The sequence below is a fragment of the Oryx dammah genome, unplaced genomic scaffold (genome assembly GCF_014754425.2).
Source record: "Oryx dammah isolate SB20612 unplaced genomic scaffold, SCBI_Odam_1.1 HiC_scaffold_22, whole genome shotgun sequence".
NCBI lineage: Eukaryota > Metazoa > Chordata > Mammalia > Artiodactyla > Bovidae > Oryx > Oryx dammah.
This window is the reverse complement of record NW_024070206.1, coordinates 58,513,274-58,585,362: the sequence shown is the minus strand read 5'-3', so window position 1 is coordinate 58,585,362 and position 72,089 is coordinate 58,513,274.

Genomic DNA, 72,089 nt, shown 5'->3' with positions numbered 1-72,089 from the left:
AGAGAATACTTTAAACAGCTGATGCAAGCATTTACTTCTAGAACAAATCTTGATTTTATGTTTATTTAATTGCCACTGATCAGGGTTTTCTATCATTTTAATTTTGTTTTTCATTCCAATTTTTTTTTGAGATGTCCACTTATTTTCCACTAAGTTTTTCAAAAGATTAAAAATCACTTTGCTGTAATTTCTCCCAGATCTCAGATTGTCCAATCAACCACCACTCCATAAAACGAAGTGCATATATCACTTTATAAAACAATATAGACATTTATTTAAAAATGAAACACAGTGAAGCACAGCAACACAAGTTTGAAATTTGCACAATAATTTTGTCTCTGTTTTCCAAAAGAAAATCTTACATTGTTTTTTAATCCACAACTGTACTGCACCGGTTTACAAGGATATGCTAGTTTAGGTAGATATTGAAAATAAGGTGAGAGCCCCAATATACTATCATCCAAAATAAATTTTCATTAAAATAATAATCTTAACCAGCATCATCATTGTTGTTTTCAAACATTTAGTTTGAAACGACAACAAGTTATACAGAATTAGATTACATGATTGTTATGTTTAAGAAAATTATACGGTAAATAAACATATACAAATAAAGAGATAGAATTCTGAATTAAGAGTCACGAGACTCAGATCTAGTTTCAAATACATCATGTAACTATGGTATATAGCAGAAGCATTTCATCTCTTTGTATCTCTTTTCTCTCATCTATAAAATAAAGATATGTCAAGGTAAGTGGTCTTCCAGGTGTGGCATACATTTGAATTAATAACACCATATGTTTAAGTGATGCTTTATAATCTACAATGAACATTTATTCATTTATCAAGTATACAAGTTACTTAGTAAATTATCAAGTATTTTAGTTAGTGTTGGTTGCTGTCATGTCTGACTCTTTGTGACTCCAGGAACAGTAGCCCCCTAGGCTCCTCTGTCCATGGAATTCTCCAGGCAAGAATACTGGAGTGGGTTGCCATTTCCTTCTCCAGGGGATTTTCCTGACCCAGGGACTGAACCCACATTGCCCAAATTGCAGGCAGAATCTTTACTGTCTGAGCCACCAAGGAAACCCTATCAAGTGTTTACTCCTAGGCATTCCCTCCCTTGGAGACAGTTCAGATACAAATAAGGCAAATCCTTGCCTTTGAGACACCATCACATTAGTAGAAGCATATACATAATAAACTGAACTAGAATATAGTCATGCCATTATGGAGTTGGGTACCATTGGGAGCACCCAGAGGATGGTTGACCTGAAAAAATCATGGAAAGTGTTTTAAGAAGACCTTTTAGCTAAATGTTGAGGGTTTCACATGCATTTTCCTATTTAATATAGCAATTCTGTGCTCCACTTTAGAAATAAGAAAACTGGAGGTCAGAGGTTACATCAGATACTCATCATCACTCAGACTCACGCTGACGACTGGGACATCAACGTGTCATCTTTGGCCTTTAGGAGCTCTGATGGATCACATGACCGCAGCTCTACGGTTCCATAAGCCTGTAATTTCATGAGTGGCCGTGCAAGTCACATAAGCTATGAACATAAAGAGCTGCTGGAGTTCAGGTAAGAAAAGCCAGCTGCCTCAAAGGCATAGCCCGGAAGGACAGGTAAGGTGAAGAGGTGAACCGAGTTGCGGAAGTCACGTGACCAAGTGGAAGGTGAGTCAAGAACCACCAACATAGCAGGAGCCAGGTGGAGAGGACTAGTTTTCTTGATCTTGATGTAGAGTAGAGATGACCTCGTGGGATTCAATAAATCAAGACCTCATGGAATCCAGGAGAGCAATACATTTGGAAGATCACTTTATTAAAAGTCATGAACACGCTGCTACGTTTAAAATGGATAGCCAACAAAGGCCTATTGTATAGCACATAGAACTCCGCTCAGTGTTATGTGTCAGACTGAATGAGATAGGGATTTGGGGGAGAATGGGTACATGTATATGTATTGCTGAGTCCCTTCACTGTTCACTCAAAAAACTACCATAACATTGTTAATGCCAACACAAAATTAAAAGTTTAAACTTAAAAGGAAATAAAGTACACTTATCCTAGGGAAAAAAAAAAAAAAAAAGAATACCCTGGCAGGAACTCCTAAAGTAAACTTCAGATTAAACAGCCAATCTAAATTGTTGTTTAGCCTCAGGAACTGTGCAGTGTCGGGGCTTTCATATTATCTGTTATTATTATTATTATTTTTATTTCAACAGGAAAAAAATTTTTTTAAGTGGAGTTGTTTTCTTTCTCCCATTTACCTGCCTCATCCCCACCATCCTATTTACACGTGAGTCTGCAAAGCAGGTTTCAGGTGGCGAAAATCATTGTTTTACTTTATTTTAAAAAATTGCATTTCACCCTTCTGCATGTAGCAATGTGATAAAGCTGAAATCGAATGACACCATCGGATGGGTTTTTCTCGCTAATGCAGCGGGAAATGGCTGGGGGGATAAAAAGCACTGTCAAAGACAGAGGCATTCATGTTTTGAGGCAATAAAGTGTAAGAATAACCGGAAATGGACGCTCATAATAAAACCTGAGGGGATCCTAGCAATTTAGTCTTTTTCTTCTACTAAGAAATAACTTGACTTGTTGGTTATTTGACGGCATGTGTGTGTGTGTGTTTCTTCTCCTCAATTTGATTTGGTTGTAGCTGCCGCAGTGTTTTACCACGTGCAGGGTAGGTATTTCAGGAAATGACCCACGTCGGTATGATATTTATGACCTCGTAATGTGGCTGTTGGAGTTCTGATGTGCACCCTCTAAAGAGCTCCCTGGGAAGATTTCTGCCTGTTCTAGAAATATGAGTGGGCCAAAAGCTATCCACAGGAACCTGGCAATATAAGGCGCCAAGACACCGGCGGTAACAGATGTCTTCTCATTTTATAAACTTCCTTCTTTATCCTCTTCATTGAGGTTCCGAATGCTTTTACAAAGTGACGGGTTGGTTAAAAACTTCATCTAGCCCGGTGCGGCCATTGCCTTGGAGCCCACTGTGCTGCGGGTTTGCAGCAGCTGGAGACCGGGGTGAGGTCTCCTGAGAAGTTGAGAATTTTCAGGCTATCACTTTGATTAGCTGCTCCAGGCATCTGCTGGTTTATATAATTGCCCCTGCAACTCTAAAATGAATATATATTTCTTGTGACAAGGAAAGGGTGGGGTTATGTGCTCATAGAAACTTAAGATTCCTCCAATGCCATGGAGATCACATTAAAATGGTAAAGTGAAAACCTGTGGCAACTGTACTTCGATTTAAAGAATGGGCTTCATTTAATGTATAGCACTCTGTCTTAGAAAAATTATTTAATTGTGCACTGAATTCTTTTTTTGTGTGTGTGTGATTTTATTTTATTTTTTTAAATTTATTTATTTATTATTTTACTTTACAATTCCATATTATTAGTATTTTCAAAAAAAAATAAATAAATAAATAAAGAATGGGCTTCCCAGATGGTGTAGTGGTAAAGACCCCGCCTGCCAGTGCAGGAGACATAAGAGACACGGGTTTGATCCCTGATTTAGAAAGACCCCCTGGAGGCGGGCATGGCAACTCACTCCAGAATTCTTGCCTGGAGAATCCCATGGAAGAGGAGCCTGGTAGGCTACAGTCCATGGGGTCGCACGGAGTCGGACATGATTGAAGCAACCAAACATGCCACGGCATGCGGAACAGATTTTAAGGTAGGCTGCTAGAAAAGGTTGGCAGAGACAATTCTTGCAGTTAAAAGAGAAATTAAGAATGAACTAAACCTTAAGGTGACTCTGCCTTTAATATGGGTTTCCTTTGTGGCTCAGACCGTAATGAATCTGCTTGCAATGCAGGAGGCCTCTGTTCATTCCCTGGGTTGAGAAGATCTGGAGAAAGGCATGACAACCCCCTCTAGTATTCTTGCCTTGAGGATCCCACGGACCGAGGAGCCTGGCAGGCTATAGTCCATGGGGTCACAAAGAGTCAGACATGACTGAGAGACTAACACTTTCACCTCTAAAATATTAACGTATTGAACAGCTAGTAATTATTGTAGTTGGGTTTTTAAGAATTTTTTATTTCTATATACTAAGCTGAATGAGAGGAAAAACGTGTGGGAAACACAATAAAGGGCCATGTTTAGCACTATGGCCCAAATAGGAGACTAGGGCCCCCGTGAACATGCGGTCCTGAGAAATTTCATTCGAGCTGTTTTATCTCTTGTTGTTTATTTCCATTAACTTCCCAGCACACTGTTTAACCTTGGCCTCCTTTTCCTTCTGTTTTTAAAGAAGTGTTTCTATCTTTTTGAGAAGAGTTGGGACTAAAAGTTCCTGGTAGAGACAGTTTAAAGATCTCTTGGCTTCAAACACCAGCTGTATGTGCATTGAATTATGAATTCCAGGATTAACTAGCTCCAGAACTGGCTGGTTGACTAAGTAGCCTCTGGACCTTCTGAGTACTCCCTGGAGCCCAAGTGCTTCCAGAAATAGGTGGCGTGTCAGTATCTGGGGCAGGTGTGTGCCATTCTTCTGCCATTTTGACAGTCTTGTTTATTTCATATCAGCCAGACACCTGATCTTCACCCTAAGTTGTCCTTGCAATTTGGAAGTCAAAAAAGCTATTTACTGTAGAGAAGTTACTGGTTTAAACTGTAACAGCCACCAACAAATTATTTTTAAAGCTACGCACACATGATTGTTATTCAGCTTCTCTTTCTAAATAACTCAGATTTTCCCCTTAGGAATCATAAAAAAAATAAGCTCTGTGTCTGAAGTTTTCTTATATCTCAATTATGGCAAGATTCATATTTCTTTTCCTTTGTAAAGACTTAATGATTAAAAACTTTAAGAAGAAAATATGTTTTAAAAAAACAGAAGAAAACAATATAACATTTAAAACTATATTTCCCTATGAAAATTCATGCAGTTTTTTTTAAATTTAGTAAATCTTTTGATAAATATTTCAGCAATGTTGAAATCCTACCTTTACTTCCCTTCAATACAGAAAAAAATAACCTCAGAATAAGGACATGATTTTGCAACAAGCATTTGGGGTGTTTCTCCTGAATTGTATTTCTTTTTATTTTGAAAGTAATGTATATACATAGTAAAATATAATTCAAAAAATACATTAAAGAATTAAATTTTTAAAAAGCACCTCATTTTCTATTTCCATTCAAAGCATCATCTTTATTTATTCTGGTGGTTAACACCATAATTTAAATTAGATGTTGCCTAGACTGAATATTTGTGTGCCCTCAAAATTCATACATTAAATCTGTAACCCTCAATATGAGTGTATTTGGAGGTAGGATCCAGCAGTTCTAGGCTGACTTTAATTTCTTCACCCACAAAGCTGGCAGACTGTCCCATTACATTTTTATCTAGTTATGATAATATTTGCATCCTTCTGATCTCTCCATGAGTTTTATTAAAAAAAATTAAAAAGACAACAATAAACCTCACAGTTAGGATGGTATTATTTTGTTTGTTTCAATATCAAATAGTTTAGACTGGTAGGGAAAAAAAAAAGGTGAACCTATTTCACGAACTCTATGTCCCTTGAAAGAGAATGTTTAAAACATCAAGGTCAAATTGATTTCTGTTCCTACATGTCATTAGTTGTTTAAAGGTACACCATATTTCATTTTATGGAAAACACCTCCAAGGCACTTAATACATGTCAGTGCTGTTCTAAGACACATACATGTATTAACTCAGAAAGGGCTATCATTAACCCCATCTTACAGATAAAAAAATAAGAGACAGAAAAAATAAGTAATTTATCCAAGATCACAGAGCTAACCATTAGACTAGAATTCATACTTCAGCAGGCTGGCCTCAAAAGGTGGTTCTTTTAACCATTATGCAAATATCAGGCCATTCTTTCTCCTGTCGCTTTGTATAGAGTTTCAAATAGTTTTTACATTTTTCTTATTCACAGAAGAAATACAAGCATTCTCGACTACTTCATTAAGACTTTCCCAATTCTTAATCAGAATAATTAGATTTACAGAATCGATTTATCCCTTACAGGCATTCCTGTCAAAGACTGGTGACTTACTGAAAGGTACCCAAGGGAAAGTAGAATTAAACCCCAAATCTCGGAAAACTGATGCACATTTACACCAACGATTTCTTAAGACTCCCAGAACATAAGCCATGAGAGGTAAGACTGATAAATCTTGACACATCAAAGTGAAATGCTCTTTTCAACAAAGGATGCTACACTTGATATCTTTCAAGTCCTTTGGGATCCAGGTTCTGCTCCATCCAGCTCTATGCCCCGTGAGGCTGACCCTAAAGCACAACACTGACAAGTTCTTAGTCCTCCACCAATCAGCTGGGTTCACTCCCTGGTGGCGAGGTGCCCACAAAGGTTTGGAGACAAGCATACTGCGGTGTGATGTTCCAGCCTCTTGCCCTCTCTCATAGACCACAGATTGGCTGTCTGTCAAACATGGAATAAGAAGTAGACATCCTTTTGCATTAACAATTCTCATGGAGAAGGCAATGGCACCCCACTCCAGTGCTCTTGTCTGGAAAGTCCCATGGACGGAGGAGCCTGGTAGGCTGCAGTCCATGGAGTCGCTAGGAGTCGGAGGTGACTGGACGACTTCACTTTCACTTTTCACTTTTCACTTTCATGCATTGGAGAAGGAAATGGCAACCCACTCCAGTGTGCTTGCCTGGAGAATCCCAGGGATGGGGGAGCCTGGTGGGCTGCCGTCTATGGGGTCTCACAGAGTTGGACACACTGAAGTGACTTTGCAGCAGCAAGCTGAAAGAAGAGAGTGAAAAGTTGGCTTAAAGATCAACATACAGAAAACAAAGATCATGGCATCCGGTCCCATCACTTCATGGCAAATAGATGGGGAAACAGTGGAAACAGTGGCAGACTTTATATTTTGGGCTCCAAATTCACTGCAGATGGTGACTGCAGCCATGAAATAAAAAGGCGCTTACTCCTTGGAAGAAAAATTATGACCAACCTAGACAGCATATTAAAAAGCAGAGACATTATTTGCCAACAAAGGTCCATCTAGTCAAAGCTATGGTTTTTCCAATGGTCATGTATGGATGTGAGAGTTGGACTGTGAAGAAAGCTGAGCACCAAAGAATTGATGCTTTTGAACTGTGGTGTTGGAGAAGACTCTCGAGCATCCCTTGGACTGCAAGGAGATCCAACCAGTCCATCCTAAAGGAGATCAGTCCTGGGTGTTCATTGGAAGGACTGATGCTGAAGCTGAAACTCCAGTCCTTTAGCCACCTGATGTGAAGAACTGACTCATTTGAAAAGACCCTGATGCTGGGAGGGATTGAAAGCAGGAGGAGAAGGAACCTAGAAAAATGGTCCTGATGAACCTATTTGCAGGGCAGGAATAGAGACACAGATGTAGAGAACCGACTTGTGGGCACAGCGGGGAAGGGGGAAGGTGGGACACACAGGGCAGCACGGCTGCACACACGCTGCCTTGTGTACAATAGCTAGCCAACCCAAAGCCGCTGCGCAACGCAGGGAGCCCAGATCAGCGGTCTGTGATAACCTAGACGGGTTGGGCGGGGAGGGGAAGCCAAGAGGGAGGGCTATATGAAACATATAGCTGATTCACGTTGCTGTATGGTGGAAACCAACACAGCATTGTAAAGCTATTATCTTCCAATTAAAACACACACAAAAAAGCTCAAGTTGCCACATAATCATGACCCTCATCAACATAGAAAACGTTTCCTTGATTCCTAAAAGGAAATGTGCCTTCCTTGTGCCTCTTTTCAGGAACCCCTCACCTCAGCTGCAACCCTTGGGAAACACAGGTCTATTTCTGTCATTTATCTCTTTCCAGAATGTCATATAATATGTAGTTTTGGGGGGTCTGGCTTCTCTCACTCAGCAAATGTATATATAATTCTTCCATATTGTGTGTATCAGTGTGCTCTTACTTACTACTGAATAGTATTTCATCATATGGATGTTCCACAGTTTGGTTATCCGTTCACCAGTTAAAAGATGTTTACAGTGTTTCTAGTTCATGTCATTATGCATAATTCTGCCTTTGACATTTATGTATGGGTATATGTACATAAGACTTCTCAGTTTTGCTGTGACCATGAAACTGTTCTAAATACAACGCTAAAAAAAATGTTTTGTGGCTGTGTAAATAGTATACGTTTCACATGAATTATAAAAACATAACAGTATCTTTCTAATTTCCTCCTACAGTCTTTAATCTTACTGTGGCCATACATTTGCTTTTATCCTGCTATAAATCCAGAATGCACTGCTAGCATTTTTGCTTAGATAGTGATAATTTAGAGAGATTACAAACTGGAAAGTTTCCTTTCAATCATGTCCAGAGTTCTTGTCTAGGTTTCTGACTGCTACCCTATTTCCTCTGCCTGATGACTGGCTGATGTTGAATTCTCTCAGCTTTTGTTTCCCTTTAAGAGTCTTTATTCTGACTTTATTTATGATAGATATTTTGGCTAGGTATGGAATTTCAGATTTTCAGTTTCCATTTTACCAGTACTTTAACGGGCATCCTGTTGACCTCTGACTTTTGTGGTACTCTCCAGCCCTGGTCTTCAGTGGGATCTGTGTGCCGGAGCCTCAAGCCTGGGGCTTCCCACAGAATCTCAGCTTCCTCCTCTTCAGCTGATCTCTGCCTTGTGCCTTTGGTAGATCTTGTTTAAGACATAGTCTCTTGTCTTTCTTCTGGTCTAGGATACTGGATCACGAGCCCAGCAACTTCTAGCTTCTCTTCCCCTTACTCCCCGCCTGGCTGCAGTACCTCTGCCTCTGCCCATGGACAGCATACTTTCTGCCTCTCCTTCAGGAGGAAGCTCTGGTTCCATAAGGAGGAAGCATCAGGTAGGGCTCCATGCCCATCCCACAGCTGTGGCCATCCTTGTTTTCAGAACTGTATCATGGTCCGGTTGTTCTTTGCTGCCCCATTCTACCAAGATCTCTCATCAGCATCTGGTGGACATCTGAGAAAAGCGACTCGTAAATGGACACAAGCCTTCCAACAGCTGACATCTCCAAGAAATCTCTCTCACACCCGTCCACGCATGGCCTTAGAAATGCTTCAGATTTTTAACTGCGCTCTTCCCACCCACTTGCATAGTGCCTGGAATCTCCTGTTCCTTGACTCTGCCATGGGAGATGGGCAAAAACACACATCTCCACCCTCCTGGCAGGGGTGGGAGGAGTGACTGTCTCTCCCTTGATTTAAGGCTACTTGTTTTCCTTGTACCTAACCTCTCTGATGGTTTCAACAAAACAAAATGATTTTATAGTTTATCTACATCTCTCTTGCTGTTAGGGTTCCAGCTTTTTATATTCTAAAGTGAAAGGAAAACTAGATAAATCTTACCACCCACCCTGTTTTCGTCCATAATCCCTTTTTATTTTTTACTTTTTGTTAGAATATGACATGATATAGCCAAGTGAGCTAATTGAAATATTCAGCTTGATGACCTTGATGCATATTTACATCCACCTTTATAACCTTAGAAATCCCCCTTCTGCCCTCTCTCAGACGATAATACACACAGAGAACCACTTGTCAGATTTCTAATGTCCTAGGTTAGTTTTATCTGTTACTGAACCCCATATAAACATCAGACAGTTTTTACTCTTTCGTATCTACCAAACTCTTCTCTGTGATATTCATCTGTGTTATTGCAGATAGCAGTAGGTTGTTTTTCTTTTTTTAATTGTTATATATCTCCTTGTATAAATATATCATGATTCATTTATCTGTTCTTCTGTTGTTCAACATTTCGGGTTGTTTTTACTTTCTAATTACTATGAGCAGAGCTGTTGGAAACACTCTTAGGCATGTCTTGGCTACATACCCAGGAGTGGATTTCCTGGGTCAGACTGGGGGTCCATGTTTAGTTTTAGTTTCTACTGCCTAACGGTTTTCCAAATATTTTTCAGCCATATATACCCACCCCAGAAACATACAAGAACCCCACTTGCTCCGCATCCTTGTCAACAGTTGGTACCATAGTAGCATCTCATTGTGGCTTAAATTTTCATTTGTAAGATGACTGACAATGGCAAACCCCCTTCTTGTAGGCTCACTGAGATATTTTTATTCTGAAATGACTAAGTTGGATGGATGTATTACAAATATATTCCCTTGGTGTGTGGCTTGAATTTTAACTCTATTAGGGTGTCTTTTGTCAAGCAGGACAATGTCAATGAAGTACAATTTGTCAACATTTTAAATAGCTAATGGTTTTGGTGTCCTATGTAAGAGATCTTTCCCCCTATCTCAAAATAATAAAAATATTTTTCTATGTTTTCTTCTGGAACTTGTATTTTTATATCTCAGATATTTAAGTCTATGAACTACCTTGAATAACATTTGTTATAGCTTGCTCATTTTTACTCTGATTCAGTGCTTTAGACTCACAGACTGAAAGTCTATCCCAAACTGGAGTGAACATGGTGCTGTGTAGACGCTCCACTGCTTGGGCTCTGGGAGGACCAGGTCTTCAGTGAGGCGAGTGGCACAAAGAACTCTGAGCTGGCTGCCAGGATGTCACCCTCGGGGGTTTGAAGATGCCCATGTGAGGGAGTTCAATTGAAGAAACAGAGTCTTTACCTACTGAGGGAAGCCCATGAAGAAATGGAGTCTTATTCTTAATTTGGAGAACTGTGCTTTGGGCTTTGTCTGATGAAGCAACTTGAGAATTGTGGGTGGAAATACTCCCGAGAACTGATCTCAACTCCACCAAATTTCAGGCTCCTGGAAGAACTTTTGTTTAGTTTACAAAAAATCTCCAAGTTATGTTCTTGGCAATTAATTTTTGAGGATGAAAGGGGTGTATGTGTTTTTTCCCTGATGCTTTTGCATGACCTCTGTGTGCTTCCAAGTGAAAATCAGGACCAGGATGATGGAAGGGTTTCTATTTTCTCCTCTTCTTCACAGATCCACTTCCTTGTGGAGACAAATCGAGGCAGCAACCAGGAGAGACAGAGTAACAGCATAGTCAGGTATTAATGGGCATGACAGCCAGCAAATCACAAATCATGGTGCTGCATCTGTATGAACAGCAGTTTGTGCTTAGTTGAGTAACTGGGAAACTCAGAAAATCCCAGAGAAAGAGAAAGAACAGAATCAAACAGATACATTCCTCCCTCCCATCCCACACTACCCTAAAGCAATTGACAAAGTGAAGGACAGCAGTGTTCATAAGTTTCTAGTACTTGCTTAAATTCCACTTCTTGACATACCCGAGGGTTTAAAAATCAGATCAATAAAAAATAGCTACAAAAGCTTTCTATTTTCTTCTTATAAGACCACACACATGCTATGCTGTCCATCTAATTATTTTGTGTTAGATTTCCAGAACTTTCTGACTCAGTATTATCCAGAGGATGGAATAAAATTCCGAACCATAAAGTACAACTTCTAAAAGTTACACTATGGTTCATAAACTTGGATGTTCTGTTTTGCACACCTCAAGACCTTGGAGATTTTTTTCCCCTCTTCTTTTATTATTTTTTAAAAATAGCATTCATATACTGTTTTTCAAAAAATAACATTCATACATACTAAATATCTGTAGTTGTTAGAACAGATATTTTCACAAAGCTTCCATGGTTTTCCCCAACCCTCTCACATCTAGTGATGAGGAAATTAGATACCAGTTCACAGGAATCATATAATATTACTAATTAGGGAAACAAATTACAGACTTATGTTAATACAACCTGGCTCCTGGGGTGGAGCAGGGCAGTGAGATTATGGGGAAGAGAAAGATGTGTGTGCTGGGCTGAACTGGGGAGTTGAATTGCACACATCACATGATGTGATTTTTTTTTTTTTTTTGGTGAAGGTTTAATATGGAACAAATATTACAAAATTGTGTCTTGTGAAGAGTTTGAATAATCCAGCAAGTCAAAAATAGGTTTTCCAGAAGCCTGGAGTCACTAGCAGCTCAAAGGTGAGCACGTATATTAGATCCTTGTAAATGAGAAAGACTCCAATTCAACCTGCTGATCCCATATAATATGAATGAAGACTGTTTCCAGAGACCAGAAGGTTGCCCACTCCTCCTGCTTGAAGCCATTACATCAGTTGGATGTCTTATCAAGCTAGACTCCCATGTAGAAGATGAAGAGATTTGAAAAACTCTCTCTCTCTATTATGCCTGATGCAGAGTTCCTAATTAGGATGGAGAAAATAGTAAAAAAGAAAAAAAAAACTGATCAAAACCTTAAAATCTGGTAAGGATGCAAGTGGGCTTCCCTGATGGCTCAGTGGTAAAGAATCTGCCTGCCAATGCAGGAGACTCGGGTTTGATCCCTAGACTGGGAAAATCCCTGATGGAGGAAATGGCAGCCAGCTCCAGTATTCTTGCCTGGAAAATCCCGTGGACGGAGGAGCCTGGCAGGCCAATGTACAGGGAGTAGCAGAGACAGACACCACTGAACAACGAAACGACAACAACAAAGGATGCAAGTGTCCTGCCAAAGTTTAATAGTTAGAAGTCAGGACTCAGTAAAAATAGTTTGTCCAGTTTTTGCCCCACAGAACAGAGAACTTCCTTTCAAAGACGACATCTCACACCCCCGGGACAGCAAAAATCCTCAGGTATGAGTGAATTCAGGGGATTCTCTTACAGGATCACCAGGAACAGAAGATGTCACGGTTTCCACGAGAGGTCTAGAGGTGATCATTCATTGCCTTGATGTGGGTAGTGAGAGCATCTCTCTTCCCGGGGATGATGGAAGGACCGCCAAGCTTCATCAAACGTGTGACAACTACTCATTTCTGCTGATTCGTGTGAGAATAAATGAGAGACCTTAAAAAATCCTGGAACTTATTTTTATTGACTTTGAAAGAGGAAAAAGGATGTAGAATAGGTGTAGCTAGATTAAAAATAAAAGCAAGAGCATGTCGTTTTCTGGATCACTGCTTATGACACCTGAATGACGGGCTGGTAGACCATGGGCAACATGCATCTTACAAAGACTTAAAAGAAAGAATAAGAATTTGACCAGAAGGGCTCTAACCTTAGTGTGAGACGTGGGGTAAGAAATTGGATACTGTGTTAGAACTGATATATTGGTATGATGTAGAATGAAGCAAAATAACGTAAGAGATTCCAAGGGAAAAATAACAATGATGATAAAGAATAATGCATAAAAGTATAAGTATAAAGTATAAATGAAACAAATTTTACAAGTTGGCATGCATTATCTTATAGATGGCACAGAAATTTATTTTAAAGTGTTCATGGTTAGAGGAAGATTAATAAAAAGAAACAATCCCAGTAGAAGAGGAAGAGTATATTATATGCCATTGTAGGAACTCAGGAACTTCAGCTACAGAGTAATTGATTGAATTCCTAAGGAAGTCTGTTCCAAGAAGGAGCTTTGATCTTAGTGGCAAGTTTTAATCTGTCTGCATCCACTGCCTCATTAGAGAAAAGATCCTTAATTTCAGGTTAATAGACCTGATGCCCCTGATGGTAGAGATGCCATGAGCATTGCACGAGAGAACTGTAAACCCTTCTAGCATGATACCTGCTCCATGGTAGATACTGCAGATGGTGCCTGTAAGAATTAGGCCAGGGAAGAGGACAGTGCCTCCTTCTGAAAGTTAGCAAGATGTTGGCTATTCACATAGCACTGAGTTATTTCTGACTCCAGGCTGTGGAAGCGTCTCAGCTCCTGATATAGTCCCACCTGCTTCCCTGGCTTCATCATATGACCCTTCCCACTCTAAACTCAAAAGAGTCTGTTTTTTGTCATTGCAAAGTGGGTTCAAATTGTTCAAAGGGAGTTTTAAGGGTGGGAGAGTTTGTCCTGAGACAGCTGAGGGGAGAAACCAAACAGCTGTGGTCAGAAAGCCAACAGCTAAAGATGAGACTTCTGGGTTTGAGATGCAAAATGGGACTTTGACTCCAGGCAGTTGTACCAGCTGGAGCTGATGTTGTCAGGGGTGAAGATTATAAGAAACTAAGAACAGAGTTAGCATGAAGAATGAAGGTCATTTCAAGAAGAAAAGGTGTTGATCCCAAGCTATCAGAAGTGTCAGAGGCTAGGCACCTTGTGACCTTATATTACACTTGAAATGAGAGCATCTCAGAGTGGAGGTCAGTGGTTGTGGGGATTAAGCACAGTTGGATGGGAGGTGCCTGGGGTTGGAAAAGGTGACATAGGCCCTTGTTGTGTGTATGCTCTGGTACTTGTCATAGAACAACTGGGTCACAGAACACAACTGCATAAAACCAAATACGCACACACATTCAAATAGGTACATGTGAAATAGGTGAAATGTGAATTAGGCCAGTGGATTGTGTGACTGTCAACCTGATAGCAGTGATACACTCTAGATTTTCAAAATGTCACTCCTAGGGAAAGTGCGGTGATGGGTATACAGGATCTCATGGTATTATTTCTCAGAATTGCTTATGATTATATAATTAATTCAAAATAAAAAGCTTAAAGACTTTTAAAGGACATGTTCTTGAATGCATAAATTAAAAAGGGATTGGCTGTGGAGAAGTATGTGTACAGAATGGGGTTGTTGTTCAATTGCTAAGTCATGTCCTGCTCTTTGCAGCCCCATGGACTGCAGCAAGCCAGGTTTCCCTGTCCTTCACTAGCTCCTGGAGTTTGCTCAGACTCATGTACATTGTATCGATGTTGCCATCAGGATGGGGTGAAACTTCATAAGGGAGGTAGAAGGATGCTGTTGACCCGTCTCCCAGAAGCAGAAATTGGGCAATAATGAGAAAGAAATAGAGCACACATTTGGCAGAAAGGATGCTGTCAGACTGAAAGGCCATTCCAACTACCCAGAGATCTGATGGAAAATCTCACTCTACTAAAAACGAAAAATACTTTGCTTACCATGCCAACTGCTTATTACTCTGAGAACAATGAAGAAAACATTTTGGTAAAGATTTAATTTTACAAACAATAAATAATTATTGCCATACAGAAATGAAAGGAACCTCAAGAGAACAGTATTGTGCAACCTGTAAATTAAAAATGACAAAGGGAGTAAGAAGAAGCACTTTCACAGGTTCTGCCTAAACTTTAGAAAGGCCCACATCAAAAATGCCGAAGATAGCAAGCAGAGATGAGAAACCCTTCTTCAAGAGTCAGTGCAAAGAGACAGAGGAAGACAACAGAATGGGAAAGACTAGAGATCTTGTCAAGAAAATTAGAGATACCAAGGGAACATTTCATGCAAAGTTGGGCACAATAAAGGACAGAAATGGTGTGGACCTAACAGAAGCAGAAGATATTAAGAAGAGGTGGCAAGAATACACAGAAGAACTATACAAAAACAGATCTTTATGAGCCAGATAACCACAATGGTGTGACCTATAGTCAGACATCCTGGAGTGTGAAGTCAAGTGGGCCTTAGGAAGCATCACTATGAACAAAGCTAGTGGAGGTGATGGAATTCCAGTTGAGCTATTTCAAGTCCTAAAAGATGATGCTGTGAAAGTGCTGCACTCAATATGCCAGCAAATTTGGAAAACTCAGCAGTGGCCACAGGACTGGAAAAGTCAGTTTTCATTCCAATCCCAAAGAAAGGCAATGCCGAAGAATGTTCAAACTACCACACAATTGCTCTCATCTCACACGCTAGCAAAGTAATGTGCAAAATTTTCCAAGTCAGGCTTCAACAGTATGTGAACCATGAACTTCCAGATGTTCAAGCTGGATTTAAGGAGGAGAGGGGAATCAGAAATCAAAATGCTAACATCATTGAAAAAGCAAGAGAGTTCCAGGAAAACATCTACTTCTGCTTTATTGACTATGCCAAAGCCTTTGACTGTGTAGATCATAACAAACTGTGGAAAATTCTTAAAGAGATGGGAATATCAGACCACCTTATCTGCCTCCTGAGAAATCTGTATGTAGGTCAAGAAGAAATAGTTAGAACTGGACATGGAACAACAGACTGGTTCCAAAACAGGAAAGGAGTACATCAAGGCTATATATTGTCACCCTGCTTATTTAACTTATATGCAGAGTACATCATGCAAAAGGCTGGGCTGGATGAAACAAAAGCTGGAATCAAGATTGCCGGGAGAAATATCAATAATCTCAGATATGCAGATGACACCACCCTTACGGCAGAAAGTGAAGAAGAACTAAAGAACTAAAGAGAGGAGGGTGAAAAGTTGGCTTAAAATTCAACATTCAGAAAACTAAGACCATGGCATCCAGTCCCATCACTTCATGGCAAATAGATGGAAAAACAATGGAAATAGTGACAGACTTTATGTTTTTGGGCTCCAAAATCACTGCAGATGGTGACTGAAGCCATGAAATTGAGGGATGCTTGCTCCTTGGAAGAAAGGCTGTGACCAACCTGGACAGCATATTAAAAACCAGAGACCCTGCCAACAAAGGTCCATTTAGTCAAGGTTATGGTTTTTCCAGTAGTCATGTATAGATGTGAGAGTTGGACTGTGAAGAGAGCTGAGAACTAAAGAATTGATGTGGTGGTGTTGAAGAAGACTCTTGAGAGTGGTGGTGTTGAACTGTGGTGTTGGAGAAGACTGTTGAGAGTCCCTTGGACTGCAAGGAGATCCAACCAGTCCATCCTAAAGGAAAATCAGTCCTGAATAGTCATTGGAATGACTGATGCTGGATACACAGAACTGTACAAAAAAGATCCTCATGACCCAGATAATCACGATGGTGTAATCACTCATCTAGAGCCAGACATCCTGGAATGTGAAGTCAAGTGGGCCTTAGAAAGCATCACTATGAACAAAGCTAGTGGAGGTGATGGAATTCCAGTTGAGCTATTTCAAATCCTGAAAGATGATGCTGTGAAAGTGCTGCACTCAATGTGCCAGCAAATTTGGAAAACTCAGCAGTGGCCACAGGACTGGAAAAGGTCAGTTTTCATTCCAATCCCAAAGAAAGGCAATGCCAGAGAATGCTCAAACTACCACACCATTACACTCATCTCACATGCTACTAAAGTAATGCTCAAAATTCTCCAAGCCAGGCTTCAGCAATACGTGAACCGTGGACTTCCTGATGTTCAAGCTGGTTTTAGAAAAGGCAGAGGAACTAGAGATCAAATTGCCAACATCCGCTGGATCATGGAAAAAGCAAGAGAGTTCCAGAAAAACATCTATTTCTGCTTTATTGAGTATGCCAAACCCTTTGACTGTGTGGATCACAATAAACTGTGGAAAATTCTGAAAGAGATGGGAATACCAGACCACCTGACCTGCCTCTTGAGAAACCTACATGCAGGTCAGGAAGCAACAGTTAGAACTGGACGTGGAACAACAGCCTGGTTCCAAATAGGAAAAGGAGTACGTCAAGGCTATACATTGTCACCCTGCTTATTTAACTTATATACAGAGTACATCATGAGAAACACTGAGCTGGAAGAAACACAAGCTGGAATCAAGATTGCTAGGAGAAATATCAATAACCTCAGATATGCAGATGGCACCACCCTTATGGCAGAAAGTGAAGAGGAACTAAAAAACCTCTTGATGAAAGTGAAAGAGGGGAGGGAAAACGTTGGTTTAAAGCTCAACACTCAGAAAACGAAGATCACGGTATCCGGTCTCATCACTTCATCGGAAATAGATGGGGAAACAGTGGACACAGTGTCAGACTTTATTTTTGGGGCTCCAAAATCACTGCAGATGGTGACTACAGCCATGAAATTAAAAGACGCTTACTCCTTGGAAGAAAAGTTATGACCAACCTAGATAGCATATTCAAAAGCAGAGATATTACTCTGCCGACTAAGGTCTGTCTAGTCAAGGCTATGGTTTTTCCAGTAGTCATGTATGGATGTGAGAGTTGGACTGTGAAGAAGGCTAAGCACTGAAGAATTGATGCTTTTGAACTGTGGTGTTGGAGAAGACACTTGAGAGTCCCTTGGACTGCAAGGAGATCCAACCAGTCCATTCTGAAGGCGATCAACCCTGAGGTTTCTTTGGAAGGAATGATGCTAAAGCTGAAACTCCAGTACTTTGGCCACCTCATGGAAGAGTTGACTCATTGGAAAAGACTCTGATGCTGGGAGGGATTGGGGGCAGGAGGAGAAGAGGACAACAGAGGATGAGATGGCTGGATGGCATCACTGACTCGATGGACATGAGTCTGGGTGAACTCCGGGAGTTGTTGATGAACAGAGAGGCCTGGTGTGCTGCGATTCATGGGGTCGCAAAGAGTTGGACATGACTGAACACCTGAACTGAACTGAACTGAACTGATGCTGAAGCTGAAACTCCAGCACTTTGGCCACCTGATGGGAAGAACTAAATCATTGGAAAAGATCTTGATGATGGGAAAGAGTGAAGGCGGGAAGAAAAGGGGACGACAGAACTGAAGTGAATATCAAAAAATTCCCAAGCAACCATTTCCTAAGCTGTAAGAAAGAAATACGTGGGGTTCTTTAAAAAAAAAAAAAAAAGCCTCAGATAAAACAATGAGAAATTACCTAGATAAAAAAACAATAAAGTAAGCAATAGACAGAAATTAATATTTACAATAAAATAATAATTGCAAATGACAAGGACAAATGAAGCAGCTCTGCGTAGCCAGCTTAGGTGCCCTGTCCGTATCCATCTCTCTGCAACTCCTTCATGCACCGAATAAGCTTAACTTTGCCTACCAAAAGTTAAACCACTGAACGGAAATGCTTTTCCCATCCCAATTTAACCTGGAAAGCCCACGTCACTATCTAATGGGTTCACATAAGCATTAGATACAGTCACCAAAACACACGACTGTAGAGACAGTCGTATGACGAGGACTGAATTTCTATTTGCTTGTAGAAGAATGTGTGGTTTTCTGTTTTATTTTTTTCAGTTGTTTCTCCTGGCATCATCAAAAATCTTATTTGTAAATATCACTTTGGGCGCTTTCGAAACTAGTGGAATATCAGATTTGTGTGTCTTCTTTGTCAGTCTCAGGGCTTGATTTGCATCGCGAGACGCCAGACTGGCTGCGGGTTCCCCTCAGGCAGTGTGATCCTCTCTCCATGAAGTTGAAGGGATTTTTGTGCCTTGCAGGCATCTCGAGAAACACAACAAACACCTCCCCGCTTCCAGGAAATCTTTTCTTTCCTTTTTTTCCCTCTTCGTCAACATAAACGCTAAACAAAACAGACTAAAAATGAAATAACCATGGCCCATCTGTCACAAGGAGATGTCTGTTGGCGGCTGCAGTGAATTCCATATTGTCACCCAATCAGAGATGAGACGGAGCCGATCTCAAATAGGCTTTACAAGCACTGTTGCATGGAGACCTGTTCTTAAGATGCCGAGACATCGGTGTGGGAATGGGTACAGAGCCAGCCGTGGGGGTGGGGAAGAGGAAAGAGAAGGAGGTGGAGGAGGAAGAGGAGAAGAGGAAGAAGGAAGAGGAAAGAAAAGCTATCTGAGCTGCAAGGTGATGGGAGGCAGTGAAGTCAAATAGGTGTCTTTGTTCTAAAACAACTCAAGAACCTCTGCGTTCACTTGCTGGAGAACCTCTAAGAAGGAGGAACGCAACGTAGCCCTTCTTGGCAGCTCACTTGCACCTTCTGCAGTCTTGTTTCACAGGAGAGCACCTTGGTCAGCACTGACCCAGATCACTTCTAACCCATAGCCAGGGCTCTGGGTGATTAGAGAAGAGATGACACCGAAGCAAGAGCAATCCCAAAGTTCATACCTGTTAAAACATGTCATTCAGGGCAAGAGTCTATGTACAATTCTAACAAGGCAAGGTTGCTCACACAGACACAGGGTTGCCTGGGGATGAGTGGATTTTCAGGAGGCTCTTTGGGTCAGTCCTAGACGTTTTCAGTTTAATTTACTGCAAACTACACATCCATCTTTGCCCTAAATCAAGCACCCCTTACTCACAGCCATAGGATATTCATTTCAAACAAAACTCTGGATTATTAGTGTTCTACACCATTTTGGACCAGCACCTAAAATGCCTTCAGAGAAGGTCCAGCAGATTTCACCAAGTGCGTTTTGTTGGACTGCCTACACAAGCAGCCACAGGCACCATGAAGGTACTTCGAAACGAGCCTGCATAAATGTCTTTCCCTCCTCTTTCCTCTTCTATTCTCCATTGTCAACTTTATGAAACCCAAATTTTGGTCACTTCTGTATTTATCAGACTCTTCCAAATAGCAAGTCTATAAAATTAAGTGACCAAATAAATTTATAAATTGAGTGTATTCAGTTCAGTTCAGTTCAGTTCATTCACTCAGTCGTGTCCGACTCTTGAGGACCCCATGAATTGCAGCACGCCAGGCCTCCCTGTCCATCAACAACTCCTGGAGTTCACTCAGACTCACGTCCATCGAGTCCGTGATGCCATCCAGCCATCTCATCCTCTGTCGTCCCCTTCTCCTCCTGCTCCCAATCCCTCCCAGCATCAGAGTCTTTTCCAATGAGTCAACTCTTCGCATGAGGTGGCCAAAGTACTGGAGCTTCAGCTTTAGCATCATTCCTTCCAAAGAAATCCCAGGGTTGATCTCCTTCAGAATGGACTGGTTGGATCTCCTTGCAGTCCAAGGGACTCTCAAGAGTCTTCTCCAACACCACAGTTCAAAAGTATCAATTCTTCGGCGCTCAGCCTTCTTCACGGTCCAATTTTCACATCCATACATGACCACAGGAAAAACCATAGCCTTGACTAGACGGACCTTTGTTGGCAAAGTAATGTCTCTGCTTTTGAATATGCTATCTAGGTTGGTCATAACTTTCCTTCCAAGGAGTAAGCGTCTTTTAATTTCATGACTGCAGTCACCATCTGCAGTGATTTTGGAGCCCCCAAAAATAAAGTCTGACACTTTCCACTGTTTCCCCATCTATTTCCCATGAAGTGATGGGACCGGATGCCATGATCTTCGTTTTCTGAATGTTGAGCTTTAAGCCAACTTTTTCGCTCTCCTCTTTCACTTTCATCAAGAGGCTTTTTAGTTCCTCTTCACTTTCTGCCATAAGGGTGGTGTCATCTGCATATCTGAGTTTATTGATATTTCTCCTAGCAATCTTGATTCCAGCTTGTGCTTCTTCCAGCCCAGCGTTTCTCATGATGTACTCTGCATAGAAGTTAAATAAGCAGGGTGACAATATAGAACCTTGACGCACTCCTTTTCCTATTTGGAACCAGTCTGTTGTTCCATGTCCAGTTCTAACTGTTGCTTCCTGACCTGCATACAGATTTCTCAAGAGGCAGGTCAGGTGGTCTGGGATTCCCACTTCTCTCAGAATTTTCCACAGTTTATTGTGATCCACACAGTCAAAGGCTTCTGTTATTACAACAACGACCTTAGTAAGTTGGGAAATGAGATGATCGCTGAAGTGACAGTTGGGTACCCTGCTTAGACTTCATTGTCCATGGTGCTTCTCGAGAGCTCTGAGTGACTCTGGTGTGACGGCAGAGCCCTGAGGCTGGCCCCACAGTGTCTGAATAGAGACACCCTACAGTATTTTCCTGGTGGACACTTTACTCGATTGTAACTGTGGTTGCTTGAGTCAGGGTGAAAGCTGTCTTCCACGTATCCTAGAGTTTTGGATACATAAAAATGGGCATCCATGTTTTACTGCATAAATCATGTCTTACATGAACATTTAACCTTTTAAAATTAATTTTTTTGTAGTATAGTTGATTTACAGTATTGCATTAGTTTCTGTTGTACAACAAAGTATCAGCTACACATATACATAAATCCATTCTTTTTTAGCTTCTTTTCCATGTAAGTGTGGGATCATTGTGCTATATAGTAGCTTCTTATTAGTTAATAGATAAAGCAACAAAAATTCAACAGAAGAATAATAAAATTAACAAATATTATCTGATGAATATATCTAGTCCCCTTTGCTAAACATTTAGATAATATATAATCTTCTCAAACATATATACTATTTTTATAAAAATTGAACCTTTACCAGGCCGTATATCAAGAATTAACAAATTTCACAGAATAAATAGTATATCAATTATGTTTAAAAATATCAGCAGTTAATTATAATTTAACAGTAAAAAAGAAAATTATTTTTAGAAACCTACATTTATAAATGTTTTTAAAAGATCAAATATAATCATAGGGATAATTATGTGATACTTATTATTAAAGATAATACATCTTCCCTAATAGCTCAGTGGTAAAGAAATCCTCCTGCCAATGCAGGAGACATGGGTTCGATCCCTGGGTCATGAAGATCCCATGGAGAAAGAAATGGCAACCCACTCCAAAATTTTTGCCTGGGAAATCCCATGGACAGAGGAACCTGGTGGACTATAGTCCACAGAGTTGCAAAGAGTTGGACACAACTTAGTGACTGAACAATAACAACAACAACAACAATGCAATACTGTGTAGCAACAGTTGTGTTATTTTACTTAATCCCATATTTAGAGATATTTAATCTCAAATTTTCATGTTAGAAAGGACTAGTTATTGATTCACTTCAATAAAGAAAGATATTAAAATACTAACAGGATAAATCTAATGAAAATAAAGGGATGAAATAACAAACAGCAGAAATCAATACAAGAGGAAAATAAATATAATGGAATGAGCCAACAAAACCAAATACTATCTTTGTTAAAAAGTTATAAGATGCACAAAATTATCAAGACTCAGAAGGCCATAGATGGCAGCAATAAACAGTGTTAGGCATGGAAAGAGGGCCACAACTACATAAACAACAGATATTAAAAAATCAGAGAATATCATGAGCAACTTTATGGCAATACATTTGAAAGTTTAGACAAAATGAATAATTCTTTACAAAAATATAAATAACCCAAGAGGAAATATAAAAATCTGACTTCCCTAATATTTAAAAAATATTAAGTTAGTACTATAAAATCCTCTGGAGACAAAATGGACAAAGATGACACTGACCTTGATGATTTTACCAAACATTTAGGAAATACCAATCTTACATAGACTCTTCCAGGGAATAGACAATGAGCAAACACTTCCCATTTGCAGACAGTATAACCCAAATATCAAAGTAGATAAGCATAATAAAAAGAAAGGAAAATGCCAAGTCAACCCCATTTGCTAATACACACTAAGCCGATTCAGCTGTGTCTAACTATCTGCAACCCCATGAATTGTAGCTTGGCAGGCTCCTTAGTCCATGAGATTGTCCAGGCAAGAATACTAGAGTGGGTAGCCATGCCTTCCTCCAGGGGATCTTCCCAGCCCAGGGATTGAACCCAAGTGTCTTATGCCTCCAGCATTGCAGGCAGAACCTTTACCACCTAGCACCACCTGGGAAGTTCCAGTCCCGGTCTGCTTGCAAATATTCTCAACAAAATGTGAGCAAACTTAGTGCTGTACACATGAAAAATATAGCGTGTTCTTCTTCAATGAGTTAATTGTAGAAATGCCAGATTCTTTACTGTTAGAAAGTCTATTAAGTTAATTTACCATATTAGCATCTCAGAGAAGATAATCCATATGATCATTCTGAAAAATTCAGGAAGATCGTCCTATAAGCTAATGCTACTGATACATTGAATCCTAGGTAGTAGGCAATCACCTGAATCCTCTACTCACCAACTCAATAGCTTCTCAACTATTCCATGAGGTGAATACTCCTAGCACCTACCTCATTTTACAGCTAGAAACAGAGGCACAAGGAACTGAAGTAATTTGCCCATCAGTTCAATTCAGTCACTGTGTCCTGTTCGACTCTTTGCGACCCCATGAATTGCAGCACGCCAGGCCTCCCTGTCCATCACCAGCTCACAGAGTTCACTCAAACTCATGTCCATCGAGTCAGTGATGCCATCCAGCCATCTCATCTTCAGTCGTCCCCTTCTCCTCCTGCCCTCAATCCCTCCCAGCATATGAGTCTTTTTCAGTGAGTCAGCTCTTCGCATTAGGTGGCCAAAGTACTGGAGTTTCAGCTTCAGTATCATTCCTTCCAAAGAACACCCAGGACTGATCTCCTTTAGAATGGACTGGAGGGAATCTCAAGAGTCTTCTCCAACACCACAGTTCAAAAGCATCAATTCTTCGGTGCTCAGCTTTCTTCACAGTCCAACTCTCACATTCATACATGACTACTGGAAAAACCATAGCCTTGACTAGATGGACCTTTGTTGGCAAAGTAATGTCGCTGCTTTTGAATATGCCATCTAGGTTGGTCATAACTTTTCTTCCAAGGAGTAAGTGTCTTTTAATTTCATGGCTGCAATCACCATCTGCAGTGATTTTGGGGCCCCAAAGAATAAAGTCTGACACTGTTTCCACTGTTTCCCCATCTGTTTCCCATGAAGTGATGGGACCAGATGCCATGATCTTCGTTTTCTGAATGTTGATCTTTAAGCCAACTTTTTTCACTGCCTTCTTTCACTTTCATCAAGAGGCTTTTTAGTTCCTCTTCACTTTCTGCCAAAAGAGTGGTGTCATCTGCATATCTGACGTTATTGATATTTCTCCCAGCAATCTTGATTCCAGCTTGTGCTTCTTCCAGCCCAGCATTTAGCATGATGTATTCTGCATATAAGTTAAATAAGCAGGGTGACAATATACAGCCTTGATGTACTCCTTTTCCTATTTGGAACCAGTCTGTTGTTCCATGTCCAGTTCTAACTGTTGCTTCCTGACCTGCATATAGGTTTCTCAAGAGGCAGGTCAGATGGTCTGGTATTCCCATCTCTTTCACAATATTCAGTTTATTGTGATCCACACAGTCAAAGGCTTTGGCATACTCAATAAAGCAGAAATAGATGTTTTTCTGGAACTCTCTTGCTTTTTCCATGATCCAGTGGATGTTGGCAATTTGATCTCTGGTTCCTTTGCCTTTTAAAAACCAGCTCGAACATCTGAAAGTTCACAGTTCATGTATTACTGAAGCCTGGCTTGGAGAATTTTGAGCATTACTTTACTAGTGTGTGAGATGAGTGCAATTGGGTGGTAGTTTGAGCATTCTTTGGCATTGCCTTTCTTTGGGATTGGAATGAAAACTGACCTTTTCCAGTCCTGTGGCCACTGCTGAGTTTTCCAAATTTGTTGGCACATTGAGTGCAGCACTTTCACAGCATCATTTTCCAGGATTTGAAATAGCTCAACTGGAATTCCATCACCTCCACCAGCTTTGTTCATAGTGATGCTTTCTAAGGCCCACTTGACTTCACATTCCAAGATGTCTGGCTCTAGGTGAGTGATCACATCATCGTGATTATCTTGGTCGTGAAGATCTTTTTTGTACAGTTCTTGTTTGTATTCTTGCCACCTCTTCTTAATATCTTCTGCTTCTGTTAGGTTCATACCATTTCTGTCCTTTATCGAGCCCATCTTCGCATGAAATGTTCCCTTGGTATCTCTAATTTTCTTGAAGAGATCTCTAGTCTTTCCCATTCTGTTGTTTGCCTCTATTTCTTTGCATTGATCGCTGAGGAAGGCTTTCTTATCTCTTCTTGCTATTCTTTGGAACTCTGCATTCAGATCCTTATATCGTTCCTTTTCTGCTTTGCTTTTCGCCTCTCTTCTTTTCACAGCTATTTGTAAGGCCTCCCCAGACAGCCATTTTGCTTTTTTGCATTTCTTTTCCATGGGGACGGTCTTGATCCCTGTCTCCTGTACAATGTCATGAACCTCTGTCCATAGTCAAGTGTAAACTGAATGGTGGGACTGGGTTTGTTTTTTTAACTAGAAGAGTTAATTTCAATGTCCTGTTAGCTTTAGGTATACAGCACAGTGTTTCTGATATACATATACTATTATTATATATTATGCAGTCATGCCTATACTACATTCACTATTACTCTTCAGATTCTTTTCCATTATAGGTTATTATAGGATGTTGAGTGGACTTCCCAGGTGGTGCTAGTAGTAGAGAATCTGCCTGCCAATGCAGGAGATGTGGATTTGATCCCTGGGTTAGGAAGATCCCCTGGCATAAGAAATGGCCTCTGCCTATGGAATTTTCCATTCCAGTATTCTTGCCTGGAAAATTCCATGGGTAGAGGAGCCTGTTGGGTTGCAGTCCATGGGGCCGCAAAGAGTAGGACACAGCTAAGTGACTGAACACATAGTATATATAGTAGCGTTTCCTGTGCTATATGGCAAGTCCGTGTTGCTTATCTGTTTCATATATAGTAGTAGTATGTATAAATTAACCTCAACTTCCTAATTTATCCCTCCCTCTTCTCTTTCCTCTTTGTTAACATAAGTTTGTTTCCTATGTCTGTGGGTCTACTTCCGTTTTATAAATAAGGTCATTTGTGCCTTTTTAAAGACTCCACAGAGAAAGCAATATTATATGATATTTGTTTTTGTCTGAATTCACTTAGAATGAGAATCTCTAGGTCCAACCATATTGTGGCAAGTGGCATTATTTCATTCTATTTATGGCCTAGTAATATTCCTTTGCCTATATGGCCACAACTTCCTGATCCACTCATCTGTCAATGAACACCTAGATTGGTTCCCTGGCTTGGCTATTGCAAATAGTGCCGCAATGGGCTGCTGAACACAAGGGTGCATATACCTTATCAAATTGTAGTTTTCTCTGGAAAAATGCCCAGGAATGGCATTGCAGGAGCATATGGAAACCCTATTTTCATAAACTAATCAAGAAGACAACCTGCAGAATGGGGAGCCTAGGTTTTGAATGCAGACCCTCTAGTTCTGCACTCAATGGTAACAAATATTTCAATACATTCATACTGGGGGTTTGCAAGTAAGCAGTCTCCAACTCATGTTAGGTTTGGTCCAAAATTTCACTTGTTGTTGAGTTGACAAATTAATTTTCTAATTTCCATGGTGTCTTATTAAAACATTCAGTACATTTTTGCTGAATGAATACATTTCTCTTCCCATTGACAAACGTTAGTCTCCTAGGAGTAACTAGAATTGAATTATAGCAAAAAGTTCATCACTAAGAATACTGTTTTAGCTTCTTTAACTATCCTTCATAAGCTTGTTTCTCTAAACAAATTTAGACTTTCTTGATATTTTGTGTGGAATTTGGAGGGGTAGTAATATCTAGTTGGTACCTACTTTCATACAGACATTTATGTGTGTAAGTATGAAATTTCATATCGTCTGAAAGCAGAAGAGACTTGAGTTCAAATTTTAGCTCCACTCCTTCACGTGCGTGACTAAGAAAGTCACTGAATTTCCCTGAAACACTGTTTCTCCATCTGTAAAAATAGGGGGTGCCAGTTAGTGGTGGCAAAGTGACTGGTATTCAGGGGACTGATCCTGGAGGTTCTAAGTGTGCGGAGGGGGGGGGCGGCGCATGATCCAGATTCTCTCTCAAATTATGGGACAAATCGTGCCCCAGCCACCGCAGTCTCAGACTAAAGGTGCCTAGAGTCGGTCCCGCAAACTGTTCTTCTGAAAGGATGACAAGAAGACAGAAAGAACTGTGCATGACTTTCCCATGTTGGTGAAGCATGGCTCTAAACTTTATGCAAAAAAAAAAAAAATTAATTTCAGTGCACAAATCCCTTCTGTTTGGGGGAATCAGAACCCAAATTTCACAGTCTAGATGCTGAAAGGTAGTTTTGGAATGGACAAGTTGTCCAAGAAGATCATCTCTGATCCTTCTCACCCTACCTTCAGCTTTTCCATCTGAAGACCTGACCACAGTCCTTTAGGTGTCTGAAGTCCTCAGACCCTATTCTCCTTTTCTCTTCCTTTGGCTGCTTGAATCTCGCCATCATTTTTCTGCTGTTTGCGCTATTTCTCTCTCCGTTTTCTGTCACTTCCACTGTTCCAAGCACTAAACCGCAGTGGCACGAGCTGAGGACAGTGTCCATCCACTGAGCAGCCAGTGGGAACACGTGGACAACCGCACAGAATTGGATTGTGGTCTGGTCTGCACAATCTCAAAACCACCAATCCATTTTATGAAAAAGCTCTAGTTTAATCAGCACTGTAAGAAAAAAAAAAAATCAGTCAGATGAATATGTCACTTAGATCAAATCGTCTGAGGCCTGGCTAACTTGCTCACTTCCCAGCGGGATGGACCAAGGTGGGGGTTCCCAGTTTACATCAGCCAAATGGCCAGCATGGAGGTGCCCCCCCCAAGTCCAGCAAACCCTCCCAGCAGTCGCCCCTCTGCTCTGTCACACTCACACTGGCACAGAGGGGTACACGTACACCCAAATCAGTTCATGGCAAGGTGGCCACTTGTGTCCAGTGACATGTGTCCTGGCGTCCAGATTCTGCGCACAAGGATGCACAGCTGCTTAGGACGCATCTCTGAAGGGACCACGTGTGATGGAGAAAGCACAATGGCATCTCAGAACAGCCAACAGTCTCCAGAAAATGCCAAACACTCAAGCACTTCACACAAGGCACAAAAAGAGAAAATGCATCTGAGAGGGTATACAGTTAGGTGATTGCAGAACCCCCCTGGGAGCCGGGAAGCCCAGGTCAGCAAGGTGGGGGGACGGTGCCCATGTAGTGGGCTCTACTTCAAGACTGAGCTAGCGTTGATGGAAGAAGTCTGGACACCTTTGAAAGGCACAGCATAACGAATGAGGGAGAATGAGGATCTGAATTCTGTTAAAGTGAGTGCCCAGCGGGACTCTCCACAGAGAACAGGCTCAGTGGCTCCCCTACACCTGACCTGGCCCTGCACCCTTGCACCCCGGGACCTTCCCTGCGGGAGCAGGGAAGAAAAGTCATACACACAACTGAGTGTGGGACGTCAACACTGTTGTGGTTCGCGAGGGATCTACAAGACCCTGAACGCTGAACCAAAGGCACAAGGACACAGCTACTGTTTGAGAGGATTTAAGCTCAAAGAAATGTGGCCCAAACACAGCTTGGCCCCAAATCTTGGACGGCACCCCACATCTCATTCTTTTACTCTTGGCCTTTTACCTTTATACCTGATGGGTTTTCTTACCTAGAACTGATTTTGAGAACTCACCTTATGAAAAAGACCCTGATGCTGGGAAAGATTGAGGGCAGGAAGAGAAGGGGACGACAGAGGATGAGACGGTTGGATGGCATCACTGACTCAATGGACATGAGTTTGAGCAAACTCTAGGAGATGGTGAAGGACAGGGAAGCCTGGCGTGCTGAGGTTCATGGAGTCATAAAGAATCAGACATGACTGAGCAACTGAACAACAACAACTGATTTTGAAGCAGACAAATCAAGCATTGCATAGGAATATCCATCCTGGGAAGTGAGAGTCTCACGACATTAAATTCCTGCCACTGTGTTTCTGGGCCAGACATGAGACCTCAGGGTGGTCACGGGGTGGTGTCCTCTGCTCCCAAGCCTGTTTAGCAGAGAAGCTCAGCCTCTGCTAAGTCCTCTTGGAGTCGGGGCCCAGGGTAACCTGAACTTTGTCCTCTGGGCACCCTGAGAAATCTATTCCTGGGCTCCTGGAGTGCCCAGTTCCAGGTGGGGCACAGTTGTCACCTGTTACCATGGCCACCACACCCTCCCCAGGACTTGCCAAGGGGATACTGCTGACATCACGTTGCAGCCAAGACACCAAGCTTGGCTTTCTCAACCCCCTGCCCTGGCTGTTAAAGCCTTGTCCACCTCATGTCACGGGGAACAGAGCTTACTTTCTGGGGACAGCCACAGCCTGTGGTCATCCACAGCCCCGGGTGGTGGGCCAGGTCTTCAGTGAGGCGTGTGGCTGGGAGAAGCTGCTCTCCCAGGAGCCCGGGGAGACATCTCTCCCTAGTCAGGCTGCCCCCAGCCCACCCCACGACACTCAGTGTCCCGGCAGCCCATGCGTCCTGAAGACCAGAGGCACTCCTGGACAGCACATTCCTGTTCTGTGTTCTGTTCATGCATGCTGAGTCGATTCAGTCGTATCTGACTCTTTGCGACCGCATGGACTATAGCCCACCAGGCTCCTCTGGCCAAGGGGATTCTCCAGGCGAGAATACTGGAGTGGGGTACCATTCCCTCCTCCAAGGGATCTTCCTGACCCAGAAATCGAACTCACCTCTCTTACGTCTCCTGCCATGGCAGGGGGTTTCTTTGCCATTAGAGCCACTGGAAAGTCCCTTTTCTCTCCCTAACAAAGGTCAGATGATTATTATTAAATGAAGCGCCTTGCTTTTCCTGCATCTCTCCCTACATTCTTTCTTATAGACATATATTCAATTCTTGACTTTCTAAACCATAGACATTATCTATGACCCATATAACTAGCAAACCAATGGAATAATTCAATGAAAGATAAGTCTCCCTATCCCGGTCAGCTTCTCTCTATAAACTGGACCCCCTACACCTAGCACCAACACCCCCCATATCCCCTCCTTCAGTTCCTTTGGTGCAAACATGCTATCATTTCCAAGAAAGTGGGATAATACCATATGTATTATAATACTATACAACCTAACCATTCCCACTTAACCGTATGCTAATTGGCGTAATGGTAACTCATAAGGTAATGTTTGCTCAATACTCCATAGTATATCTGACTCTAAAGCAATGTATCTGACTGCTCCCCTCAATAATGTAGATGATAATATATTTAACTGCTCTTATTGTGATTTATATTTTTAAACAACATAAGCAATGTTGTACTCAACAATCTGGAGAATATATTCTGATGTTCTGGTAGTGATTCTGTTTTTGTTTTTCTCTGAGATATATTCCTAAAATGGAATCTCTGAATTCAAGAGTATTTGTATTTTTAATTTTAAGGAATGTTTCCAAGCTCATTTTGGAAGAAGATCTGTGGCACTACCTACTCCATCACTAAGCTCTTCCTTGCCTTCCAACAGCATCAGAAGTTACCGTTTTCCTTACTTTTTTTTTTTTTTGCATCTTTGATTTCACTATCATTTTAATTCCCACTTCCCTGACTCTTTGCTAAATTCAATATCTTTCTGAGTTTATTGGCTCTCGTGAGCTTCCTGCTCATATTAACAACTTTCTCAGATTATTTGTAATGCTTAAATCAGTTTTAGGAGATTTTTATACATGGAGGAGGGCAGTCTTTTGTTCTTTGTGTTATAAATAGTTTCCAACCTTCTGATTTTCTTGATTTCTGTTTGTCATTCTTTGCCACACAAAAGTGTTTAATCTTTGTGCAGCTGAAAATGTCTAGTTTTCTCTCCCACACACATTAAGTATGTAATTTACATGCCTCCTTGAGCCAGCTTAGTTTGCCAAAGGCTTCCTGGTATTTTAAAGGCCATAAAGTTGTCATTCTCCTCGAAAGCCCTACATAGATTCAGACAGTGGAGGAATAGTCTCATCTATTTGAGTTGGTTTTGTTTTTCCTTTTCTCACTTAACAACCTTTATGTATCAAATCTGGCAAGTCTATTAGAAGAGTTATTGGGGGAAAAAGTTTATCTGGAAAGTGAAAATAGAGCAGAAAATACAGAGTGTAAATTTTACACTTTCCCATTGAGTTAAATAAGGTTAAGTTTGAGTGTATTTTGCCAAGCACTTGACTTTCTGAAATAAAATCTTACTCTGCCTATGGAGACCCCTTTCTCCAAAGCCAGGCAGAAATAGATTCTCTTCTCTTCTCTTCCTGCATGTCTCAGAATGCTGGCCCATGGAATACGAGTAAAGGAAAGAACCTGTGATTGCCATGCAGAGTAGAAGAATGACAATGTGGTGAGGGGGGAAATGGATGGTGTTATGTATATTAGGAGAAAAATGTTAGATTCTGTTAAGAGTCATGTATATTCCACATTGGTAGAAGTCAACTGCTGCAATGTGATTTGGGGAGGAATAGTAACAGGAAATTTTTAACTATTGCTACTTATAGAAGATGCAAAGATAGTATTTTCGTCTCCTGCGGCCCAGGGACCACTTTGAAATGTAGTAGAGATGATAGATAGATAAATCGATAGATTGATAATTAATATATAGATATAGAAAAATAAAAACAATAAAGAGAAGGAAAATTTTTTTACAAATCTCTTTCTAAAGTGGCAACTTGGTAAATTTTTGCTGATGCATGTAAATGGTATGGCAATTCATAAAAACAAGCAAACAACAACGAAAAAGAATTTCTCTATAGATAAAGTTAGTTAAGATAAAAGTAGAGATAACAACAATTCCCTTGAAGAGACAAGACAGCGAACTGAGAAGCTGGATCTGTTTGGACAAGTTTTTCTCCATTAAAGTGATGTGCTGCACTGTGCTCAGTCTCTCAGTCATGTTCAACTCTCTGTGACCCCAGGGACTGCAGCCCACCAGGCTCCTCTGTCCATGGGATTCTCCAGACAAGAATACTGGAGTGGGTTGCTGTGCCCTCCTCCAGGGGATCTTCCCGACCCAAGGACTGAACCTGTATCTCTTACATCTCCTGCATTGGCAGGCAAGCTCTTTTCTACTGGGGCCACCTGGGAAGCCCATTTAAACCATATGCCCCCTCCCACCACATACAGAACTGAGGAAAGTAGCTGAAAATGGCTAAACATAACAGGAGTCTCAGCTTCTTTTGGGACCTCCTGGGAGCCTCCCTACCCTAACATCTTCCATAACAGATCCTTGTCTCTTATTTGAATAGCTTTCCCCCTAATATCTTGTTTACTTTGATGTGGATTTTCCTATACTAAAAATAAAGAAGTTGGTTCCACCTAAAGAATTTATTTAAAATGGAAGACTTCTGCTCTATTTTAAATTAAACACTATATGTTACTAGCAAATTGGTTAACAGGTTTTTGCAGAACATAGCTGCAATCACTAGGTTTACCTGCAAAGCCAAGCAGTAGTCAAATCCCCAGCATTATGCTCCAGTAGATTTTTTCTTTCTCCTTCTCATTATGATTATTTATGTTTATTTGTATTGTTTTGCTTAATTACATGTTGTGTTTCATATATCTTGTGTTATTTCTGAAAAATGGCATTTAATGAAGTGAAAGTAAACAGGTAACTGTCAAGAGGAGATGACAGTCTGTTAATTTATGTAAAGTGTAACCAACCAGATGTTCTAGAAAATGCTTCAGTCAGAAATAAAGACTCCTATAAATACGATACTGTTTTTAATAAACAGGTAATGGCTGCACGCTGTGATGAAAATGGTGTTTGCAGGAGGACTTGGAGAGCTCAGTCTGGGCCCAGGAAGTCCAGGGCAGGAAGTTGCAAGGGCAGAAGCCTAGAATCCAGGTGGTTGCCCAATGGCTGAAGCCACCCAGCTATTAGAATGTCTGGAGTGAGACACAGGCTAGGTCTCTCAGCTCTAGATATTATCAATGAATTCTAAGTGTCAAAGGAAATCTGAGGTTAGCAGTGTAGCTGTCTTATCAGAAGTGAACTCTCAGGTTCTAAGATCTTATAGGCCAAGAGTGGACACTAATTACTGTGCTGAGTTGCTTAGTTGTATCCAACTCTTTGCTACTCCATGGTAGCCCACAGGCTCCTCTCTCTATGTGATTTTTCCCAGGCAAGAATGGTGGAGTGGGTTGCCATTTCATTCTCCAGACCCAAGGATTGAACTGGCATCTCCTGCATTGGCAGGCAGATTCTTTACCACTTGAGCCACCTACGAAGTGCCCTAACATACCATACTCTACTTCATTGTAACTAGAATGTCTCTTTTAGGAGGAAAAATGTGGCAAAAGCAAGACAAAAAATTAAACTTGCATCTCTGAAAAGAAAGTAACTATAGGTCCAAAGGGACCCGTCACCTTTCCTCTTCCTACCATTCACAGGGCCCTGATGCTTGCCAGCAAAGACTTGGCCATCCCCAGAATCTGATGATGAATCCATCCTTCATGGTTAGATGGAGTTCTTGAATGGTCGGCTACAGATTTTGGACAGGCTTCCAATCTCCTTCCTCGGAGGTTACTTATAAATGGACTCAAAAGATTCACCACTTCCTACAGGAAACAGGCAGCTACACATAATCTGTTTATCTTCTCAGCCTTTCTCTTTTATCCTTTCTTCTCTCAAAAACAAAATTCGAGTTTGCTTTGTAGAGTTTTCAGCCACCTTACTGGAGGGAGCACAGTGCTGCTCTGTAGGAATGTGTCGTGCCTTCACGTCGGGCCCCCTGCGCATGACTTGAAGATAGGGTGCTGCCGCCCATCTGTCTGCAGATGGACTCATCAACAGTCTGTCTTGTCAAAACCATTGTGTCACTGTGATTACCACCACTCCTGCTTTGCTGCCAAGGTTCTCACAGTCATGACAGCTGCAAGAGGGTACGCTCGCTTCCATTCTTTCTCTCTCTCTTTTCTTCCTACAGGCATATGGCTTCCCCAGACCCAGTGGAGTGAACCAGTATGCACTAAGGGAGGCCCAATATGAGATGAGGTACCAGGTAAACAAACTTATGGTTACAGAAGGGGGAAGAGGTGGGGGATAAATCGGAGATCTGGATTCACATACACACACGACTACATATTAAACAGAAAACCAACATGGACCTACTGTATAGCACAGGGAACTAGACTCAGTATTTTGTACTAACTTATATGGGAAAATAATCTGGAAAAGGAGATATATATATATACATATGTATATATATATAGACATGTGTGTGCATGCATACTAATTTGCTTCAGTTGTGTCCAACTCTGCAACTCCATGGACTGTGGCTCTTCTATCTAAGAGATTCCCCAGGCAAGAATACTAGAGTGGGTTGCCATGCTCTCTCTGGGGTATCTTCCCAACCCAGGGATCCAACCCTCGTCTCTTATATCTCCTGTACTGGCAGGCAGATTCTTTACCAATAGTGCCACTGGGAAGCCTATATTTATATTTATATGTGTATATATGTATAATTGTGTCACTTTTCTGTATACCTGAAACTAACACAACATTTTAAATCAGCTATACTTCAATGAAAAGAAATGATGACTATATAAAGAGAAATCTAGAGCTAATTGATGAATATAGTAAAGTTGCAAGATATAAAATCAGCACACAGAAATTCCTTGTATTCCTATACACTAACAATGAGAAAACAAAAAGAGAAATTAAGGAAACAATTCTATTCACCATTGCAACGAAAAGAATAAAATACTTAGGAATACATCTACCTAAAGAAACAAAAGATCTATATATAGAAAACTATAAAACACTGGTGAAAGGAATCAAAGAGGACATAAATAGATGGAGTAATATACCGTGTTCATGGATTGGAAGAATCAATATAGTGAAAATGAGTATACTGCCCAAAGCAATCTATAGATTCAGTGCAATCCCTATCAAGCTACCAATTTTTTGGAGAACTAGAACAAATTTTTCAGAGAACTAGGACAAATAATTTCACAATTTGTATGGAAATACAAAAAACCTCAAATAGCAAAAGCAATCTTGAGAAAGAAGAATGGAACTGGAGGAATCAACCTGCCTGACTTCAGGCTCTACTACAAAGCCACAGTCATCAAGACATTATGGTACTGGTACAAAGACAGAAATATAGATCAATGGAACAAAAAAGAAAGCCCAGAGATAAATCCATGCACCTATGGACACCTTATCTTTGACAAAGGAGGCAAGACTATACAATGGAGAAAAGACAATCTCTCTAACAAGTGGTGCTGGGAAAACTGGTCAACCACTTGTAAAAGAATGAAACTAGAACACTTTCTAACACCACACACAAAAATAAACTTAAAATGGATTAAAGATCTAAACGTAAAACCAGAAACTATAAAACTCCTAGAGGAAAACATAGGCAAAACACTCTCTGACATAAACCACAGCAGGATCCTCTATGACCCACCTCCCAGAATATTGGAAATAAAAGCAAAAATAAACAAATGGGACCTAATTAAAAGCTTCTGCACAACAAAGGAAATTATAAGTAAGGTGAAAAGACAGCCTTCAGAATGGGAGAAAACAATAGCAAATAAAGCAACAGACAAAGAATTAATCTCAAAAATATACAAGCAACTCCTGCAGCTCAATTCCAGAAAAATTAATGACCCAATCAAAACCTGGGCCAAAGAACTAAACAGACATTTCTCCAAAGAAAACATACAGATGGCTAACAAACATATGAAAAGATGCTCAACATTACTCATTATCAGAGAAATGCAAATCAGAACCACAATGAGGTACTGTTTCATGCCAGTCAGAATGGCTGCTATCCAAAAGTCTACAAGCCATAAATGCTGGAGAGGGTGTGGAGAAAAGGGAACCCTCTTACACTGTTGGTGGGAATGCAAACTAGTACAGCCACTATGGAGAACAATGTGGAGATTCCTTAAAAAACTGGAAATAGAACTGTCTTATGACCCAGAAATCCCACTGCTGGGCATACACACGAAGGAAACCAGAATTGAAAGAGACACGTGTACCCCAATGTTCATTGCAGCACTGTTTTTAATAGCCAGGACATGGAAGCAACCTAGATGCCCATCAGCAGATGAATGGATAAGAAAGCTGTGGTACATATACACAATGGAATATTACTCAGCCATTAAGAAGAATACATTTGAATCAGTTCTAATGAGGTGGATGAAACTGGAGCCTATTATACACAGTGAAGTAAGCCAGAAAGAAAAACACCAATATAGTATACTAATGCATATATATGGAATTTAGAAAGATGATAACAACAACCCTGTATATGAGACAGCAAAAGAGACACAGATGTATAGAACAGTCTTTGGACTCTGTGGGAGAGGGCGAGGGCAGGATGATATGGGAGAATGGCATTGAAACATGTAAATTATCACATGTGAAATGAATCGCCAGTCCAGGTCTGATGCATGATATAGGATGCTCGGGGCTGGTGCACTGGGATGACCCAGAGGGAGGGAGGTGGGGAGGAGGGTTCAGGATGGGGAACACATGTACACCCATGGCAGATTCATGAAAATGTATGGCAAAACCAATACAATATTGTAAAGTAAATGAATAAATAAAACTTAAAAAAATAAAATAAAAAGAAATCTAAAGAAAGAGTGCCTTGTAAGTAAACCACAGAGCACTTTTCTTGGCCAGTATTACTTATCTGTTGTTTTATGTCTCTCTCTGATGGAAAGGACCCACTGATAACTCACAGATGAATAATTTCCTTCTAAATCGCATCCCTATTCCTGAGATTGCTGCCACAAGTGCAGCCAGTTGGACCAGCAAATAGGTTTATTCCAGGCAGTGATGACTGAGTGCAGGGAAGGGGTAGCGCAAGATGTGTTTCCTCCTGCTATTTCTACAGAAATAGTTCTTTCAGTGAGCATCACATATGATCCATCATTATTCAGCAATTTCATATCCCAGGGACAACATGGGTTAAAAGCAGACTAACTTTCAAAGACTAAATTTAGTTTATCCATGAATATTTTACTTCTACAAACTTAGTTTGTTTAAGCTATGGGTCTACAAGCACACCTCAGATATACAATGGGTTCAGTTCCAGACCATGGCAATAAAGGGTGGCACATGGATTTTTTGGTTCCCCAGTGCATATAAAAGTTATGTTTACACTATACTGTAGTCTAGATACACTATAAACTGGTGTCTCAGTGGTTAAAATCCACCTGAGAGAGTGGTTAAAAAATCCTGCAAGAGATAGGAGTTCGGTCGCTGGGTCAGAAAGATTCCTTGGAGAAGGAAATGGCAACCCACTCTAGTATCTTGCCTGGAGAATCCCATGGACAGAGGAGTGTGGCGGGCTACTGTCCTTGGAGTTGCAAAAGAGTCAGACATGACTGAGTACAGACAGAGCACAGCATGTGAGGAAAATGCCACTTAATATCTCTTCCTATTTAACAGGCAGCCTTCTTTTACCACCATATAGGTAACTGAAATTTCTATGGATGTCTATACTACATTCTAAGGAAGTTGTTTTTTATTAGCTTGAAAAAACAGTCTTAGGACGCAGTATGATCTATCTCCAAAACCTTTTATTCCCAAATGTTTGTGAGCACTAAGTGTTCTTAGTTTATGAAGCAAAAGGTCAAGTAGCAAATTAGCATTAAAACAAAATGCTGAATGCCTATCAAAACGGGGTGATTTCATTTCTTATGCAAATACACAGAAAAAAACGAAGTCCACCTGAGGAAACAGCTGTCAGAACATCTTGTCAGCAGATCCATTAAAGTTTTTTTAAAGCACACACAGGTATCTATACACGGTTTAAAACAAGATCAACAGCTTTTACTCATGAACATAATGATATCTGGAAAAGAGACGTACTTTCCAGAATTTTACCTTCAACTCACTCTTGCTTAATCGTGAGTCACTTTTTGAACAGCTCAGCAGTAAAGAATTTCCCTGTAATGCAGGAGACTCAAGAGACTCAGTTTTGATCCCTGGGTCAGGAAGATCCCCTGGAGGAGGAAATGGCAATCCACTCCAGTACTCTCGCCTGGAGAATCCCATGGACAGAGGAGCCGAGAGCTCTATAGTTCATGGAGTCACAAAAAGTCGGACACAATCAGACCAGACTTTTTGAGCATCAGTAACACCAACTCTCCTTCATCCTTCCTTTGCTCAGGGTCATACAGTCACTTCCATCTGAAAACTAAACCTTTGTCTGTTCTCAGTAATGGAACGTTATTTTGGTGTGATTTATTTATTCCTTAGATTGTCCTGAAGACATCAGGATAGTACACTTTGTTATGCCCAAGTCGCGAAATCTCCCAATGACCACCAGGGAGCCCTTATCCGATGCAAAAGCAAGAGAGTTTTTATTACCAAGCTTGAGCTGGGGCTCCCAACGATACCGACGCAGCAGCTATAGGGAGGAGCCCTGAGCTCTGGGTTACATTGCTTATATAGGGTATTCTCCCGCGAAAAATTCGAAAACCGAGAGTCTCCCGGTCTGATTGGTCATCTTCTGGTGAAGGGTTAGGTGTTGAGTTCTGATTGGTTCTCGTTTCGGGCTGGCCACGGGTGCTGATTGGTTCCCATTTCCCGGGCTTGATTCGAAATTCCCGGGCTGGCCAAGGGTTCTGATTGGTTCGCAGGTGGTGGGCTGAGGTCAGGGGATTTCCAAAGGCTCTTGGATTTCCAAAGGCTCTTTTCCGGGAACCTTACAAAATGGAGTAGCTTAGATTCTTCAACTGCATGTGGTTTTGTTGTTGTTTTAATTCTTTCCTTCCTAGATTTGAAAGAAAACCTTTCTGCAAATTCCCACCATCATCTCTTTTGTCAAGGAATGAACATGAATATCACCTTGGATTCATCGAGAGCGTCTAACCTCCTCATCAGCTGCTAAGTACCTGGCAATACTGTTATGTTAACTTAAAAAAAATAGCTTTTAAGATGTACTGTTTCATTTTGTCAACTGGGGTGGGGAGTGCGGAGGTAGAAGGGAAACCAAACTTAGGCTTCTGAAGTTTATTTAGAAGGAAAGCAAAAGCAGAATTCATCCACTCTCCTCCGATTTGTGTTAGTTTGCTCATATGTCTGTGTGCCCCTGTGTTCATAGCAGCACTGTTGACAATAGCCAAGTCATGGGAACAACCTAAATGTTCCTGACAGATGGATGGATAAAGATATGGCACATAGACACAGTGCAATACTACTCAGTCATTAAAAAGAGCAACATAATGCCACTTGCAGCAATGTGGCTGCAGCTAGAGATTACCATATGAAGTGCAGCAAGTCAGGGAAAGACAAATGCCATATATCACACACACGTGAAATCTAAAATATGACACAATCTATCTATGAAGCAGAAACAGAAGCACGGACATGAAGAGCGGCCTGGCGGTTGCCAAGGGAAGGGTTTGGGGGGGCTGGATAAAATGGGAGGTTGGGGTTAGCATATATAAATTTGTGTATATAGAATGGACAAATAACAAGGTTCTACTGTAAAACACAGAGAACTGTATTCAATATCCTATGATAAACCATAATGGAAGCAAATATATTAAAAAAGAATGTGCATATGTAAATAACAATCAATTTGCTGTACATCTGTAATCAAAACAACACTGAAATCAACTATCCTTCAATTTAAGAAAAGAAGAAACAGAGGGAAAAAAGATATTTATCCATAAATTTCCTTTATAATTACATATCAAATTTGAAACACATTCCCATAGGATTTGTTTATCTAATTCATTATGTGACCCTCAGAAAACCAGTATAATTCTTGAGCCTTCTCTGGAAAATGTATGGGTGATATGTAAAGACCATGTCAGTCAACATATGAGTTTTTTATATGCACAAACTTCCACCTTTTTCCCTTTTTCTTCCATTTAGACGAGGATCTTTATGGTTACATAAATCTACTTTATAGGTGTGTTTGTTTCAATACTTAACTACCTCTGAAGAATTCATCGCTTTTGGATTTACTTTTTTAGACTTTCTTTCTAGACAAATGCCATTATTTACTGAGTGATTGGGACAGCAAATCATGAAAAGTGCTCGATACTGTTACCTTTAGTCCTTTACAAATCAGTGCCCCAGAAGCCACTGTCAATATTTGCATAAACGCTTCCCAAGGTTTTACAGGGGCCTCAGACCCAGAAGGTGACAGCTACAAAGGCTTCAGCTCTTGTCAAAAGACCACCTTGAATAGAATAAAATGATTGTTTATCAGTTCAGAAAGGACAGCGGATTGTTGCAAAGATGCAGGCACAGAAAAAAGTCAAAGGAGCATCAAATTGCAATTTTCTAAACCATTTCTTGGAACTTGGGTTAGGGAGAATTATTTAAAGGGAGAAAAAGTGTAAAGCAAACGATTTGCAACATGAAAGATCATTGTTATGAGGCTTGTCAATGGAAAAATTTACACTGATTTCCATGTTTGTTCTTGTAACTTGTAAAACACACGTTCATAAGTTTGTAAGTTATTGTTCAGGTTTGGTACTGAGAGCCTCATCCTAACTATACAGATATACCTAGAATCTAAAATTAAGAGTTTGAGAAAGTGCATCAGCTTTGTCATCATCAAGGATACAAATAACTCACGAGATGAAAAGCTCAGCTTAAGAAAACAGTTGCCAAAAATGGTGTTGGCAATCATAGAATGCATTGTATGTCTTAGGTGATAAAGCTTTTCTGTGACAACTGAATGAGTGGATACCTAAATGATGTTAGAAGTATCAAAGCTATTTTTTAATTTTAATATTTTCATTTTCTCTGACAACAGACATTCTTTCAGATACAGTTTTTTAGAAAATTATCATCAGTAAAGTAACTGTTTTCCGCTGCTTGGATTCATGTGCACCTAGACCCATGAGTATGTCTGTTTGAAGCCATCTATTAAACGATCATATGTTTCTGGTGTAGAGGAGTCTGATATATAACTCTTTATGCTTCTAAGTGGATCTAAAGTTTACTCATTTAACATAGAGTGGTTCTATAAGTCAATGCAAACAATCGATACTCACTTTGAATTCACCTAAATCTAGAAATCGTTTTTGTGCCATAAACACTGATTCTGAATTCTGTTTCTCTTGCTAACATCACAGTTTTGTGCAAGGGACTAAAAACAGCTTTTACTGGACAAATGGATCTATTTCTAAAGGTTATCATAACAGAACGGGGTGGGCTGCGAGCATCCTCCCATGCAAACTCCTTGTGAAAGTTACTGGTGTAATCCTGTCCACAAAGCAAGGCTTTCCATTTGGAACCAGGGCAGCCCCGTTCCACCATCTGCACCTTCTTCGTCACCCCCAATTCTTCTTTCTTCTGCTTTCTTCCACACCCCAGGGTCTCCCTGAAGTGTACCCCACCCACGGGGCCCCTCTGATGCTGGCTCCTTCTCTACCAGGCTCTGCTCTGCCTGACTCCCCTCTGGGCGGGGGCCCCAGAGGGTCTAAAGCCAAGGCTGGACCAGAGGTAAAGCCCCAGGAGGGGAGCCCCCAGGAGAGAAGGGTCAGGTGTCATGGACATTGTGAGGGTCAGATCTTGAGGGAGAGGGTGGGGCAGGACATCAGAGTAAAGGAGGAAGGCGCAGCTCAGGAGCAGGATGAGGGCAGCTTGGAGGGTCCCAGAAAGGCAGTCCAGCGCCCGGAGCCAGCCTGGAGGAGGGCACAGCTGGGCCTGGGGCTAAGGGGGCGGGCAGATGCTGGCTGCTTGGGAAAAATGGGAGTCCGTGGAATTTTTTTTTTTTAACCCATCTGAAAAGCTAATTAGAAAGTCAATAGTTATCAATCAGGGTGTGTAAATAGATTGCAAAACAGCCTTGCTCTCTGCTTCCTGAGTGCTGCATAACTGACTTCTGCTCCAACTTGACATTCCTTCCCTTCCTTTTAAAATGTAGCATATATCTATTTAAAACAATATTAGTCTTGGCATTGTTTAGCTCTTGTGTACACTCCTGTCAAATCTGTGAGAGTGCGAGAGAGTCTTTGGCTCCGGCTGCAGCTGATTTATGTGACAAAAATCTGTATCTGCCAATGTTTGCCAAAGGAGCGCTACAAGCTGGAATCATTTCATGCAATTTATAAACACATTTAAATGAAAAGAAAATGTTTTACTTGTATTCGGCATCGTGAATGTATTTGTGTCTGAATTTAGAAGACAGGAAGTAACCTACTCTTGGGAATAGCACTCAGAAAGTATGCATGGAACTCTTTCTTCTTTCCAGGGTTATCAAAGGAAGAGCTTTTTTTTCTTTTTTTGGTATCGAAGTTCTGATCTTGTATTGCATGCCAAAATTATAATAAACATCTATTAAAATGTAGGTTTTCAAAATGCATAGTAACTTATCATTTATATAAATGTAACAAAATATGTAATAATTTTTATTTATGTATTGTATACATTTACATGTAATAATATAATAAATAAGTTTCAAGTAAATAAACAGCTATCATATCCATGAGCCCTGTGGAATTTTGAAAAATCTTCAAAGGCTCAACTCTTCCCATCAACTTAAATTTCTTCTGCCTTTGCTGTATCAGCAATTCTGAGTTTCACTTGCTGCCTGGTGTCCCTTGAAGCCCACAAAAAGTCAGATCCTCTATCAGGCATTTCAAAATCTAACCCAAATTTTGGTGTACATAGCCAGTATGGTTTAAATATGAGAAAATCTGTTTTCAAACATTCACTATTCAAAACACTTGGGTTCTTAATAGGCTATCCATATTTTTGTAGGCTTTGATCAAATGTCATTGAAATTTAATGTGACTCATGCAAATAAAAGGATATCTTTTTTTTCCCCCTGTGATTTCCCTAGCATTTTGACTATCAGCATTATTATGAGACTATTTTGTACCATTAATCCTGTGTATGGCTGAAACTGTATTCTGGAAATGTATTTGTTGGCAACTGTTTCATTATCTTATGTGTATATTCTTCATATTTAAATTTATGTGTTCTGGGTCCCTTCCCAGAACTAGTTAGATTGCTTAGGGGGGACAAAGGAAGGAAAATTTTGTAATGTAATTCTGAGATCCAGGAAGCTAACGATGTGTTCCATCCTTAGACGTGCTAAAACACAATGTCCAAACCTTCCAAGATGCTTCCAGTGAATTCATGGTGTAGAATGAAAGTAACTGAAGAGGCTTTTTCTTTTTTCAGGCATCATACAGGTTTGAGTTTATACAAAATACAGTGTCAGACTAGCAAGTTCAATATTCTTGTATCTTCCTCACTTTACCCAGGTGTTGGTCACACAATGACAATATTAATATGTAACATAATCACCATTCAGGCTTTGGGTATATTAGCAAACAATAGTTTATGGCTTGATTGCAACACAGCTGACTTGTCAGTTTTGAAGGAAGTGATTGTTCTAGTTTCTAGGTGATGTTCAGAGAGGTTAGGTGATTTCTGAGATGTACCATTACCAAGGGAAAGACCAACCCCCCAGAGTGGAAGTTCGCAACCTGGCAGCTCAGAGGGAACATATCAGGTGCTTTTAGAATAAATACTGATGTCTCGGCCCCACCTCCGACCAGTTCCATCAGCATCTCCAAGGGTGGGGCTCAAGCACCTTCAGTGTTTCAAAGTTTTCTTCATGAGTAAACGTGCATCCAGGGTTGAGAAGGCCGCTCTGGCAGATGGAAATTCTCAGGGCAATTCACCACTTCCATGAGAATTACTATTTTTGTTGTTGTTCAGTCACTAATTTGCACTGCAGCACACCAGGCTTCCCCGTCCTTCAGTCTCCCAGAGTTTGCTCAAATTCATGTCCCCTGAGTCAGTGATGCCATCCAACCATCACATCCTCTGTCGCCCCCTTCTCCTCCTGCCCTCAATCTGTCCCAGCATCAGGGTGTTTTCCAGTGAGTCGGCAGCTCTTAGTATCAGGTGGCCAGAGTATTGGAGCTTCAACTTCAGCATCAGTCCTTCCAGTGAGTACCCAGGGTTGATTTCCAGCTCATTTAATCCAGGGGGATTAAACGAAGTAATGCATGTAAAGCACTCACAGGCCTCCAGTACTCAGTTCAGACTCTAGAAGGAAAACTATCCTCACCATTCCCATCACAGTCAGGAAAGACATTCTTAGACCATTCAACTCCAATTACTACTCAGTCATAAAACAGACAAATGGATCTCAGGCAAATTTCAGATTCTAGTGTCTTGTCAATTTAAAAGAAAAGCGTGTAGAAAGATGAAGATACAAAAGAAAGGGAATCATTGGGACCTTAAGTAAGCTCCTTAGAGGCACGCTTACATCTCATCATGGTTAGATGGTAACTTATGCCCACAGAGACCTGACAAATTGGCTAGATTCTAAAAATGGGACCTGAAAGACAGCAAATGGCTAATAACAACATTAATTTACCTCACAAAAGGAAACAAGATGCATTGAGGCATCTTTACATACTTCAGTTTGTAGAAAATCAGTTTACTAAATGAATATACTTTCTATATACTTATTGTATGACATCTGATTTAGTTGACTCTTTCCCAGTCAATTAATGCAGCAAATTAGGTAGTTTTTAGTGACAGATTTGCCCTAATAACGCAGATTCTTCTTACTTACTAAAATCATAAAATCTAGAAAGTTAAGTAAATGTGTGGTTCTATTTTTAGCAAGTGATCTATATTAGATGCATTTTAGACTTTGTTAAATGAGTTTGGATGATTATTCCTTAATAACAAAAATCTCATTATACCTTCCTAGAAATTAGCACTGAAAATAAGTGGTCTCTTTTATATGGTGAGTAAACTCTAAGACTAATCAGATATCCTTATTTATCAAAATCATATGCCTGGGAAGACAATTAGAGTGATATTATTCTGACTTAGCAAGCCTTTGGCTTCAGACAGGATGTCTGCTTGATCAAAGGGTAAATTGTCAAATGGATTAAAACTTGTTGTCCTAATTTCTCTAGTAGTGCACCATTACGCAATCTTGCATTAGATACAGAGATTTAAGTGGTGGAGAAAACCTCTGCATGGCCCAGATGCCATCTTCATTGCATTCAATAGGACTTCTGCTGTCTTTAATTTGATGTGAAAGGTCCACCTTTAGTTATTTCAAGGCGTTAGAGCTCCAGGTCCCCAACATGGGAAACAATGACATTTGCAAAAACATATTTAGTAACAGAAAAGCGGAGACATCACTTTTCTGACAAAGGTTTGTATAGTCTAAGCTATGGTTTTTCCATTAGTCATGTATGAATGTGAGAGTTGGACTGTAAAGAAGGCTGATCACTGAAGAATTGATGCTTTTGAACTGTGGTATTGGAAAAGACTCTTGAGAGTCCCTTGGAGTGCAAGGAGATCCAACCAGTCAATCCTAAAAGAAATAAATCCTGAATATTCATTGGAAGGATGAAGGCTGAAGCTAAAGCTCCAATACTTGGGCCACCTGATGTGAAGAACTGACTCATTGAAAAAGACCCTGATGGTGGGAAAGATCTAAGGCAAATGAAGAAGGGGTGGCAGAGAATGAGATGGTTAGATATTATCACCCACTCAATGGATGATCTGAGCAAACTCTGCGGGATAGCGGAGCTCAGAGAAGCCTGGTGTGCTGCAGTCAATGGGATTGCAAGACTTGGACATGACCCAGTGACTGAACAACTGCCCAGGGTAGGCAAGAACATAACATATTAATATTAAAATCAAAGCAAGCAAAACTGCCATCTACTATAACCAATATTTCATTACAGAAAGGTCATTTTAACAACAATAGAAAGATGCAAAGTCCACAATTCATCCTTTAAAGTGATTAAACTTAACCTTATAAAAACATTACAGCTGCTGCTATTTCTCATTTCCTGTTGGTACGGTGAAAGCTTTGCCATAGTCACAAGATTTGGAAACTGCTCTCTAAGATTATAATATGGGAACGTCACCCCTCAAAGCCCATTATTAAGCTGCATATTTGCTCCCTAGTTGGGAAGAGCACTGCCTAGGGATTCCTTCAGAATTGTTGTTGCCGTCTATTCACTAAGTCATGTCCGACTCTTTTGCGACCCCAGGGACACAAGCACTAATTCCTTCATGAACTGACCTCATTGCCATGTAAGGAAACCCAGAGCACCAAACTCGTGGGGGACTAATACTGAGTAGGATCATTAGAACTGAGAATGATGTAACTGGTGAATGTCAGTGACACTCCAGAAAGCTGATCATGAAAGATGACAGATATGGGCATGCCACACAGCCTTCCAGGGCATGAGCAGCGGAGGGGGTTGCTAAGGGGTCTGGGGAGAGTGAGCTTCAGGGGAGGAGAAGCTCAGAGCAATTTCTTCTCTCTGTCCATGGGGCTTGGGCTTCCTTCTCCTGACTTTGGGAGAACCATCTTTCCTCATGGTTGATTCATTCTTGAAAGAAGATGTCAAGGAACCAGTGAGCTTGGATATAAGACTTTAGGCATGATGGAGTGAGGGGGCCCCCAGACCCGCTCCGCAGCAAAATAACTATTTAACTAGTAAAAACCATTAGAGTCAAGTATTTAAAGTCTCTGGAAATTGCCCGAAGGGCATAAAGAAAGTGGAGAAACGTGTTCAAGAAAATCTCTTACATCTCAATAAGAACAGCAAGAGTACATGGCATCTGAGACACAATGAGCAGTCCGTTCTCTCCCTGCCACGTCCGTGTTACAGAAGCTCCGCTCGGGCGCCCTGCTCCAGGCAGGCACAGCCAGGAAGACGGGGTTTACTTCTGCCCCCCAGTGATGATTTCACCATGGGAAGGGCAAACCGCTAAGACTTCTCACCTCCCCTGAGCCCACGTCGCAGAAGCTCTTTGCAGACAAGGATGGCCAAGACGATGGGGCTTCCCTGAGCGGTGAGGAGTCTGCCTGCCAATGCAGGATGATGGAGAGACGTAGGTTTGATCCCTGGGTCGGGGAGATCTCCTGGGGCTGGAAACAGCAAGCTGCTCTGGTATTCTTGCCTGGGAAATCCCATGGACAGAGGAGCCTGGCAAGTTACAGTCCATGGGGTTGCCAAGAGTGAGACAGGATTGAACGACTAAGCATACGCACCGGCCAAGAAGACCAGATTTCCCTTTCTATAATGGAAAAGAATCTGCAAGATATATTGGCTATACATTTGAAACCAACACAACATTGTAAATGAACTCTACTTCAATTAAAAAAAGAAAAAAGAATATCCATAATAGTCTTACTTAAAATACCCCCAACATGGAAGCAACCAAAATACCTGCCAAGAAGAGAATGGATAAACAAACCACAGTATTTTCTTACCGTGGAATGCCATCACTAATAAAAAAGAGCAGAAACTCTGTCTGCTTCAAGGAACGCTTGCCCTGCTCTTGTTGGGCAGCAGTCCTGTGGGTCAGAGCCCTACTGTGAACATCCATCATGGTGATGTCTCTTACTAGTGAGGCAGGACATCCTTGCTAAATGCCTAATTCATCTGTTCACTCAGCAAGTATTTATTGAGAGTTTATTATGTGCCAGTCTTGTCCTGAGACCAATGGATGGGCATTTTTGTTAAGTGTGTGGTTTCTATTAAATTGCTAAATAAACATATCCCAGGTCCTCATGCTAAATAACTGTTCCAAAAAACCTTTGTGTATAAATGCTTATGTGTTTCTGAGGTATCTAGAAATTATTACTTTGTAATTTTATAATACACGGATGCCAGTAATAATTTCTGACATCCGTGTATTATAATAGATAGTGATACAAAGCAATAATTTAAAAACTTATACCTGTAATAATCTTTCTTTAGGAGAATAATTTTGAATGTTTTATTTATTTATCCACTATGCGCATCTCTTCCTGAAAGTATGTTTTTAAAAAAGCAAGAACAAAAAGGATTTATGATTTCCTTACTTAGATTAATTAAAGCTTTGAATTTCTCACACAGTTTGTCTCACTGTATTTTTTCTTTACCTCTAAATGATTGTAACTAAAATTAGGGTACTTTAGGCATTAGAAGCGCTACTTTCTTCTCCTTCTTTTGTCTTGGTCTGGTGAATAGTAATGATGACCTTGCAAAAAGAAGCATTGATATAAAGCAAGAAACAAAGTATGTATTTGAAAAGTACATTTCACATAAAAATCATACTTTCCATACTATGTGTATTTTAAAGCATTTTTTAATCCCCTTGAGCCCTATAGATCAAATTTAGAATTCAAGATGGAAAAGACTGAATAAATTGTTCAAATCCTTTGGAAATCTATCTTCACTACCTGATTCTAGTTTGCGTTCTCTAATTGGGCATTTAAAACATGATTTTCTGAAAGAAAATTCCTAAAGCATAGACAGAATTTTACAAAAGAAAAAAAGAAGGTGATACTATTTTGATTTTAGACTATCCTGTGATAATTCCACAACTAAAAAGCTAAACACTATCAGTCAACTAAGCTAAGATAGAGAAGTAATACCTGAAGTGCTCTCAGATGAAGGAGATTCAATTATTCAAGCAAATAGAAAATGTGTTGAAAATGTGTACCACGTGATGTGACAGGATTTAGACTTGCCAGTAGAGGTGGTGTCCCATCAGTGTATTATCTTGTGCCTAGAAAAGTATTCAGCCCACAGTAAAAGCTCAATAAATGTTGGATAAGCTATTGAATAAATTACTATTTTTCATAGAAATATCATCTCAGAACAGCTCTTAGAAGTACCAGGTCACCTCTTAACAATTGTTGTAACAACTTTTTCTAACTTGCTTTCTCTTCTATGTGATAGATTTTCACAAAATTAATGTGGTAACCAGGCTTCCTCTTGCTCTTATTTTCCTTGAAGCTAAAAGTCCCTTTCTACTGTATTTGGAGTGACACTAGTGATAAATAATTCTGCTTGCACAACACTGAATGATCTCTGAACTTCTTAAAGCACTAAAATTTTATTTCATTTTGTTAAAACTTTTTATTTTATATTGGAATATAGCCAATCAACAATGTTGTGATGGTTTCAGGTGGCCAGCAAAGGGATTCAACCATACGTATACATGTGTCCATTCTGCCCCAAACTCCCCTCCTATCCAGGCTGCCACATAACACTGAGCAGATTCCATCTGCTAAACAGTAGGTTCTTGTTGGTTACCCATTTTAAATATAGAAGTATCTACATGTCAGTCCCAAAATTTTAAATAATACAGTGGAGAAGAGAGCAGATCTTTGCAGAGGACTATCAGGTCATTAATTTTTAGGACCTGAAGAATTTCATTCTATTAGTTCTATCTAAGAGGGATTTGGCTTTTCCCTCTTATTTCTGAAAACATACTGTTGCGGAAGATGGCCATTGAGGAGAAGATTGGTAGCTTCCCTCTAAAATCCATTCTCCTGGTCTCAATGGTAATAAAACTGTAGCCTCATCACACATACTTGCTTAACTGGACTAAACTTCTCAGCTCTCCCTGGAAGTTAGATGTAAGATATGTCTACATTCTCACTAACAGAACAGGAACACAAATGATGGGTACCGCTTCTGGATTTGGGAATTAAGACTTCAGAACTGTCTCCTTTCTTCCCCCTTCTTGCTGGCAGGAAACCAGATGGAGGGACTGAGCTCCAGCCATGCAGAAAACGACAGAGGTATTGGGGATGACAGAGCAGAAAATGGGAAGAAACCTGAGCCCCAGAAGGCTCTTGCAGGGCAGAGGTGCCCAGTTAACCTGAATTTCCCATCTCAGAACTGTTGTGTGTGAGGCAAATAAATACCCATACTCTGTAAGTCATTACACGTTGAGGTCAATTGGGGTCTATTTGTTCAGCCGGTGGTTTTCACCATACAGCTAATAGAGAAATCCTAATTTCTTGGGTGTTTTCTCTCATGCACTGCTATTAAGACAGGCCTGATTTATGCCATATTTGTAAAATCAATTATTTTGGTGTCATATAGAAAGGACACATCAAGATCTACTACAGCTTACTCATCAAATTTCAAAAATGAAAAAAAATCTCAAAGTTAAGTCGATGGCCAGTTCACTGCCACTAGGCTCTCGCAGTAGATGTGGAATTTAGGTGTCGACTCTAAACAAGGGTGTAAGTATGTATTGTGTTTGTTCTTCAATAAATGTGATTGATAACCTAATATGGCTTATATATTTTGTTTTTTCATTTTAACACATAGTTTTTTTTTTTTAATTAGAGGCTGATTGCTTTATAATATTGTAGTGGTTTTGCCATACATTGACATGAATCCGCCACGGTGTACATGTCTTCCCCATCCTGAACCCCCTCCCGCCTCCCTCCCCATCCCATCCCTCTGGGTCATCCCAGTGCACCATCTCCAAGCACCCTGTATCATACATTGAACCTGGACTGGTGATAAGTTTCACATATGATAATTTACATGTTTCAAGGCCATTCTCCCAAACCATCCCACCCTCGCCCTCTCCCACAGAGTCCAAAGACTGTTCTATACTTCTGTGTCTCTTTTGCAGTCTTGCATACAGGGTTATCATTACCATCTTTCTAAGTTCCATATATTTTGAATCCTGTCTTAAACATAGCTAACATGGTAGGCATGTCATTCTGGAGAAGAGTTTTAGCAAAATCATATGAAAAAAAAGTTATGTTGGACTGAAGGCAATCAGTGAGTGTTGACTATTTCTTCCAAGAACTTTAACAATGAATTTTGTTTGTAAGATAAGCACAGTTTTCTAAGACACTCTCATAACTCTACCAAAATGATGGATATTCACTCCAAAAACTATAGAAGGTGCATCTACCTCCCTAACAGAGGAGGAATGCCTTGGTTGACAAAGTATCAGTGGATTTGGGATGGATGAGAAAGGAAGGCAGAATAAAGATGGCATACAACTCTTCCTTCTGAAACTCAGCCACTCTGTCGGGCAGTGGCAGAAGCCACTCTCACTCTGGCAGAATGATGGCGAAGGGACTGGCAGGTGGTAGGGAATCGGGGCTCTATTGTAGCATGTGGAATTCTAGCACTAACATGATGGTGAGGTCAAGAAGGGAGCATAATGCCCGGGGTGTGCTCAATGAGTCACTTGTACCATCATGGGGCAAAGAGAAAGATGAGCTCAAAAAGTAAATATAGCAGTTTCATGAGAAACAGAGAAGGAGCACAAAATGGTGAATTAATTATCAGTAGAAGGAAGGAAGGAAAGGAGGGAGGGAGAATTAATAATCATTATTCAATTACACAGAAGAATAAAATAATACAAGCAATATGGTTGAATTAAAATATTATTGTTTATCACAGTCTACATGCAGTCTTAAATATGTGTTAGTATTTATCATACATTATGCCATAAAACTTTAATAAATTCCCCAGAAGTAGAAATTATATATTCAACATTATCTCAACACACACACGCATGCTAGAAATAAATAATAAAACTTTAGACAACCACAGTAAAAGCAATCTCTTAGACCTTGGGCAGAGAAAGACTAGTCTCCCACACAACTGAGCAAAGAAGAATTCAAACCACAATTATGGATCATGTAGGAATTAATGAGGAAGCTGCATGTCTGAATGTGAACAACACTGTGCTCATATGCTAAGTCAAATTATTAAACACTTTTCATTTTTAAAGTTATACAAACATAGATCAACTAAGAGGTCAAATTAAGAAGTTAGGTAAAGGAAAACAAAATAAACTTGACATAATAAAGAATGAATTATAGATTGAATATAAAATAATTGAGAATCAAATGGCTTAATTAATAAAAAATTAAAGAAGTCTTTTAAAATATTTTTAAAAATCAACCTCTTGCATATATAATCAAGACCTAAAGAGGTTTACAATTCACATAAAATTAGGATTAAGAAAACACAAAAGCAGATATAGGTGAGATCAATGAAACAAGCAAAAAATATATTTAATTTTGTGTTAATTAAGTATATCAGCTAAACATAATTACCAAAAGAGACCAAAGCAGATGTGGAAGGCTTAAATCTTCCCTTAACTACAGAGAATTTCTCAAAGTTTTCAGATAGCAAATTATTTTCCAGTAAAGACATAACCCCCAATAATTGTATTAGCAGTTTCTTTCATACTTCCAATGAATAGATTCTAAACTTGATGCAGAAAATATTCCAGAATAGAGAAACATACAGGAAAGACAAAACATGGGGAAATAAGAGAAACAGAAAACAAAAACTGCTGGCGAATCTCAATTATCAAAGTAGACAAAACATTTTTGCAAAGCTCAGTAAATTACTTACAGAGTTCAGTTCAGTCAGTTCAGTCGCTCAGTCATGTCCGACTCTTTGCGACCCCATGGACTGCAGCATGCCAGGCCTCCCTGTCCATCACCAACTCTGGGAGAGTTTACTCAAACTCATGTCCATCGCATCGGTGATGCCATACAACCATCTCATCCTCTGTCTTCCCCTTCTCCTCCTGCCTCCGATCCCTCCCATCATCAGGGTCTTTTCAAATGAGTCAGCTCTTCGCATCAGCTGGCCAAAGTATTGGAGTTTCAGCTTCAGCATCAGTCCTTCCAATGAATATTCAGGACTGATTTCCTTTAAGATGGACTGGCCAAAAGCATCAATTCTTCAGCGCTCAGGTTTCTTTATAGTCCAACTCTCACATCCATACATGACCACTGGAAAAACTATAGCTTTGACTAGATGGGCCTTTGTTGGCAAAGTAATGTCTCTGCTTTTTAATATGCTGCCTAGGTTGGTCATAACTTTTCTTCCAAGGAGCAAGAGTCTTTTAATTTCATGGCTGCAGTCACCATCTGCCGTGATTTTGGAGCCCAAAAAAATAGTCTGTCATTGTTTCCACTTATAGACTAACAGAGTATAAACAAATGAGATCTGTACTAGAAATTCGACTGCTTTAAAATCAGAAAACTGATATAAAACATCAATAGATAAGAGGAGAAAAGCTATAGTTTATTATGATAAATAGCAAAAAGCTTCTAGATAAAGTCTAACATCCGGGCATGGTAAACAACTTAGGACAGGCTGATGCTTCTTCAATACGAAAAAAGAGGTCATTTCAAACCAATAGGCAATAAAATATTTCAGGAGGTAAGATTATAAGAATTTCATTAAAATTAATAATAAAATAATACTGCCTGTTTTTATTACTGTTATGTTATATTGGGTGCTTGATTTTCTGACCAATGTGACAAATCATGAGAAAGGAAAATAGTATAAGAATTTAAAGGAATCCAGAATTACTAATTCCTGATAGCAGTCTAAGAAGAAAACCAACAGTCAGCTGAAAATCAGCAAAAAATATTAAAATCAGTCAATAATAGCAATAACTACAAAAATAATCAGAGAATAACAAGGAAATCAAACTATAAAGACTAAAGTATCCATTCATCTATAAAGACATTTGGAATTGGGAAGCTCTTTTCAAGCAAAAAGAAAAGAATGAAATTATGAAGGAAACGTCCAATTGATTAGACTCTGCCAAAAGGCACAGTTAACAAAACTCAGCATGAAGAGACAAAGTTGTGTCATAGTTGTGACACGTAAAGGCGTTGTAAATTAGTAGAAAATACAAATTCTTCCATTTTAAAAGTGGACAAAATTTATCAACTGACAAATCAAAAAGAAGAAACACTGATGTCCACAAGCATGTAATTAGCAAAAATTTTAAAAAGATGCATTCAGTTTTACCTGGTAATTTCCCTTTTGTAATTTGTACCCAGGAGTTAATTAAGAAGGTACCAAAGATTTGGTCATCAGAAGTTTATACTCAAAGCTCTTAGCGAAACTGAAAATATATAAGAGCAAATGTCCACTATTAGAGGACCAAATAAAATACATGATGTGTACCTTGCTAGCAAGAAGTGCAATGTATATTGTAAATAACTGTTTACTGAAATAGGAAAGGTTTCTAAGATTTAGCCAAGTAAAAAGCAGATTACAAAACACCACACAGAATACTAGGGCATCTTTGTGTAACTTAAACACATACATGCACATATTTTTTATCAGTATAAAATATCAACAGTGATTATTGTAGGGCTTCAAAAAGTTTTTAAGTTTTTACTCATTTTGCTTTTCTCTGTTTTCTAGTGTTTCTACAACAAACAGTTTCATCATCAGTAAAAGGTATTCTTATAATAACAATAATTCATCAATTTCTGTTAATATTGCACAGTTAATTTTGGCATAATTCACCCTTCTATGTTTAAAAAATACAAGTATGTATATTAACATTAAAATAAAGATGTCATAACTAGTATAAAAGTGAAAAGTGAAAGTGAAGTTGCTCAGTAATGTCCGACTCTTTGCCACCCCATGGACTGTAACCCACCAGGCTCCTCCATCCATGGGATTTTCCAGGCAAGAATACTGGAGTGGGTTGCTGTTTTCTTCTCCAGGAGATCTTCCTGACCCAGAGATTGAATCCGGGTCTCCCGCACTGTAGGCAGATGCTTTACCATCTGAGCCATTAATAAACATGTTCCAAACAGAAGTGAAGAAAGAGCAAGGTAAAGCCACTGTGACTGACTCCTAAGGAACAAAAATGAATATAAAAAGTATGTGCCCAGCATATTGCAAGAGCTCAAAAAATTGCTTGCATCTTACTATAAGGAATGGTTGATCACCATTTTTCTGGCAACCAAACTTCAAATTTTTGAAACCTCAGGATGTATCTCTTCTAGTCTAAATAAATTTAATCACATATTTTCTCAACTAATTTTCTTGTGTAAGTGAATCTCAATATTCCAATCTTTTCAAATTCATTTGATCATGTTATTTTGGATGAACTCCAATGCTTTTCATACAAGGATGCTTAAATTTTATGCAGATGACTTGATGTGAATGAGGGTCACCGCATGCGTTTTACGTGACCTTTGCACACAGGACCACAAGAGTCAGCCCACTGACCCTTGACCTACAGTGTTGTGGGACTCTTCAGTTTAATGGTAAAAGCATATACTCTAGAATCACCTCCTTAGCTATGGATTTCAGCTCTGTCCTTCTCTTGCTGTGGCATCATGGTGCTCTTGTTTGCTTCATCTTGCCTTAAACTCAGTTTAAGCACCTGGAGCCATACCCAGCTTATCCTCAGTCTTAACAATAATTCATCCAAGTTCATTTGTAGCCTTAAGCTACTTCCAAGTAGATGCTGTCATATACGTTTTACTATAATTTTCCACATTATATATATTTTTTTTATCCTGAACCCAAGCTCATTATGAAATTTAAGTCTATCATCCAGGGCACGAAGTCCCCCTCAGAGAATGACATCATCACGACAAGTAATCAGCATTTTTTCATCCTAGCAAGTGTCAATAAATGTTCAGTAGTACCAAATGGGTGTAATGTTTTTGTTATTGTTGGTGATCATTATCAGCAGACTGTATGTCAGTTAGGACACTTCAGCCACAAGAAGGAAAATCCTGATTTGGATTGGCTTAAACAAATGATGGGCCTTCCCAGGTGGCGCTAGTGGTAAAGAAACCACCTGCCTATTTGGAGATTCAAGAGGTGCAGTTTCGATCCCTGGGTGGGGTAGATTCCCAGAACAGAAAATGGCAACCTGCTCCGGTATTCTTAGCTGGAAAATTCCATGGACAAAGGAGCTTGTATGACAAGAAGGGCCCCAGTGCTGGTGACTTTAGCATCTTGGTGAAGTAAGAAGGACCTAGTCCTTTTTATCTCCTGTCCACCCCACCCCCAGGGTGTCCACCAGGCTGACCTTGTCACCCACGATGGCCAGAGCAGGTTAGGGCTACATCTGGACAAGGTAACATCCAGGAAAGCAAAGCAATTATTTCCTCTTTTATTACAGGAGCAAGAAATCTCTCTTGATATCCCCATTAGAGAGAATTTTCTCCAGCTAGATATGAATGGTGTGACTGTCTCTAAACCAAGACTATAGTAATGTGAGTTCATGATGGGCACAGACGAGTCAAGACTTACTCCAATAGCTGGAACAGGAATGCATCCCCTGAGACTCACTGGAGAGCTTAAAATGTCCCCCGAGGCAGGACTGTGGATAGGACAGCCCACAGAACGTGGGGTGACGGCAAAGCGTGCATGCTTGGTGGACCCATTCATGGCACAGTGGCAATTTCCTGTTCTTTTTTAATGTTCAGGTAGCAAATACGCCAATGGGATGAGCTCAAGCCCAGCACTTGGCCGTATCCCTATATTAAGTCAAAGAGAAACTGTATCATCAAGGAAAATAGAACTGCTGTCCATAGTGTTTTCATTTTAAGTCCTAAATTATGCTCTGCTATGAACTTGAAGAGGTAGCTGATAATGAATGCTGCTCGTCTTCAAATCACTTACCACGAATCAGGGCCTCGTCAAATAGAGCGAACAGACAGGGTGTCATCTCTCAGTGAAAAGAAGCAAAAATCCAGCCACTTGTCCCAACACACTTCTGTCCCCAGCGCTGCTGGAACATCTCTAGTCCTAGACACACGGCATGTAAATACTATCTGCCCCCACATACCGCACAACTCACACAGTGCAGAAATTCACGTTCTAATAGTTACTTGAGTGATTGGTTTGCAGATTTTTTTGACACAAATTGGTTTTTCTTTAAGGTAAGTTTACAAATTCACAGCAGTCAATCCTGTATTAAACCTGGCTGATCAATTTTAATGAAATGCCCTAAGTCATAATAATAATTTTAAAAAACAACCCTGTTTTATATTACAACAACAAAGAGGTATTTATTTGCCCCCAGGTCCTAGCCTCCACCTGCTCCTATATAAAGCAAATGTGCTGCAATAATAGTGACACTTTTAATTATGCTGTTTTTCTGTAAAACCCTGGCTGGTATATCATGACTCTACGAGGTCATAACAAGCGTCCTCAGCGATGGGCCAACCTCAGAGCCCAGATCCTGTAGGTGCTCTGTGAAGAGCGTGAGGGTTATGATAGCCTGCAGGTTTGCAATTCTTTATTCTTTAATTATTGATACAAATCTTTTTAGAATCCTCCTTTGATGTGTTTTAGGCTGGAGTGACACACCCGCTTCACCTCCCTGCCCCACTTTGGGGAGGGAGTTTGTGCGTGCCCCTTTCCACCCCCTTGCCTCCCCAGTCTGAGGTCCAAAGTCACCGTTTGCCTGGAGCTTCCATTGTGAGGGTCTTCAGGCCTCCCAGTCATCGTTTCAAGCGCTTCCTTTAGTCCTCATACCAGGCCGCTCCTCAGGGGAGTCAGAGCTGTGCTCCGCCCCACCAGCCACACGCACAGGAGCCCCTAAAACTCTCTCTCTGCCTCTGGCCCAGCCACACGGGAGCTCTTCCATGTCCCCACCTCGACACTCGAAGCCCAGACAGTACGCCCTCTGCGGTCCTGAGAGGCGACATTCCAAGTGACAATGAGAAAGCATGCTTCCGTGTCCCGGGTGCTGTGACGGAGCCACTAGTAGGCACGTTGTGGCTGGTAGGCATGTCGTGAAAGGGTATCTACAGCGGAGAGTGACATGCTGACCTCTGCATTGGAAGGAAGCCCTGGCAGCCGTGCAGAGGCTCTGCAGACGTTAGAGACCAGAGACAGACACGAGAAGGGGGCTGCAAGATGCTCCACCCGGAAACAGCAAAATAGACATCAAAGAGCGTTAGCCACTGAGCTGGGGGAGCCAACTGAAAGGCACGCGGCTTAGGGGATAGAATCACAGAACCTGTCACTTAATTGGGTTTGGGGATGTGGGATGGAGGGAGAAGAGAAAGAGATACAACCAATGTCCAGTCCTCTCCCTGGGGCCACGTTCACCAAAGGAGGGGACAAGGAAGGTGTCCCGGATGGTGATGGGCACCAGTGGTATCTCAGTACATTACGGCTGCTGTAACAAAATACTGTGGCTGGGGCAGGCCAGGGGGGTTTCAACGACAGACTTTTTTCTCTTGTGGTTCTGGAAGCTGGGGGTCCAAGATCCAGGTACCAGCAGATTCGGGGTCCCGGTTCATAGGCGGTGCCTTCTCACTGGGTCTTCTACACGGTGGAAGAGACACCTCTTCCATTAACTCCCAACATGTATGACTGTTGACCTCTAGCTCAAGCCACGAAGTTTATAGTTGTTATTTTGGATCTTTACCACAGTTTGTTGTTGTTGTTCAGTTGCTAAGCCATGTTCATCGCTTTGTGACCCCATGGACTGCAGCACACCAGGCTTCCCGGTCCTTCACCATCTCCCAGAGTTTGCTCAAATTCACGTCCATCGAGTTGGTGAAGCCATCCAACCATCTCATCCTCTGTCACCCTCTTCTCTTCCTGCCCTCAATTTTCCCCAGCATCAGGGTCTTTTCCAATCAGTTAGCTCTTTGCATCAGGTGGTCACAGTATTGGAGCTTCAGCTTCAGCAGCAGTCCTTCCAGTGAATAGTCAGCGTTAATTTCCTTTAGGATGGACTGGCTTGATTTCCTTGTCCAAGGGACTATCAAGACTCTTCTCCAGCACCACAGTTCAAAAGCATCAATGGAAATGCTTTAAAATGGCAGGCAGCATTTGAAAAGTTAATGGGAGTCATCGTCAACCTGGGGAAGCTTAACTGTGCTCTGTATTCAGAACACAGTCTTCATTACTTTCCAAACTGTTGAAATCAGGGAGGCTGCTTTACATGAGTTCTCTTGCTGTCCCTCATACCTCCAATTTATCTGAGACACACAGAGATTCTTAATAATTAAACTCTCCCCAACTTACTAATTATTATTAAAGGGAAACTATTAAAACTTGGTAACAAGAACTAGAGTCCCCATCTTAACTGTATTTCCATAGAGTTGGTGACACCATGGGTTTGTTCCGAGAACGTTAGAATTCCACATGTGGGGGAGCAGTCAGGTGGTGGGTGCAGCGTCCTCTGGTTTGGGTTCAACTAGAGTCTCAGAAGATTTATTCCAGCATTTATTTTCCCCTCTGGGCAGTGAGACCTGCTGCTCTGGATTTTAAAATAAGAGAGATTGATCTTTAGCTCATTTCCATAAATATGCTGTGCACAGAGGAAGCACTGGAATGCGCAGTCTTTCCTTGTTGAAATGTGGCAGCTCAGCCCAGAGACTAGTTCTCGCCCATTGTGAAATTCCCCATGAATACTTAAGCCTCAACAAGGGCCAGTTTCTTCCAAACGGACTTTGGTCAACAGATTTGTACTGAAATAAGCCTCACCAGTTGACATGAGCTTAATTAAAAAGTGATAAATCTCCCTTGCCTCGTCTATCAGCTATTTTAAAAAGAGAGAGAAACTTCAGGGTGTTGCTATTAAGTCACAGTAGTTGGCGCTTATAAATACAATTTCTGTGGTATGTTTTCTTTCTCAAGAATATGGACCCTGTGTACTTTTTTCTTTTCCCTGGAAAATGCTAACTAGGTTTTCATATGTTGTTTTTCATTGTTTGTAATGCTCAACTCTAGGGAAGATCTCGATGAATTAACGCTATATTTCCCTAACAGAAGTTGTATGTTCTCCTACCAACCATGAGCAGGGCAATATGACTGGACCTTAAGTTCCCATGCATGCATGCAAAATCGCTTCAGTCATGTCTGACTCTTTGTGACCCCATGGACTGTATCCTGCCAGGCTCCTCTGTCCCTGGGATTCTCCAGGCAAGAATATTGGAGTGGGTTGCCATGACCTCCTCCAGAGAGTCTTCCTGACTCAGAGATCGAACCCTTGTCTCCAGTCTCTACCTGCACTGGCAGGCGGGTTCTTTACCACTAGTGCCACCTGGGAAGCCTAAATTCTCAAGTTCTAGGCATATAACTGTGCCTGCCTCAATGAAAAACTGAAAATATTGGTGTCTTTTATGTCTATAAATGGATATCTGAGGCCATTTCAAGATTTCAGATTCTCGGGCCATCTGAAATAAACCCACATATTGGGGAAGAAGGGGCTTCCCAGGTGGTGCTAGTAGTAAAGAACCTGCCTGTTAATGCAGGAGACTCAAGAGATGGGGGTTTGATCCCTGGGTCGGGAAGATGTTCTGGAGGAGGAAATGGCAACCCACTCCAGTATTCTTGCCTAGGGAATCCTATGGACAGAGGAGCCTGGCGGGCTACAGTCCATAGGGTCGCAAAGTGTCAGACACGACTGAAGCAACTTAGCACACACACACATGAATGTGAGATCTGGCAGAGAACCCTGAGAAAGGGCTCCCCACCATCAAATAAGCATATGACATTAGATTCTATAAAGCACTTTTTAATCCACTTCATATTTCAACTGAATTTTCCTTCTCTTTGATATAATAAAAAGTTTCTTTAAATCTGATTTTGATAGAGGGAATTCTGGCATTGGTGTGTGAAGAAGCAAATCACCTCCCACTTGAGTAAGTACAAACTCATATGAACAACGATTTCAGGGCTCTAAAGACTGACCAAATTTAAACAACAAGGTGAGAGGTATTTAATCATGAAAATCTACTAACACTGGGGTTGTAACATTAGGTGAAAGGGAAATTCTATCCCCTCACCCCCACCCAGCTCATGACCTTGTAGATTTACCAGGGCAGGAATGGCCCTGAACACCATTAGTCTTGCTGCCATGGAAAATAGGGCAGACAACGTGGAATGGAGGCTGAAAACTCAAGATGCTTCATCAGTAAATGCGGCAAACTTATTAGGAAATGAACAAGGAAAACCCACAGCTTGTCTAGCCCAAGCTGCAGTCCCAGTTTGAACAAAGGTTAGCCCACAGAAAGGTATGGGGGTGATTTTTAGAAATGCAGAAGCCGTGGAGGAATAAAGATAAGCACTTGGCACAACTCTGGCTGACTCTGAGCAGCACCCAGCGTGGCAGGGGAAACTGAAGAGGGCTGGGAAGAAGGGGAAGCTGGGGCTTCCTGGAGGAGTGGCTGAACTCTGGGTGTGCTTCCCGGCTCACACAGCTTAATTGGCCCAGGTGGACATCACACAGATGCAAAGCATCTGATCACAGCCTCTGCCTGACCACTCAGCTATGAAGGCACAGGGGTAAGCCCTCAAAAGTCGCAGTATGGATCCTAGGAATGCAGCAAAAACCCGTACTAAGAAGGAAGGTCATAGTAGTAAACGCCTCCGTTAAGAAGATCTCAAAGAAACAACTCAAGAAGATGAACCCAAAGAGAGCAGAAGAAAGGACATAACCCATTGCTTTATATGGAAGTCAGAGGGTTCAGGTTTTCACAACTGCTCATCATGACTCATTTATCAGGAAATGAGTCTCAAGACAAGCTTCCAAACATAGTTCTTGATGTGCTTTTCAATTTACTTGCAGATACTGCTTTTCATCTGGAATAAAAAGGTATGCAGCTTGCCTTTTCCATGATATTTACACATAGAGCTAGAAATGGCAGCACAAACTTTCACTTATTGTAAGGATTTGTTGACCAATTGGTTCAGGTATCAAATACTGCTTATGTATAATTGCTATGGATAAAACCCAGTACAATGAACAATTCATATGACTGTCTCAATCAATTACTTCTTTCCATTCCTCCTAATTATGATGTAGATAAAGCAAGTTTGGCAGCTATTATTGATGCTTACTATTTCCAAAATTTTTCTTTTCCATGTTGAACATATCTAACATACTATTTTTACAATAAAGTTTTTAAATTATGACTCAAAATTATACCTATACATGTAAGGTTTATAATTTTGAGTCCATTTTACACATGAGGAAAGCAGGTCAGAAAATCACACTCATGACTTGACGGTGACATAGGGAAGTACTGAGAACTTTGAATTAGAATTAAAAGTTCCTGATTGACTCATTCTAAGTGCAACCTCCTAAACGTGACAAAAATTACTTACACACAGTCTTCTGTTATCACTGACTAGAAGAGAGGCTTAGGATATAGAATTGTACCTAAAAGCCAAAAGCATGTCAACATGAGACTTGACTGCTCCACCCAGGGTTGTTTGTTTGTTTCCGTCCGGACTCATGAAAATGGTGAAATCCACTTACTTGCTCTCAACCAGCATTTTTTTAATGGGATGGGATGGAAATAGGATAGGATAGAATAGCTTAGGATAGACTGTTGGGATATGGATAGAATCGAATAGAATAGGATGGGCTGCATCCTATACCCTATATGTTTCCTCATGAACTTATATACATGGTGGGCAATATTGCACAGCATCTTTCCAACTATAAGCTGAAGGAAGATATTTGCCTATTGTACCATCGGTCTCTGACTCTCTGCATATTTTAAGTCATCATGAAACCCTTTGTATCTTTTTAAGATTCAAATCTATTTCATGCAATCAACAATAAGAGAAGAAGAAAATGTGGTCACTTTCCATGAGATGCTATGAAAAAGCAGAAACGAACTTCTTGGCCAACCCAATACTTAATTATATATATGGCAACCCACTCCAGTACTCTTGCCCGGAAAATCCGATGGACAGAGGAGCCTGGTGGGCTGCTGTCTATGGGGTCGCACAGAGTCGGACACGACTGAAGCGACTTAGCAGCAGCACTGTATCATAAAATGATTCAATATGGCTGTTTAGAGATAATGTAACTAGATTGAAAACATACGAAACTTAGTGTAGTAGAAGGTGGTATTAAGACCAAATTTTGGTCAAACATTTGGTCAGATACATTATTTGTATTTCTACCTCTTTATTCATACTTTGGGTGGTCAAATAGTTTGATGGATTTGCTTTATTTTATTTGCATGAATCATATTTGCCACACCCATATAACTCAAAATAGAAGCTCCAGAATCCAGAACTTATATTTAGGAGAAATAAAACATTTTCATCTGGGGTTATCTAACCATTCCTTTCCAGTATCTGTGAGTTGATGATTAGTTTTCTGCAAGTCACAAAGGAAAAACCTTCCTCTTTCTTTTGTTCCATGCTCTTTCGCCTGTGTGTGTACACACGCATGTGTGTGTGGACACACGCATGTGTGTGTGGACACACGTGACAGTGAGAGATTTTTAAAGGGAGACAAAGAATGACAGCCACGGCAAGAGAAGGGCCTCAACCACTGTGGATAAATCAACCCATCAAAAAAAAGAAAACAATTCTGCCATGAAACTTAATCACTAAAGGTCATGTCGGAGAGTAAGGAACAGATTAAATTAGCATAGTATTAGATATGGAAAATGATTTCTGTCAAAATCATCTTTACCACAATTATAATATGTTAATTACATATTTCATTAAGGAAGTTGATTATGGTTCACGGATGAAATCATGCCTGCAAGACACCTGGAAGGGGCGGCAGAGCCTGACTCATCCTCCCATTCCTCCCGGGCTTCCCCTCCGTCCTCCCCACGCCCCTCCTCCCTCTCACTCCAGCCCCCCAGCCCTCGTTTTCCCTGTTTCCCGTCCTCCTCCTCCTCACCCCGCCCCTGTTTGATGCCATCAGCAGGGGCCAGATGTTTTCATCTTTAAGCTGATCTCATGTTGGGATGCCTGGTCTCAAGGCTACAGTGTGGTCCAAGTGAGCAGATAGTGGCCGCTCAAAGGCCATTGTGGGGATCTTCGTTTTTCTCCTTTTTGGTTTCGCTTTTTAAAATTTAAATTGTATTGCATATTAGAGTATAGTTGATTTTCATTGTGATGTTCATTTCAGCTGTACAGAACATGATTCAGTTATACATATACACATATCCATCCCTTTTCAGACTCTTTTCCCCATATAGGTTAAGACAAAATATTGAGTAGAGCTCTCTGTGCTATACAGCAATGGTCCCCAACCTTTTTGACACCAGGGACCAGTACCTATGTCTTTGTTGATGACCTATTTTATATATAGCAGTGTGTATGTGTTAATTCCAAAATGCTTATTTATCCCTCCTCCCACCTTTTAGTAGCCATCAGTTTGCTTTCCCAGGTGGCACTAGTGGTAAAGAACCTGTCTGCCAATGCAGGAGATGCCAGAGACGTGAGTTCAATCCCTGGGTTGGGATGATCCCCTGGAGGAGGGTATGGGCGGCCCACTCCAGTATTCTTGCCTGGAGAATCCCATGGACAGAGGAACCTGGGGGCTACAGTCCATGGGGTTGCAAAGAGTCGGACATGCCTGAGGGACGTATCACAGCACCCAGCACTATTTGTTTCTGAAGCCTGTGCGTCTGCTTCTGTCTCAGGCTCATGCTCACCTCATCTCTTTGTCTAGGATGCTCTGTTCTCCTTTCCCCTCCCAGATACTCTCCACGCCCAGCCAGGGACCCTTGCAGCAGCCCTGGCTTCTGCCCTGACCTGCCCAACCTGGGGGAGGGACTGCGTGATGGAGCCAGGCTGTCTCTGTCACAGCGGGCTGTGACAGCCTGCGGGGTTGACGTCGCCCTCTTCCAGAAGGCCCGCTCCGTCATCCGCCTGCAGGGCTGAGGCTGATGTTAACAGCACGTCCTAACCCTGCCCCGGGGAAGCGGCCGGGTGCAGGCAGTAGCGAGGATGGACTCAGAGGTGGTCCAGGGATAGCTGAGATCTGAGAGCCAATTATTTTAGTCAATAATCTGTGAGCCTTTTCCTTGGGATCATCCTTTTTTTTTTTTTTTTTTAATGATGGTCCAGCATTAATTCATGGGGAAATGTACAACTGTTTAGAATTTCAGACTTTTATTACGGGCTCCTGTGTCGGTCGTTCGTCTATCTTACGGAGCTGAGTCACAGGGATCCGGGTCCCCATCAGTGCCCTCTGCAGTGATGTCCTTCACATTTAGATACTTGGAGCACAGTTTAAGGAGGGGGCAGAATCAGGAAGGCCTCACATTACGCTTAAGCGCTCATTTCTATGCGGAGTGGTAAGTCAGCCCAGGCTCAGCCCCACCAGCACAGGAAACGGGAAGCAGGCAGGTGACCCAAGAGGGAGTTTATCTGTGCCCCTGGGGAAGGTCCCTGGGGAGACCCTTGGGAATGAGACTGCCGAACCTCTGTCCGGTATCTCTTGCTAATATTCCCCCGTGGGTGGGATGCCTCAGTGGGCTTGTGCCAGCAGATTTGGCTCCGCAGAATAATTGTCGTTGGAATTAAGCATAATTGTCAAGAAATACTTGGTCATCACAAGTAAAACCGTCTCATTCAACTGCCCCTTTGCTTCCCAACAGTAATTACCTCAGTAATTAATCTCTGTCATTTAACTGTGTTACATTTTGAAAAGGGAAAATGGAAGAAAGACCGGTTTCAAACTCATTTACATCACAGTTTAAAATCCCGGAGTACGGTGAATCAAATGTCAAATTTAGCCCTTTCACATTTTCTAAAATAGTCTCGTTCTAACACCCCGTCCAATGGAATCAAAGGCAGGACGCTGAAGTTACCTCTTCCTGAAAGGCCGGGCTTCAAAGGCAATGCTGCTGAAAATTCTTCATGGAAATCCTCCTGGCTTGTTCCAAGGTGCTCAGAAACACAATTAATAAGCCCATGGAGAGAGCAGTAGGAAATCTCTCTGTCCAAAGACCATTTAGACGGCTGGGAATGTCAATTGCCCACAATGCAGCTCCTGCATTTGTTAATGACATCATCATACAGTAAGTGAATAAATCTGCTCCAGCAATCTCCTTTAATTCCTTTTCACCTCATTTCATCGTTTCAAATTAACTTGTTTGACCTTGTTTATTGTACACCTCATTATACTTAATTTTCAAAGAAGTGCTTTTAATATACTGAAATTTTCCTAATTTCTTATTCATTTTTTAATATTAGTAAAAGCTCATATATTACCTTTCTTTTTAGCCACCTTATTAATGAAATGCGTCCCATCACAGGTTACACAAAAATTTACACTTAAAAAAAAATCAGATTTACCTCACTCATCAGTAAGGTGTGCCACTGGCTTGTTTAAATAGAAATTCTTCAGACTTAATAATCCATAATAAGCTTTAAACAAAAGCTTCCTCATTAAGAACTCTCCTGAAAATATAAGAATCTATTGCTCTCAGTGCAGGAAGGGTAATAGCAGATCTGTGATTGGACTGAGGACTCATTCAGGCGTTTTCTATTAGACAGTTGGATAATACTTACGTGAGTAGATGAGTGTGCATTTATTTGTCCAATAAGGTAGATGTTTGTCTTTTCCACTAATGTACAATTCAGATATACATTACGATTCTAGTATTCAATATTCAATTAACTTGTGTTTTCAATGAGTACAAACCATTATTATTTCAGTTGCTTTGTTAGACACACAGAAAAGAGCAGAATTTAAGTGTGTGCAATGGGAGGCGGTTTGAAATGCCTGAGTGTGGAAAGCCAAGATCGCAGGGAGCAGGGGCAGAGCCAAAGACGAGGATGGTGAGGTGCGGAGGGAAAGGGCAAGAGCACTCACAGGGGAACCTCTAACCGGCACACCGCGTCCTGTGGTCTGAGTAGAAAGACATTTCTGTCCCCAGACTTCCTCAAGGGTTGCGTGAGCTACCCCTGCAACCCATGGATGTGCAAGGACAGTGGACAGGTGGTGGGTGCAGCTTCCCTGCCTTGCTGACTGACCCTGGTTTACCTTGGATGAAGAAAATCTGCAGCGCTTTATGATATTGACTTCACCTACACCTCTGTTTGGATTTGCCTTTGCTTTTTTGGCTTGATGAAATAAAACTTTATTGAAACAGTGGAGACCCTTCCCCTGTAACTTACTACATGATCGAGTGGCTCTGATAGTTTCAGGTTCCTTAGCAAGTCTTCATTGCTTTCTGGCAAAAAGCAAAGCTGGTATTTACATAGGCCCAGAACCTTCTGATGAGCGAAGGCTTAGAGTTCACGTATACAAATATACGGGAGATTAAGGAAAACAAAAAAGCCTCTTGCCAATTGACCCGCTACGTGAATACACATCAGGGCCCAGTGAATAAAAAGGCTATGAGGGTTTTGTTAAGGAGAACTGACTGATGCTGCAAAGCGGGTTCTCCCCCCATGCCTCCTCCACAGTGAGCTTGTTATCTTCGTGGGCTGGACACTGCACCAGCAGGTCTGTCTCTCCCCCTCTCCTCCCCAAATCAAAGATCAAAGGCTGCATTTGTAAAGCAAATAGTTGGAGAGTTACAGCCGGGTTTGATGAAAACCCACTCCAGGCCTCTTGGGAGATATTACCTTCCTCATTATTCCACTGATTGGCCTTATTTCATCCAAGGATTACTGCACATTCTCCTGACGGCTGATGAGCGGCTTCATGAATATACAAAATAATCCGGCGGCACTGGGCCAGCACTGATTATTATTGTGGAACTCGGAGGAGCTGCTTCAAATGAGCTGCTGGAGACGGTGGAACTCTTCCTCCCTGTTTTCCATCTGATTTTACCACAAGGATCCTTATTAGGCTATTTTTCACGTGTCTGTAAGAGAAAGAGAAAGAGAGAGAGATTGCATCTAGTTAAAAATGATCAGGGAATTCTGGGTACCAGATGTTTTTTGCTTAATATTGCAAAATGCCTTTTATTAGATTACGCTGAGCACTTACTAACTACAGTTAAACTGCTTTGCAGAGAAACCCGATGGGAACGGTGCCCTAAATAGCTTTCCTGGATTTGTTTTTTTTTCCTTTCCTTCCTTTTTTTTGTGCATACTCTCCAGTGTGTATGTGCTTATTCATGGTTCTGTTTCTCTCTCTCTCTCTGTAGCTGGATAAGTCACTTGGGAGACAGGGACTGCGGATATGAAATTATCAAGGACTATTACACACTGGCCTGGAATAATTTAGCATCACACTGAAATCCAGTCTCTTTGGCCAAACTACTTGGCCAAGGTGTTAATGAAACAGTAATGGTAGAGAGCAGAGGTGTTTATTTTCGGATTCAGTCAGGCAGAAACGGCTTTGACATAAACTGCCACGGATGGCTCCAATCTCCTCTGATGGGTTCAGACTTGGATTGAAGCCACTCTGGGGACAGAACCTTCCTTTCGTTTCTGCGTATTGTGAAAAACCCACAGGAGAGGTGGAGACCCTCTCCCCACCCCCAGGAAGCAGCTTCTCCAGGAGACAAGCTTTGAAAAGAAGCAGGGACCTTCCATTTCCCTCTTAAAAGCATATTTATCCCCTCTCTGCTGAATCAGAAAGTACCTCTCTGATTGGCTCTCTCTACTCTCTGAGCCAATCAGAATCCCTTGATTTATAGCTGAGAAACGAGGTTCTGTGACTGTCATTTACAGCTGGACATACTTGTTTTTACTGATTGTGAACTGCTGAGCTTTTCTGGGCAATAAATGTCTTTTCTGGCACCATGCAATATGTCACATGACGTAAATGGCCCACTTGAATGACTCTGGGAGGCTCCCTCACCACACTGGCCAGAGAGCCATCCAGTAGGTCTGTTTCTAGACCAGGAGGAGTTTTCTCTGCCATCTTTGACACGACAGTGGTTTGCTCTGTTATGACCAGGAAGGGGCTTCCTGTTGGGGGGAGACGCCAGTTGTGAGCAAAGTGGGTAGAATTCAGCTCTGGGTGAGTCCAAGGTTGGCATAGACTTCTTCCTGAAGGTTGCCTATTCTATTCCCAGGGCTGTGTCTCTCCCAGTCCATTCAACTCCAGGGATAAAGGAGGGTGTATCGGGAAACCTTTCAAACACATAAAATGACACGCACACATGCAAGGTGTTAACACTGATTATACACCACCGGACTCATTGGAGAAAAGCTCCCCATTGTCATTTCATTTCAAGAACCAATTCCAATGCGAGTTTTCAAGGGCATTTGTTAGGGTCTGATGTCTGTAGGGGGTCCAGTAAAATTCTAGAGCCCCAGACACTTTCTGGTCCAGTCAGAAAATGCCCTTGCTCTTTTAAACAGGAATGTCCTTCAAGTTGGTACAGGAAGAGCCTGTCAGGCAGACTCTTGATGATGGAAACTCAGCTTCATCTTCCCCCGCCGCTCCGCAGAACCACCCGGCAGAGTCATTTAATGAATCTACATTTCATGACTGAAGTGATAAGGATGAAACCGTTTAAAATAACCAAAAGGTAGATACACCAAAAAAGCCTGATGAAACATTAAATGAATGTAGTGTAACACATTATCTCTGCTTCCGCACATCCAAAAAGCGCAATGAACTAAAACATTGCATTAGGCCAAGAATAAAGCTAAAAATTAAATTGGCTCAGAAAGATCTAGGGTAGTGGTTTATGCACTCTGAATGCAGTAAATTTGGTCATTTACTCTCATTCTCCCTACCTGTGATGTGCACACTTAAAAGAACACAGGGCTCATGGGGAAAAGGTGAGAGAAAGTCACAGCTACAGTCCTGCCCTTAACTATTTACCTGACACCAGAAGGCAGGGGTGAGTCATATTAATGCTGGGTCTTTTTTTTTTTTTTTTACTGTAAAATTGCTTCCATTTTCTAACATTTAAGTGCAACGAGTGTCAACAAATGTAAAATATGAGTGACTTCGAAAAAGATGGGAAACAGACCCAATAAAGAAGACACGTATTCAAAAATATAATACTGCCCCTTCAAATCAATAAATAAAGACAAGCATTTCATACACTAATGCATTTATCTATGACCATTATAAATTAGTTGCTTGCCAGAAAATACACTTCTTAGCACAAGTGCCATTATTTAAAGTTGTCTATTTAATGCACACTTAGTATATTTCCTCATCCAAAGCTTCTCTGCATAATTAGAAAGCATCCATTCTTAAAAACTAAAGTAGATGCCAAACCTGCAATACATAAAGCATGACGTTTTACAAATTTACATCTTCAAAAGTTATGTGCGGTTTCAGATAAAAGAAATTGCAAAAAGATCACTCTATTATGATGGCCCTGGATTCGCCGCCTGTACTCCCACAGCAAGCTGGCAGAAACATGAGCTGTAGGGCAGTTTTTCTTATTCAGCCTCAGTGGATGAATATTTCCCAGGGTGATCCGCTGAACAGGACGAGTGGAAGGTAGTCTTTGACTAACGTGCTGATTCATGCATGGTCATCCTGTCATGGGTCCCAGATTGTCTGAGGTCAGCACTAAGGGCTCTCAAGTTGCGTCAAGGTCTTGGTTGTCTTACCTGCTCTAACTGATGGCTCTGGATCAGCACGCTGCTTATTTGCAAGGACCCAAAAGAGCCCACCTGGCTTCCCAGGTGGCACAGTGGTAAGGAATCTGCCTGCCAGTGCAGGAGATGTGGGTTCAACCCCTGTGTCCCGAAGACCCCCTGGAGTAGGAAATGGCAACCCACTCCAGTACTCTTGCCTGGGAAATCTCATGGACAGAGGAACCTGGTGGGCTGCAGTCCACTGGGTTTCAAACAGCCAGTCACGACTTAGCGACTGAGGACAAACACAAGATAGGCCTTCGGGGGAAAAGTTCAGGACTGATCCTTGAGTCTGCACATCCCACTGGCTCCTTCCTTAAGCTCCCTGTTTCCCTTTACCAGCATCCCCACTCTTCTCCACCTTTCCTCTATCATCCTGTCTCCAAAGCTCACCACTGGCCTCTGACGTTGTCAGTTTCTGAACTAACAAGCTGACTCCAGTAATGTTTGACTTTCCATCAGATTATGGCAATAGATAAGACCATTATCTAGAGTGAACTGGAGAATATTTTAACACTTAGTTATCCAAACAGCTCAGACAGCAGGCATGGCACCTAAATAGAAGCCAGCATGGTCCTAAAATCATCAGAATTGGCGCAGCTCAAGATAATCTTTGAAGAAACACTCTTTTTGCCTCTCATGTATTAATAATTCAACTCAATGTCACGCCTCTCTTTATCTCAAGGGAATCTGTTACCTATCTGGAAATAGCAGATGGGAGAAGCCCTGAAACATCAGGAGAGATTCTTAGTGTGGTATCTATTGAGTCCATCATTTGGGTAAGATAGATCTGAAGAGGACTCCTGGTGTGTCCTGACGGGAGTCCTGGCAGTAATATGATGACCTGCGCAATGAGCAGCCACACCAAGCCTCGTCTTCCTGGCTAACACACAAGATTTGTTCACCTTCCAGGGTCTGGTCCTTCCAGATTGAGAGAGTAGCATGATCTTTTTCTGAAGCAAAGCTAACTGTCCTGATCTTGTCGCATTTGTTGTGGTTAGTTTAAGCCCAAGCATGTGATGTAATCCTGACCATTACAAGTCTGCTGCAGAAGCATGGCTGGGAAGATCTACTCTGCCCTCAATGATGTCACACACATAGGGGACTCCCACTCTTTTGGCTTTGAATGTATTTGTTCCTTTGATCTGCAAGAACCGTCCCGAGACCAAGTCCACAAACGGAGCATAAGAGCAGAAATACGGGAAGACTCTGGGTTCTCAACCCTGCACTGAGGTCACCCTGTTCTTCAACTTCTTGTTCTTCCTGAGAGTAAATATCATTAATGAAGATACTTTTAGTTGCATCTTCTTTTATTTGTAGCCAAAAGCATCCTAAATGATATAAGCTTGGAGATATACTAGGAAAAATGGGGGCTGAGTAGATGTTCCTTGTTTATTTTAATTAATAAAATAAATAAAATAAAATTCATTGATTTTATTAATAAATAATTAAAGAGAAAGATTTCAAGTTAGGCAGTACAAATGGACAGCAGCTCTTGAGTAACCGACAGGATGATGAGAGTGAATGTAACATAGGGAAAGATCATGAAATTTCCATATGGTGCCCTTGAAACAGCTCCTTAGTCTGCAGGGTTGAAACTCCCTCCAAGTTGCTGCCGAGGCTCTACAGAAGAAAACCAAGAAGGATTCGGAATCTTGTCTGGGAGACAGTGATACACACAGACATGTGTGCGCAAGTGTGTCATGTTGAAAACAAATTACATACTTCTAATTTGTAAGAGTATCAGTGCAAGTAATTTCCACATAATGAAAAAAGCTCATTGGAATAAAATGGCAGATTGGAACTAGAAAAATAACTCTTTATTTGTAATTGGTTCAGGCAAACTCTGTGAAGAAGGTAAATTTCCAAAGCTCCCTGGGAAAAAAAAAGACACCCTTTCCCCCATTTACCACCTATTCATCTGTTCTAGACTGTAAATTTCTAGAAGGTGTGCAGGTGTTTTCGTTATTAGTTTTAGGTAGCACCCAACATAAACATTAGAAAAGAGGCCACTTTTCCTAAGTACCATCCTTCTATTCTGTTTAATGATGACGACTTGAACAAATTCCCGTAGATTTCTGGCTTTCGCACATTTACTTACCCTGTTCTG